The sequence below is a fragment of the Macrosteles quadrilineatus genome, unplaced genomic scaffold (assembly GCF_028750875.1).
Source record: "Macrosteles quadrilineatus isolate MER2022 unplaced genomic scaffold, UCM_ALF_1.0 Scaffold_9__3_contigs__length_116548681, whole genome shotgun sequence".
NCBI classification, from domain to species: domain Eukaryota; kingdom Metazoa; phylum Arthropoda; class Insecta; order Hemiptera; family Cicadellidae; genus Macrosteles; species Macrosteles quadrilineatus.
The window spans coordinates 63075108-63140404 of record NW_026542602.1 but is presented as its reverse complement, the minus strand read 5'-3'; the positions used below and the strand labels follow the sequence as shown (position 1 = coordinate 63140404).

The 65297-nt window shown below is 34.3% G+C and overlaps 1 protein-coding gene across 1 annotated transcript; it reads right to left on the bottom strand.

The window, feature by feature from the left end:
- Positions 1 to 25745: 25745 nt before the first annotated feature.
- On the bottom strand, positions 25746 to 39668 carry LOC129002062 (uncharacterized). Its single transcript, XM_054429572.1, has 9 exons — positions 39659 to 39668; positions 36022 to 36045; positions 34967 to 34996; positions 34031 to 34057; positions 31880 to 31972; positions 31310 to 31447; positions 27456 to 27572; positions 26728 to 26883; positions 25746 to 25845 (listed from the first exon to the last, which is right to left on the bottom strand). Exons 6-9 carry the CDS (start codon positions 31430 to 31432, stop codon positions 25783 to 25785), a joined length of 459 nt encoding a protein of 152 aa, XP_054285547.1. The 5' UTR covers positions 31433 to 31447; positions 31880 to 31972; positions 34031 to 34057; positions 34967 to 34996; positions 36022 to 36045; positions 39659 to 39668; the 3' UTR covers positions 25746 to 25782.
- Positions 39669 to 65297: the final 25629 nt, after the last annotated feature.

Here is a 65297-nt window from a genome sequence, read left to right as displayed (position 1 = left end):
TATTTATCAAGTTGAAGGAGAATCATAAAAGCTTTCTTATCCAATTCAGTATTAGTGTTTGTTTCAAATAGGCTGATAGAGTTGAAGAAATGCGCTGACTGTAGTGGTGAAGACCAACTCCAGCTCTGCTCATCATTGTTGAGTCTCATCAGCATACTCTATCCAGTTCAATCAGTCTCATCACCACTGAGCGACAGAGCGACCTCTGACACAAGCCTCTCTCATCTCTCCTTGTCAACATCAACCAGACTAGACGCAAACATCAACATCTAGGCTGGGTCATGGTGCAACCTTGGATCAACTTGATTGCCGGTCATGTTCATAGCTATGTTCCAAAGAACATAGCTCTCTTTGCACGGATCTTTGCGCGGAGAAAAATATTACTGCGAAATTCTATTTTGCTAGCTATCGAACAAAATGAGAATTCATGAATTATATTAATCCTGTTGTATTTAAAATGGTACAAGCACTAGCCGACCTTTAACATTTGGTTCAACGGCGCTTCGAACAGTAATTTTCATAGTACGAAGATTTAGAGATTCATTCATAAATTCCATTGCTAAACCGTGTCATAAGCAAGATGCTGATAGGGACATAGCTCAGGATTAAATAAGGACACACCTTAAACTGCTTCTTAAACTATAGGGCTATGTACAAAATAGCAAAACAAAAAGATATGACGACAAGCCTTCTGAAATGGCGACAAATGTATGTACTTAAAACTAAACTACGAAAAAGTTTACGATCGTTGACTTTCACACTTTTAACTTTCAGCGACAGAAAACGAGGTATAATTGTAAAGATTTTGTAAATCCTAAAGCTATGGTTCCACAGACTGCAGTCTGTGGAACCATAGCTTAATTGCATTTCCTGAACTCAACGGATAAAAAGATTGTCTCAGAACCAACGTCCCATCTGTCAAGTTGGACGAATTGGAATTTCCGTTCTGTTACATTTTCCCCACTAAGACCTGTTAAATTGATAAAAATACCAAAGTCACAGGTTGATATGATAAATTAACCTCGCCTGGTTCCAAATCGACCCAAACTTGTACCCGGTCCACCCTAAAAGACCATTCCTCACCGAAATTCCCAAATCGGCGACATTCGCGTCGGGGACAACATCGTTGCAGTTGATTCATCTTTAAAAAATTCAACGAGCCGGGCAGATGGGTGGGACCGAATAAAGATCCAGATTTATGCGTATATTGTAGATAAGTTGAAACAATTTAACCGCGCGGTGCTCTGGGCCAAGTCCGATTTACGGGTTTCCCATCCCTCCTCCTCACAAATTGATTTTGCCCAGTGACTTTAATGACAACTGCTCCTAATTTATCGGCCTGGTGCACCAGCGCTCTTATTAAGTTGTCGAATCGTTTCAACATCTTATTTCCTTAATTGATTAGTAATTAGTTTTTAGTTAAAGGTGTAATCACCGTGTTATTTATGCCGGGTTTCAGATTCAATTTTAGATGTCGATGCGGGGTTATCGGTGATCGCTCTCGGTAATTCAATCTATCAGATTCTGCACGCGCGTGACAGCGGGACCATGTGGTTTATCGCTGGGAATATTAATTCAGTTTCAAGGTGGAAAAGAGTTTAACAGTTTCCCATCACAAGCTGTACCAAGGAAGGCGTGTAGGCTGAAGAGGACATGGTCCTAGCAGCCTTAGTCCGGTGGAGTTCAGGCTCCCTGGACTGAAATATCACGAATCATCAAGAAGACACTTGTCGATCAGGAAGTTGTCCACACGTACTATTACAACTATCATATAAATATTGGTGATATTTGTGAAAGTTTTAATTTATTGTGCATATTATACTCCCGACACTTGATAGCCGGTTAAATTTATTCAATACAACAAAAACACATTTAAAATTTCTCAGGAATCGAAAGTAGCCTAGCCACTTGACACAAGTCGACCTGTGCAAGTACCGAGCAAATCCAGTATAATTTTCTCCATTCCGATACTTCCAACTGCACAGCAAAAAACCTAACTACATTCGATTAGCAATAAAAGCGAAGAAGCTACATTAGAAGTCAGTGCACGGGCCTGCTTCCGCATCGGACTTGAACTAAGAGACAGTCCCGTTCCCATAGTTTCCCCGAGTGCCTCTGATCTATAGAGGCATTGATCGTGTCCGAGTACCAGGGGGAATGTTGGGGGAATGCTGGGGGAATGCGGGGATCGCCGGAGGAGCCATTTCCCTCGGAATGTGCGCATCCCTTCTGCACGCTGCACGTTGCTCTTCATCCATCACAATGTAGAACTTCTTACATGATCTGGTTCATGGTCGGATCTCTTGGCATGTGAGAGTTGTTGGGAAACTGGTGCCGATGCTTCGTTTTCACGAAGAATGAGGGAAGTTATGTCGCAACAGCAGATTATAACTAGATTACGAGTTATGGCAACCTTTTAGTTGACTCGTAGACCTGTTTACTGTTGCAGGATAATCTGTGTTTACTGCAATGTAAAATGGGTAGTTAGAGTAACACGCTTTTTATGCTCGGCGAAGGTAAGTGTGCAATGTTGCTATGCAAGTCTCTGACAAAGTATGATGTGAGGAAAATCATGAAATCTTAAGTAAACTTAGTAATTCCTTGTGACGATAAACATTCTCTTAAATGACAAACCTTTCAGTGTTATCGAAGTGATAAAAGCTAAATGACAAATTAATTACATGTACAGTATGGACAAAAAAATATTCACAGGATTGGCATTGTAAATTTTCTTGATGAAAGCTTTTTTTCTGGCGTAATTATTTTTACATCGATAAATATGTATAAATGAAGAAACTATCAACGCTTTATAATAAAACTTTGCAAATCCAAACACTCACTTGGTTTTCCTGTTTTATCCATCAGTGATGTGAAAAGGTGCTTACGTGTTGTAGTTTTTATTTCAGTTTTATAAATATTAAGATTTTGAGAAGATTACGCCATAGTCTTACGCAACAAAACATGCAGACTCCAAACTATATTTTGACTAATATTTAATACTTATCACAATAAATTATGTGCATACTGATGGAGACTCTGTTCCATAAGACAGTTATCAAACTAAGATTTTTATTCTAAACGGTACTCCGCTAAGTAGCGTGGAATTGCATTAACTATATATCGAATGGCTTGGGCGACCTAAAGGCACTCGTTGGATGCTAATAGGTAAGCATTACTTGAGATATTATCCGTGATAAGGCGTGGGTGGAGGCGGCAACATGGGAGGACTCGGGGGATCTCCGGAACGTTCCCACGGTCCTGGACACAGGAGACGCAGGACATCAGGATACAGGACATCAGGAGACAGGGCATCAGGATACAGGACATCAGGATACAGGACATCAGTAGACAGGACATCAGGATATAGGACATCAGGAAACAGGGCATCAGGATACAGGACAGCATAGGATACAGATCATATAAGGACTCAGGACATAATGATAAAGAACATAAGGAGAGAGGACATCAGTATTAAGATCATTTGGACATTAGGATAAATATAATTTCGGAATGCAGCTCTTCAGGATACAAATAATATTAGGTAACAGGGCATCAGGATACAGGACATCAGCATCAGGACATCTTTTGATATACAGTAAATCAGGAGACAGGACAGCATAGGATGCAGATCATAGATACAGGATATAAGGATACAGGTCATAGGATTACAGAACATTAGAATCCAGTGTATCTGGAAACAGGACTTAAGAATACAGGACATCAGTATAGAATACATCGGTATACGGGACATCAGAAAACGGGATATTCGGATAAATTACATAAATGTACAGACAATATAAGGATACAGTACATCAAGTTACAGATCATATGTATCAAGAAACAGGGCATCAGGATACTTATCATATTAGGATCAGGGCATCAGTATAAATATCAGGATAATATTAATCAGGACAGCGTTAGTATACTAAACTCGATGTAAATCATCGCAAAAAGAGCATGACAATTTTTATAGTAAAAAAATAGACACAGCTCATGACTAAAGATCTACTAATAGTAGGACATATAATATTCCTATTCTTTTTAATATATATTATGTATTGTTTTGTCCGCCAGAGCTATAACTATTGTACGACTCTCAACATATTTTTTGTAGAGGTGAGAGCAACATAATTGTAGGGTGAGTAATTGTATTGAAATATTGGAAATTTATTTAGTTCGACGATTTGTAAAACGTTTTTTCTTAGGCTTGTAAAAATTTTTATCTGATGTAAGCCTAAATAGGAAATCTAACAATTGGTTTGTCGAAAAGTTTTTTACTCAATGGTTATGCAGTAAGTCAAATTAGTATTTGATTCCAAACAAGAATTTTACCCAACAAATCTCCAATACCATCAACCACTTTCTCTACCAATTCGAGTTTGCCTTTCAATGATTCAACCTTTAACGCCGTTAAACTTGTGAACAGCGGATATCCGAACATCGAAGTGAAAGGTATTGAGTTTCAGCCTCCCAAATCTGGTCGACTCTTGACTATTGGCAGTCAACAAGTCTGACTCCTGAAGTGTGGCTTGAGCCGATCCTTTCACCGAGATCGCATCTTCCGCGACAAAACCATTAACAGATTCCAGGACCGGAGATGTAGATAGCGCGCACGTGGTAGTCCTTCGCCGCTCACGTCCAGATGAAATCCTGCCTAAAATTGGGAGGCTTTGACTATGGCTATCGATGGGTTTAGGTTGAAAATGCCTAAATTGCTGAGTTTACAAGTTCTTGACTTTTCTGAATTGAGTCGTTTAGTAGGTTATGTTTTGATGAAATTTACAACTCGTCGGTGCTGCAAAATACGGAAGGTGTGAAGCAGCTAGGTTACACTTTTAGTAGTGGAGCGCGGGGCTTCGGTTTCCGAGGTTCTGGGTTCAAATCCTACCAATCACCAATGTATTTTATCCATGTGATATGCCTCAACCCTCTAGGCCTAGCCATAAATAATGTTTTAAACAGTTCCGGGCTAGAAACGTGCTAGAAACTAGCGTTCTAGGATGTGATGGTGAGACTAAATATTCTTTAACACACAAGTAAATGCGAGTATTATATTATTTGAGCTGATAACCAAGATCGGAAAAATAATATTTCAAAAAGTAAGTTATCAAATATTCGTGTTTACATGATGCAGTGATTTGACGATTGGAAAAAGCTAAGTATACTTCCTTCAATCATCAGATAAAAACTCGTTCAATTTCCAGTTTTTTTTTGTGTCAGTAAGATTTAAATACGTTTTTAAAATATTTAAAACAAATACTTTTTGTGACTAAATTTAACATAGAGTGGAAGTGGCAATTTTATTCCAAATGCTGTACATTTTAAATTTATTGTTCCGGTCTAAAAAATATTTTATTCATATAGTTCACTCAATTGAGTAAATTTGTATTTTTGTTGTAGAAAAAAAAAACAAAAATAGTCGTTTTTGGGTAAGACCTTATTTTTTATTTAATGTAAAGAATAAAAGGTTAATTTAAATTCAAATTAAAAACATGGAAATAACATCTAAATGTTTCACACACTTCTGGGAACAGTACGAATTTAAACAACATTCGTACATTTTTCAATTTTATAAACTAAATCGTGGATGAGTGGAGCAAATTTACCTAAACGCTGTTCACAATGTTTCATGCGTAGCAAATTCGAAGACAACCTTTATATTACTGTGAGGACGGGATCATCTGCATATTATACCATACAGTAGACCTGTAGTCCTTGACTTGGAAGTCGGAATTGTAAATTTTGAAACAGATTTATCCTATTGCAGAAATCGTTTAGTCACTTAGCTAGAACATAAAATATGTATAAATGTGCTACATAACGCAATAGATTTATGTTACTGTATCTATACATGACAAACCTAACGTTGAAGATGACACTCACTCTTAAACTGCTCACAAAAACTATTATGTATATTAGCAAAGACAAGTAGGCCTAAATAACTCTTTTGACTATGATATTGGGCATTGCTGAATGATAAGTCACACCAAGTTAAATTAATTAATCTCTTTTGCAAGTTTATATTTGGACATGTTAGTACAGGGGGTTTTATGCAAACCGATTTACAAGTACAATGAGCCACTTTTAACGACAAAACAAGCATAATATATTAGTATTTCTGTTTTCTTTACTTCTCAATCAGCTGATATGCATTGTTGCATATCTACGAAGGTTAGTGCTATTGGAAATTTGTTGTGAAAAAGACAATCCAAGATATCTTTACACGTACAATGAGTGTGTATTATATAATTGTCAAAAATGTAAGGAAACCATATCTGTAGAAAACATAGTTGACCTACAATACATATTATATTTGACCTTGAGAAAAAAATCATATTGAGCGCATGTCAACAATAGGAAAATGTATATCAGCTGATTTGCAACGAAGTAAAGAACAAACACACGAAGATGTTGAACAGTGTCTCACAGTACTTTTTTGTAAAAGAAACACTGTATATATTTGTGGTGTAAGATTATAGTACGAATTCCATGATTAACAAAATCTATTCGCTATTGTAAGAATATCTTGCGAAGAAAATAAAGATCCACAACAGATAGTCATTTGAAACGTCCAATATGCTACATTTTACATAACGTGTTGCCCAATGCTGACCGCCGGAACCGCTTACCAAAACTGGACAGATTTACTGACTTGCATGCGGAAAACAATTTTCGAAGAGAGACGACCCTTGAACCATCCTGTGCGACTTTGGGTCTGATATAGCCCATAAACCACTGGCACAGCGGGCCCCGGCGGAGCGGCCCAAATTTCCAAAACAGAACTGTCCCATCTTGTAATTTATCTAGTCCCCTCATCACTATCGCACCGAACCAGTTTTCTGCCCTTTCTCTGTCGGCGTCAAATAAGATCATCTCCATTCAAGAACAGTTATGGATATAGTTCCGAGTCAGACGGAAAGGTTACAGCTCTAGAAACGGCGTTTCTGCCTGATATGATTTTATGTTTCCGGAATTCGAAACAAGGTTGTATGCAAATGATCGTAAAAGTTTATGATTAATATGGTTGTGTTGGGCAATCGTAGAATATGGTTGGTGGAATTAACTGGATGCTTAACTAGAATCTGGAGGTTGTCAACGCGACCGTAAGATGATAAGAACGAAATTAAAACCGTACATTGAAATGGAATAGCATTGTTTTGTGAAAATTTTAACTTAACAACTCTATATGAGATCTAAATAATGCTAGTTTGAATTGGAGAGTAGCCCAGTTAGTTTGATCTTTGGTTATTAGGACAAACTTATAGATGCGAAGGTTCTCAACAACACCTAAAGGACACGAAAAATATTATGAATACTAATTCAACTTGTTTAAAAACATGAATTAAATTCGTACAATGATATATAACGTTTTCTCCCTCAATAGTATTCCACATTTATGTTTTTGTGACTTCTTGATAGAAGCAAAACAATTTGGTATGGGGCGAAAACCCTAAATAATACCCCCGCCACAGCAAACCTGCAGACTAAGCGAATTTCCATTTGCCTGATTGAATTTACACTTTAATATCTCTCACTGTATATGAATTTAAACTGATGGTGTTTTTGGCCTTTGGCGACCTCAAAACGAAAAAAGTAAATTGGTCCCGGGTCTATACCATGAGACCTACGGTAATAGCTTATTCCCTATTCCTTATATGGGAAATTCACTAAAAGTTAGAAAACAAACTAAGATAAAGTTTGTGCTCCTAAATTCCTGTAATAATTTGTTTCCTACTTGGTTTTTATATGGTTTACAATATGAATATTTAATTTTCGTGACGTAGCAATTTTTTAAAGTTTCTCTACAGATTCAATCCCATGTTTTGCCTAATTGAAGACATAACTTGTTCCACAATACGACTACCAACAGCGCGAATGTCGGTAACGACCGGAATGCCTTTATGTTTACAACTGTTAAACAGCAAGATGCCCAATTCGACCAGTGTTTTAGCACTTTCGTGTTTCCCCATGACTCGACCAATTCCACTTTACAGCAAATGTTCATGGTAATACCTTTTTGACATGCCTTTGTATTTATAGTATGAAGATGTTTACCGTTGGTTAGTTAACAATGATGTAAAGTGCCAATTTTAAATCCGTAAAACGTATAAACCTCTCAACTGAATTAGTAAAAGGTTGTTGGAAAGAGCATTTATGTTCAAATGCCAGTCAACCGATCTTCAATATCAAATTGCCTGAAGTTTAAATATCCCAGGCCATTTAGGGACTATGGACTATAAAATAGTCATATTTACACTAATCTCTGTTAAACCTGCTTGGTACACTAGTTCTAAAAAGGCACTTATTACCTACTTTTTTAACATCGACCAGGGGAGCGAGCTAGCCTAGTGGTAGAGCTTGGGACATAAGTCCTAGGTCCAAATCCTGACAATACACAATGAATTTTATCCATATGATAATCGCTACCCTTAGGTTTAACCTCAAACTATGCCGGGTTATAGCTTAACGTCCTAGAAATAAAAAAAAATACCATAAAAGTAAGAAAAGATTAAATTTACCAACGTTTGTTGGAGGTTCATTCCAACCATGTCCCTAAACAATGACTTTTCGTTTGACTATACTGTACTTAGCTTTTTAAAAAGCCTATTGAACTTTTTTTTTAAGGGAGAGGAGGGAAAATGCTTTTACGCACACAGGTAGCCAGCCTGTAGTGTGAGACTCCTGAATCTATCACAGACTACTCACCAAAAAACCCCCCCTACTCTGTTGGACACAGACCTGGAATTGTTTTTCACATTACTTCAAGTCAGGCCAACATGTGACCTATTGAACTTGTAGCGAATATAAATTAAACAACTATATAGATATTTAAAATAGGCAACTATATATTGTAATATCAACACCCTTGAGGTGTCTTCTATACGGATATGGTTCTAAACTACATGTTGTTATCTTATATTTTGTTAAATCAATAGGTTGTTGAAATTAGTAGGGATAGAAAACCAACTTGAACTTGGTTGTGTTGCTAGCCTAGTGGTTAGCGTCTCGGACTTCGGTGCGGAAGGGACGGGTTCAATCCCCGGCACATCCACAAAACATTAATTCTCTTGTGACTCTCTCGTGAAATGCCACTGGCATTGAAGAACACACACTAAATGAAATTGGATTAAATCAAATTAAGTTGGGTGGTATTTGTGGGAAAAAACCCAAAATAATTATGAAATATCTACGAAATTAAGTTTCAACTTCGGTTCAACTTATCAGGTATTGCAGATTTTTACTGCAAAATTCAACCGGTATCAACTCTTTGATCACCTATTTTGCTTCCCAGTCTGAATATAAAATTTCCCCGAGATTGCAAGCGCCATCGAGGACTGTACCGGATTGCGCGTGTCCGAGGTGTATTAGAAAGCACAGCGGGCCGCATCTTCTAACCTCTCACCCGCTGTTCATATTTATGTTATATCTGGCTATTATTTTATTCACCTTATGCACGGCACACTTTCAGTAATTATTATTTTGTTGCCCCTCGCAGCTAATTTATGCAAATTTGCCGGGAGAACGGTTCGATTCGGTTGTTGGCTCGCAGTTTGTTTTGAAACTTGAGCCTTGTAATTCGGTACGACTCGGTTGCGCTTTGGTTGAATTTTGGAACGCTGTAGTTTTGAGTGGATTTTTGGATTGTCTATCCTCTTGAGTGGTATTTTTGGTTTGTCTATCCTCTTGAGTGGATTTTTTGGTTTGTGTATCCTGTTGAGTGGTATTTTGGTTCGTCTATCTTCTTGAGTGGCATTTTTGGTTTGTCTATCTTCTTGAGTGGCATTTTTGGTTCGTCTATCTTCTTGAGTGGTATTTTTGGTTTGTCTATCCTGTTGAGTGATATTTTTGGTTTGTCTATCCTCTTGAGTGGTATTTTGGTTTGTGTATCCTGTTGAGTGGTACTTTTGGTTTGTGTATCCTGTTGAGTGGTACTTTTGGTTTGTGTATCCTGTTGAGTGGTACTTTTGGTTTGTGTATCCTGTTGAGTGGTACTTTTGGTTTGTCTATCCTGTTGAGTGGTATCTTTGGTTGTCTATCCTCTTGAGTGGTATTTTTGGTTTGTCTATCTTCTTGAGTGGCATTTTTGGTTCGTCTATCTTCTTGAGTGGTATTTTTGGTTTGTCTATCCTGTTGAGTGATATTTTTGGTTTGTCTATCCTCTTGAGTGGTATTTTGGTTTGTGTATCCTGTTGAGTGGTACTTTTGGTTTGTGTATCCTGTTGAGTGGTACTTTTGGTTTGTCTATCCTGTTGAGTGGTATCTTTGGTTGTCTATCCTCTTGAGTGGTATTTTTGGTTTGTATATTCTCTTGAGTGGATTTTTTTATTTGTGTATCCTCTTGAGTGGTATTTTTGTGGAAAGTGGGACATTTTGTTTGGTTTGACACATCATATAAGTATTGTGTAATTCTTTCTTGTGAAATATTCTGAGTGATAATGAGCGTAAATAATGTTCTATTTTATGTAAGCAGTTAAAATTTGGCTTATATAATTGTTATAATAATTATTTACATTATTTTTTATAATTTTATATTTAACTAAAACACTATTTAAGATCTCTTGATAAACTTAAAACTATTGTCAGTATCTATTGCCTACTTGCTGAAGAATATTGTATAATAAACAGTTTAAAGCTGTATAAACCCCAATAGCATTCATCTGCGTTCTTTCTATTAAGGCTAATCTTAATAAACTTGTGAATGTTCAGAATTAGTTGTCAAACGTATATAAAATCAGAAAGAATACATATAAACATTTCATATGACTTTATGAAGGGCTTGGGCCCTGATTTAGTTATAATCGGATACATATAATATATATTATATTTAAATATTGTTTTTTGTAATTTTTAACCTTTCATTCAAACAAAACACATACTTGTACAGTACTAAAGGTCATAGCTACTCATCCATCCAGAGACATAATACTAGAGTTTTATAAAAAAACCCACACCTGCAGGTGTTAGGTCCATTTGCACTCTGTCAAAATGCATTGTGGCATTAAATAGTGTCAAACCTAAAAAATAGATTTGAGGTGTATTCCATAAAAATTCATACTAGTTTTCAAAGAACATTTCTTAAAACTATTTCTAGATATTTAATTATTGACACCATTCTGAATTTATATATGTTATGAAGCATGGAAAAGGTATTTCCGATTCTGATTCTTATCCTGTTTTATTTATCATAAACCACAGTAATTGAGTTTTACCTCATATGACTCATATAAGGCAGCTGTAAATGTAAAATTCACCAGCTCCAGGAATCATTCGCATTATTGGTAATTCCGTCCAATCAATGTTACAAAAAGTAACTCACGATCAGCAGAAAACACGTACGGTGAAGGTTCCTTTTCTAGGAAACTGTCTTGTTGTGTAATGACCCCTGATGTTGAGCAGGTTGCCGATGTGTAATTAATAAACTAGGACAGAATACCAGAGATTACGTCAAAACATGGACACGACACACATCTGATGGTGGAGGGTACAACTATTACTTCATCTATGGTACAACTATTGTATAGGTTAAGTGGTAATATTGAAAGTCTAAATATAACTGGCTGGGGGTCGCATAACAATCAAAAGGGTCACCATTTAGATTTTGGGAAAATTTGGCACTTTTTGGACGGTTCGAAACTGGACCCAAGTGTACCTCATCATTGGGCTTTTAAAAAAATGGTCCTGGTTAATGAAACAGCTGATCTTAGTCAGTAACAAAGCTATACAGGATCTCCTCTACACTCATCCTTCACTCATATTTGGGTTAAAAGCACCTTAATGGCGTCGTCATCTCAGTTGATATCAATTTTAGAAAATAATATTTAATTGTTTTGGGTTTATTTTTGTTTATTGTATTCTTATTTCATTCATAGCGTTGAGCGTTGATAATCGTTAAGTCAGCTTGATATGTAAAAGTTTTACTAATTAATATTTATTTAATCGGTATTTATTTTTTGCATTGATACATTTTAACTTCTCCGTTTAATCATATATTTGAGATATGATTAGTGTGTTGAATTTTGTTGTAGGACACTTTTTTATGAGTTTGAAACCATAAAAAATACGTTTCATATGTCATTTGTTATAACCAATAATAAATAATCAATCCATCAAACACCATAAGACCACCATATCCAAAAATGGACTTAAAAAAAAAAATCAGTATGCCTATTCTAATATTTTGTTTAATGTGAGCTTTTAATATGACCTACATTAACAATGCCTGTGGAAATATGTAACGATGCCTGGAGTTTTAATAAGTAAAATAATCTTATTATGTACTTTATTGCCATCTTGGTTGGAGACATGTATGTTCCAAACATGACAATGGAAAAACATTCTCCAGTCACAAGAAAACATTCACACATTCTCTAACACATTCTAAAACATTCTCTACAATAACCATACAATTCGTGCTTTAGGGAAATTTACACCTTACTAAACTCAACCCGGCCTAACAATCACATAATTATACGTCTTGCGAATGAAAAATTGTAAGTAACAATTATGGAAACGGTCCATGAACAATTAATAGTCTGATCAGACTTGAGTGATAAGACAGTTCGTGATCAGATACGTCGGGACCTCCCTACCACATCCTCCTGTCAACATGGCAGTAAATATCTTATCAGATTCCACCTACGTAGTCTAGTCTACCACGGCGACCCTGAGCACTGAACGCTGATCATGGGGCCTGAGAACAGGATCAGGGATGTATCGGTTTCTAGCAGTACAATGTGATACAGTGGAACCTCGATAACAAGAAACTCGGTAAGAAGATCCTTAATAACAAGTATTCTTATCACTTTGTAAACTCTTTTGATGTTATATCAGGTTTATAAAAAGATCAGGGATGTATTGGGCTCTATAAGCAGATGAATTTAATGTGATGGAACCTCGATAACAAGGGCCTCGATAAGAAGATCCTTAAAAACAAGTATTCCTAACATTTTGCAAACCTTTTTGATATTATATCAGGTTTATAACAGGATCAGGGATGTATTGGTCTCTAGGAGTACAATGTAATACAGTGGAACCTCGATAACAAGAACCTTGATAACAAGTGGCCTTTAATAACAAAGTATGCCTATAATTTTTCAAACTCTCTTAATATTATGTCAGGTTTATAACAGGATCAGGGATGTATTGGTCTCTAGGAGTACAATGTAATACAGTGGAACCTCGATAACAAGAACCTCAATAAGAAGTGGCCTTCATTTTGCAACACTCTTGGTGGTATATCAGGTTTATAAAAAGATCAGGGATGTATTGGTCTCATCTATAAGCATAGAAATGTAGTACAATGGAACCTCGATAACAAGACCCTCGATAAGAAGTGGTCTTTAATGACAAGTATATCTATCATTTTGATGTTGCATTAGGTTTATAACAGGATCAGGGATGTGTTGGTCTCTAGGAGTACAATGTAATATAGTGGAACCTCGATAACAAGAACCTCGATAAGAAGATCATTATTAATAAGTATTCTTATCATTTTGTAAACTCTTTTGATGTTTTATCAGGTTTATAAAAAGATCAGGGATGTATTGGGCTCTATAAGCAGAGAAATGTAATATGGTGGAACCTCGATAACAAGAGCCTCGATAAAAAGATCCTTAATAACAAGTATTCCCATTATTTTGCTAACTCTTTTAATATTAGCCTACATCAGGTTTATAACAGGATCAGAGATGTATTGGTCTCTAGTAGTACAGTAATATAGTGGAACCTCGATAGCAAGACCCTCGAAAAGAAGTGGCCTTTAATAACAAAGTATGCCTATCATTTTTCAAACTCTCTCAATATAATGTCAGGTTTATAACAGGATCAGGGATGTTTTGGTCTCTAGGAGTACAATGTAATACAGTGGAACCTCGATAACAAGACCCTCGATAAGAAGTGGTCTTTAATGACAAGTATCTCTATTATTTTGCAAACTCTTTTGATGTTGCATCAGGTTTATAACAGCATCAGGGATGTTTTGGTCTCTAGTAGTACAGTAATACAGTGGAACCTCGATAACAAGAACCTCGGTAAGAAGAGACCCTTAACAATAAGTATGCCTATCATTTTGCAAACTCTTTTAATATTGTCAGGTTTATAACAGGATCAGGGATGTGTTGGTCTCTAGGAGTACAATGTAATACAGTGAAACCTCGATAACAAGACCCTCGATAAGAAGTGGTCTTTAATGACAAGTATGTCTATCATTTTGCAAACTCTTTTAATATTATATCAGGTTTACAACAGGATCAGGGATATGTTGGTTTCTAGGAGTACAATGTGATACAGTGGAACCTCGATAACAAGACCCTCGATAAGAAGTGGCCTTTAATAACAAGTATGCCTATCATTTTTCAAACTCTCTTAATATTATGTCAGGTTTATAACAGGATCAGGGATGTGTTGGTCTCTGGAGTACAATGTAATACAGTGGAACCTCGATAACAAAACCCTCGATAAGAAGTGGCCTTTAATAACAAGTATGCCTATCATTTTTCAAACTCTATTAATATTATTTCAGGTTTATAACAGGATCAGGGATGAGTTGGTCTCTAGGAGTACAGTAATACAGTGGAACCTCGATAACAAGAGCCCTCGATGAGAAGTGGCCCTTAATAACTGATAGGCCTATCATTTTGCAAACTCTTTTGATGTTATATCAGGTCAGAGACGTGTTGGCCTCTACGAGTACAATGTAATACAGTGGAACCTCGATAACAAGAACCTCGATAAGAAGATCCTTCATGATATTATATCAGGTTTATAACAGGATCAGGGATGTGTTGGTCTCTGGAGTACAATGTGATACAGTGGAACCTCGATAACAAGAACCTCGATAACAAGTGGCCTTAATAACAAGTATGTCTATCATTTTGCAACACTCTTGGTGGTATATCAGGTTTATAACAGGATCAGGGATGTGTTGGTCTCTAGGAGTACAATGTGATACAGTGGAACCTCGATAACAAGAACCTCGATAAGAAGATCCTTAATGATATTATATCAGGTTTATAACAGGATCAGGGATGTGTTGGTCTCTGGAGTACAATGTGATACAGTGGAACCTCGATAACAAGAACCTCGATAACAAGTGGCCTTAATAACAAGTATGTCTATCATTTTGCAACACTCTTGGTGGTATATCAGGTTTATAACAGGATCAGGGATGTATTGGTCTCTAGGAGTTCAATGAAATACAGTGGAACCTCGATAACAAGAACCTCAATAAGAAGTGGCCTTATTAACAAGTATGCCTATCATTTTGCAAACTCTTTTATTACTATATCCTGTTTATAACAAGATCAGGGATGTGCTTGTCTCTAGGAGTACAGTGTAATACAGTGGAACCTCGATAACAAGACCCTCGATAAGAAGTGACCCTTAACAACAAGTATGCCTATCATTTTGCAAACTCTTTTGATATTATTTCAGGTTTATAACATGATCAGGGATATATTGGTCTCTAGGAGTTCAATGAAATACAGTGGAACCTCGATAACAAGAACCTCGATAAGAAGCGACCCTTCCTAACAAGTATACCTATCATTTTCAAATCCCTGTTATATTAAATTACCCTTAATTATTTGCTGCAAACCTCGATAAGTCAACCTTGATATCAAGCCTTTTTTGACAATCCCTTTGAAAGACTTGTTATCGAGGCTCTACTGTGGATATAATATCATTCAATAAGTGATAGCTTATGTATATATAAAGGAAAAATAATTAAATGGTACTGAGGAAGATGTTGTAAACCTACCAGTTGTATAGTCTTACCCTTCATGGAGAGAACAACGGGTTCAATGAACACAAATTCTAAATAATTTAAAGGTTTCGGAATGGTTTAGATTAAAGAGTTTGATTGAACTCAATTGGAAACTACTGATCGTTAATATAAGATAGGGCAATTTCTTCAGTATTTAATAAGTCAAATTAATGCTTTATAATTATATTTATTCTATCAACAATTTTGAACGACATTTACCGTGTATATGAATAAATAAACGCATTGCTGGGTAAGTTTCTGGTTTTTACTTCGCATTGTTTTCAAGTACATTATTACCCTCTAAGATCGTAATTTGGTACAAACAAGATTCCAGGTACCTGTAATTCTGAATTTTACAACTCCAATAGTTAACTAAATGTAGGCTACACTTAAAGTATGACAATCGGTTTTGTAATTCGTTGAAACAACAGAGGTTGGAAAACGTAAAAAATAAAGTGAAATGTAATGCTGTTCACTGTATTTTCATCATGCAACATTTAAGCTCGATATTTACTGGAAGCTGTAACAACAAAGTTGAGAATGTCGGAGTCAGGCTTCAGAGGCTTACGTGCGTCACTTGTAATCCGGTAACTAACCTAGAAAATTATGTCGGGTGCAGTTCGGTAGCAGCCACTAGTTAGGATTAGAACCCGAGACCTCCGACACAATGGCTTACTTATCTCTGAGAAATATTTATTACGGTCAAAGCCACACAAGTAGCATCATCTATAATAATGTCTATTCTCATGACCCTTCTCATACAATGTTGGTGTGTGGCAACGTCGCACTGGCCGGCCTGTTGCTATGGTAACAGTAATAACAAGTGTGTTTAAACAATGCGGAGAAGATCCATTATGAAGTAGCTGTTTCGGTAGGACCCCCGATGCGGTGTTGCCACTTTTGTCTCCCCGCGGCCTTAGAGGAGTAAAATAACTTGTTTTGCACTGTTATATAGGGAAAATGTTCTTACGGAGCTTATGTTGTAATAAGTGTGTATGAATTGTATACAAATTATAGACCTAATCTTAAACCTCCTAATCTTAGTTCCAATCTTCAAACTTACAATTTAACCAACATTGAAGAACCATAGGATCAATGTTAGACTTAAAAGCTAAAGCAAAAACACAACAAGTTTTTCCAAACAGGATTATCTTTATAAACAAAAATAATATTGCTAACACCTTTTAATTCCGAAAATGTTTCGTAATAAAATACGGACCACACAATATTTAATCCAAATTTGACGTTGTATGAAGCATGTTAGAAAGTGGTTCAACAATGTCCAAGATACCATAGAACATTGTTTTGCCACATATATTTTGGTAGCTTAATAGTTATAAATTAAATTTTTTTAGTGATCAGCACAAAATTCTCTAGCTCAAATTCTATTGGAATAAAGAAAATTACGTGGTATGGCTATTGTTATTTTAATAAAATTTTCATCATTAATATTTTCTTTCCTTAAAAAAAAAAAAAAAAAAAAAAATGGAAGAAAACTCAAACCTTGAAGAAGAATCAATCACAATCTAAGTGTTCAAATAAATGTTGTTTAAACCAGCTAAGGTGAGTAAAACTGGCATTATAGTTTCACACATAGGAATATTTTGCATAATTTGAAGTTACCTTGCAAATCAAAATGACTAATATTATATTTGATATTTTACACGTTTTTGGAATTTATTATAAGTTATGAATTAATTTACATCAATCCAATCCTACAGAAATAAAACAAAGAAAATTCATAGCTTTCCTCAAGAAAATCAGTGGGAGATTTGGGCATACACCTTGAGGCTTAATCTAAGAAGATGATAAATACAAAAATCTTTATTTAAAATACACATATCTTTGATTATATACTTTTATCGATTCCCCAGCTAACTATTTATAACATTTCGTCAAATTTGTGAAATTACTTAACCAAATTGACAAGCAACAGCCATGTTTTGTTTTACCAAACTTTTAGGCTCATATCTAGCACATGATGGTTGTACACTATCCCTATACAATCTGTATACCTGTCTTGTAAGTTGAACACAGCCGTCTTTACCAGCACCGCCTAATCGTCCGTACTAATTAAAAACATTTCGTTCCAAGTTTTCCAGCAAATCTCCCTTACGCCTTACACAATGTACCAGTAAAGAACCCATCTCTATTGTACGCGCGAGTATATACCTCTAGAGACGTCGTAAAATGTTACTAACAATTAATTGTAGGTACGCAGCATTGAGACTATTGTTTTACGCATGGAGCATGCGCATGAGCATGAGCATGCTCGGTAGGTTCATTATAGCATAGCCGACATTCCGGAGGCTGTATCCATGCGATCCTCCAGCAACACCTCCCTGGATATCACGATCTCCTGCTTAATTAGATATAAACACGAGGGTGCTGAGTAATTAGATATATACAGGGTGCTGAGTAATTGTATAGGTGAAGAGTGATTAAGTTTATACTAAGTTTGTTTTTGGTAAGAGGAAATATACACGTTGGTTGGAGTAATGATTTCAAACATGTGTAAGCCTAGGGGCGGGTTGGGAGCTCGGTGTTCAACTTTAAAATTGATGTCAAAGAAAACTATAAGCCTAAGTTGGTGAACGTACGTAAGTGTACAGTGAATTTAATCTTATGTGTAGCGGAGATGCTAAGAACCTAATATCATAGGTGTTTTTATCCTCGGAATATAAATGTTTAATTCATGGGTATTTTCCTGATCTATTGTACCTGTGTACAAGAAAGGTGACATGTCTCAACCTCAGAATTATCGGCCAGTGTCCATTGTACCAATCATTTCTAAAGTCTTTGAATCTCTTATTCATTCTCAACTTGTCTTACATTTTGAATTAAATGGTCTTCTTAGTGATTACACAAACCACTAAAGGTCTTCTTAGTGATGGTGGACATGGTTTTAGGGCAAAAAATCTATAACGTCAGCTGTTTCAAGTCTGGTTAATGAAGTAGTGGTAGACCAGCTCGCTCTCAAGTCCCCAGTGTCCTCCTCCTCAGTGATTAAAGCATGTTCGGATGATGCTGTGTATTTAACATCAACGAGTGACTGGCGTTTAAATATATATATATATAAAGTAGGTTTGGGTTTATAATGTTTTAGAGTACTTAGTGATTGTAGAAATACAAGATGAGCCCAACTCTAAATATGATATAAGAGATTTTATTCATCCACTCGGTGCTGCACATTTAATGTGGACGTGTGCCCAATTTAATTAGTTTTTTTAATTATATTGTTAATTATAAATACGCTAGAGGTGCTGGGTTGGATATTTTAATAAGGTACACAACAACTACTATTGTAGGCTATCACTGTTATTCTTTAATTCACCATTCACACATAGTTGGATTAATTCTAACAGTACAAATAACTTATGTTTTATTTTGAATACTAAACCAAAATTAGCCAGTTTTACTGTAGTGACAGAAGCAATTCCCACACTTTAGTCTCGTTTGTACTGTGGTGTGCTGTAATCGACACGAACACGCATACACACACTCACACACACGCACATGCGCCGGCGAAACATGGGAAGGCATTAATTAGCCGGTCAAATTACTTAAAATAATACGGGTTGTCGGAAGAAATTGAATATTCCCAAATAACATGCATTAGCCTAAGTGGTCCAAGCCCCGGCATGCGTCTAGTATCCGTGTAATACGTGAAAGTCTACGTGGGGGATTTCGCATTAGCATTTTCCCTCTTGATTGAGATAAAATTAATAGTAGGTACGATTTATCATGTTACACCGGTGCGCGATAGACTTCGACGAGATCATGCTTTACCATAATTTATCTTTGATGTATATATTGGTGACGCTGAGAATGTATGATCGCAAGATTTGATTTTGACCCGAGAACCTGTGGTCAAAACTGCAGGCTATGGAATCTCAGGTATCGATGTAAACCCGACCTTTATTTCTGGTGAGGAATATAAATGGACGTAAAAATGAAAGCTCGAAAGATGGTATCACATTGCGGGAATTCAAGTGCAATTTAACACACATATTCTACACGTATGAGTGGAATAAACTAGAGTGCGTTGGAGGTATTTTCAAGGATTTATAGTGCTAGGAAGTATTTGAATAATAATAACTAGAGGTCCCGTGGTCGAAGACTAGACCAAAAATATGTCTTGTGCAAACTTCTCTATTCGCACCCTATTAAAAACATGTGATTGGAATTTCTTCCATTTGTTTTGATCTGTTTATATTTCGTTGTTATTTTGTCACCAGCATGGCAACCCATAAGGCCTATGATATTGTTTTATTATTTTATATTCATTTGTTGTGTTTGTTTTGAGCATATTGCCTATTTTAATTTATAAAGGAATTCTGCACATCTACATGCAAATATCTTTCTTACAATATATGTAGATATTTTCCTACGATGCACACGTGCTGAGAAAGAAAAGGTTTTCATGAAACATGCTTGCCTATATAGGATATAAAAATAAATAATGTTCAATAATCGAATCTGATCAATGAAAACAAGTTCAACTTTAGCTGTGAAGACTATGCGGTGCAATACGCACCATAAAAGTTCAATATCCAAATTTAATCACTTCCTAATGAGATTTTCTCGTAATGCAAATCGTAAATTTAGGTAGAACTCAATTTCACAAGCTGTGGAAAATATATGACTACTAATGATTCTAATGATTTTTTTGTACACTTCGCTTTCATAGGTAACAATGAACGTTTACTAAATGATTTACATAAGAATGTTTACTATTCTTAACACCAGTGATCGTGAGATCTATGCTAAATAATGAATAAATACTGAACAACATTGAATGTTTGCCATATTTCATCACCTATTGCAGCTAAACGATACAATCGTGGAGCCAAAAAGAAATCGGTCACACCCGGGAATGCAGACGTCATAACATAAAAATATACCTTTCCCAACAATGTTGCGAGATTCGATGCTATCAAGAATACCTACGGAATACTACGGTACATTTGGCTTATCAGATACAAGGGAGATGCAGTAAAAGCGACGATCTGGTGACCTTATGGGAATGGAAACTTCAAAGGAACTCCGCCATGTTAGGCATATGTTATTTACGTAGGTAAAATATACATAGACCTATTATGCACAGGGCTTGTAGAATATTTAATGGTGTGTAACCATTGATTAATATGAAATATGTTTTAAACTCCTGATTCGACGTACCACAGATGATTGTAAAGATATTTAGACAATGTAAAAGGAGTATTAGCATTGTTTAAATGGAGAAAAGTGGTCATACATTACGAAAATAACAGATTTCTCTGTTATTGTTAATCCATTCTTAACAAATAAGATATCATTGAAAACTAAATAAAATTTACTAGCTTTTTTGTCTCATGCAAATCTTTTTGTAAAGTTGGTATTAGTGAAATTTGGCATCAAATATTTTAAATGACCCATTTTGAAACGTTTGGTAATTTTTTAGTATAATTTTAAACAAAAATAGGTCTTAATAAGATAAACAATTTTGCAAAATCTCAACGGTGTATCTCAAACCGTTTAGGAGTCATTAATTTCTTTGTAAAGCACACATAAATACAGACACAGCAAACTGGGCACCAGTAGACCCATGTTTCTATGGTGAAACGTGTTTGTAACCTAAGCAATAACGCTATAAACATGTGTACGGAATTACGGGACACCCTGTACTCTACAGGTGATTATAAGGATAACAACATTAAACCGGTAGCCAAGACAGACAAGAATCACTCCTGTATAAACCACTATTATATTTAGGATTGTTCGTGTCTTTTCCTCAATCTCATTTCTCACAATTGTCACGAGAGTTGACATTGAACCTTAGGAAGCACGATCCACGATGGAGAAAAATACAAATTCGTTTAAAGTAGTTAATAGAAATCGTGCAACGGCGGCACTGTCGGGCGTTCTCACGGGGCGCGCTGGTGTCAAAAAGTAGATTTTCGGAAGTGCCAGTAATTGGGAGGGTAGGTTTGAATTTCACTCGGGGAAATCGGATAATTAGAGTTGCGGAAGTGTGTAAACGTAACCTGCTAAAGCGCTGGGCCGTGGGATCTGCACGAAATTACAGGGCGGACCGGTTGACGTCACGAATCGACACATCGAACGAGAATCGATTAGATAACCGAATAGAGCTCAGCGAGTATACCAACGGAGCATATATTTCCCTGATCAGGGATTTTTTACCTACATATCCTAACATAATTACTTCTATGTATTAAAAATACCCCCGCCGCAGGAAACCTGCAGATTAAGAGAATTTCTATTTGCCTAATTGGATTTACACTAAAATGTCTCCCTAAAATTTCGCAGGGTCACTAGTTCAAATCTCGGAATTTTCAAATGTAAACATGTATCATGTCATACATCGTTTTAAAGGTATTTAGTAGACAAACATTTTGGCGAAAACAGAAATCAGTTATCTTTTTCCGTTTAAAAAGTCGGCAATTTTTTTGCGAAGCTAATTTCATAACAAGTAAGAAAGTTTAACCGGAGAAGGGCTAAGTGCATTGGTATAGGAAGCACATAGTATTAAAAAAATATTGATAACAAAAACTGCCGCTATTTTTAAACAGAAAAAGATAATTAATTTCTATTTCCACCAAAATGTTTGTCTATTAAATACCTTTAAAATTATGTATAACATGACATATGTTTAAATTTGAAAATTCCGAGATTCGAACTAGTGTCCCTCAGTTTTTGGCACACCCTGTATCGTAAAAATATGTTTACGTTATTCCTTGGGGTAAATTAAGTGGAAAGTTATTTTATTTCATGCTTGCAGCTTGCACGTTATGCCGTTTTCCGTAATAAATTTGAGACGCCTTTCGTGGGACACCCTGTACGCACAAATTATTAACTACACGCTTCAATATAGCAGGACACCATTGACCATCAACTTATAGTAAACGATTCTCTTCAAAACAAACTCAATTATTCCATGACATTTGTCGAATAAATCATCCGCGGTTCAATTCGAAAGAGAAATCGTCCTTTCCTAATATTTTGCACGCCATTTTTCACCGCAGCCGTTTGTGTGCAAATTCAGTCGGAGTCGTTTGATGATCCGTTTAATCGTATCTTTATGATAAACGCGCGCAAATATCGTCCGACTCTTCTCCGTTCTTTAATTTAGGTTACCGAATTGATTAACATTTAAAACCCATCTGCAACATTGGCTTGCCGATCCCTTTAATGGCAAAACGATTACAGAGGTTTCCCACGAAAATTCTCATTCATGTTTATAGGCTTGAAATATTTGTAATATGTGTTTGTTAGATTATGACCAACTTGAATGTTTCCCGAAAACACAAATTAACCATTTAGTTTTGAAGTAGGCGATTTTGAAATTTAGTTACGATACATTGTAATACATGAAATGTTATTGGTTTATAACATGTTAAATTCCATTGTTACTAAAAATCGCGTAAGGTAACATTCATAGTTTACTAAGCTCTTTTTTAAAAATGTTAAAATTATTTTTAACACATTATGATGTCAATATTACATTGTGAGAGCAAGAATAACTCAATTTGAGGAGAAATGTTGTGAAATGTTACTGTTTGCGCAATGGAAGACAGCAATATCACAAAAGTAGGCTGTACAGTTTCTTTTTTACAAGGGTACATAGTCATAAATTTTGGGTGTTAATATCCTCAAACGAAAAGAAAAAAAGAAATAAAAGAGGGTGTTTCAAAAGAAAAGTATGGAATAAACAAGTTTTTGATCATCCAGAACGTTTGAATGTTTGTAAATACCTACGTCAATTTTATCGAGAAATGTTTCTTTCTAGCGTTAAAATTGAACAATCTAACTTTACAATACTGTGACTCCAATATACATATAGAATCCAATTTTCGTTATTTAAAAATAGGATACAAAGTTATTATGTTTTATACACTGTTCACAACACCGAATTCTGAACATAAAAAATGCAACACGGATATTATAAAAGAAACGGCATGGATAATAAACATAAACACATTACGCCATTGGCTTGAATGTAACCATATTTCATATTATTACTTAAATTGATTTTGGAAAAAATCAAATGTTGAAGTCTAAAAAGATTAATCTAAGACAAGGGACAATTACGTAATTTGTTTGTTTATGATCCATACAGTTTGTATATCTCCATGAAATACAAAACAATTTTATATATTTGAATACAAGAATGAGAAAAGTTATAAATAAAGAACAGAGAGAGGAGAATGAGAACAAGTGCGACGGGGACGCGACCTAGCGGGCGGCGAAGAACAGACACAGACAGGGACGATTGTTGTTAAATCAGCTGATTGCAGAATAGCAATCAATCACGCGGTGAAACTCATCGCATCAGCTGATCGCTTCGATCACCTGTCCATTGTCAACCAGGGTTGTGTTGTTGCCCCGACTCTCACACGCACACTGACAAGCATTGATTAGACACACAGCCACCTGTTGTCCAACGTGTTATTAGACTAGGGATGCAGATCTACGTGTGGTATGTTTGTAAGACCAGGGGCTTCCATGGAATAGACATACCTCTCGAATGTAATTTATGTTCTCAAGAAAAGAGAAATCAGACTTTTAGCCAAGGTCTGGTATATAAAGTCTTGTAAAGATATTTTTGTTGGATTGAATATCCTTTTTTTATGGACTATAACTATACATTTACCAACTTATTATGATGTAAAGCACGCGAGTAAAAACAGTCAAATCCACTAGTACAACACGAAACGCAAGGATCACTTTAACCTAGTGAGGGAAATTGAAAAAGGCATTGTTGACAAAGTCAATTAATTTCAACAACAACAAAATTAAGGATTTTAAGGGCACGAAATTCTAAATTGCTTTGAAGGATTGGCTGGTTAAAAACTACCTTATTTATCAAAAGAGATTTGGCTTGTTAAATTTGAAAGAAGACATTTTGGGAGGGAACAAAGTTGATCGCAGGTATGAACACCAAGAGATAATTATTGTTGTTTAAAGTTACCATATTGTCTATTCTGGGGTTAGCTTTCTATGTTTTACCTCTTCTAAGTCTCTAGATTGCACTCTTGGTTTTATTTTAATTTGAATTCTCTATACATTATATATATGTTTTGTGGATAATAAATTATTTTGTTTTATTTACATTTACTCTAAGTCAGGCCAAGTAAGTCCCAAAAACGTTTTACATTTGTTGGGATAAACATTTTTAATCGTTTGCCCGCAAAAACACACTCTGTTGATTTAAAGATATATCTAAAAGAACAATTTTGCTGGTCATTAATCACTATTTTTATTGGTTAGTGAATTTTTAATTTCTGACCTTGATATTTGTTTTTAGTGTTCTGACTGGATTTTCTCCCTGTTTTAATTATATCTCGTAGGTCCTGGTAGCTTTTTATGGTTAGAAACTGGACCCAGGTGATCCTGATCATTGAATTTTTATGACCCTGACTAATGAATTAGCTGCTATTAGTAATTATAGCTACACAGATCAACTCATACATTTATTTGGGTCAAAATTCGCACGTATGTTGCGTTCCCACATCAATAATTGATTGATAATATGATATGCACTGGACATTTCATTGCTGTGGATCAATGAAACTCTTAATCCTATCCATGTGTTGATGACCACTATACAAAATGTACATTTTGTAATTATTTGCAATACATTTTCATTTTCATTTTGTATTTTTCATTTTTTATTTTCTACGGCAATGCCATTTGCAAAATACAATCAGATAAGATCATAATAAGATTCTTGACTAACTATAAAAAGACGAACCATACGGTTATAGCAAAGAATACAGTGTGATTGCTTCGAATGGATTTTCTAGGTAAAAGCATAAATAGAGGTTTAATGTATTATAAACCATTATTCATGAGTACATCTAGGTTTGTTCAATCCAATTCGCTTTATTGCGAAACTTTTAGGTCTTTTGGAACTGTAAAAAAGAGAAATGTAAAATATACGAATGTGTGTTTTTATTTAGATGCTTGTACGGTTCAGACAGGTCTTCTTGCTATGCCAACTTCCTAGGCAATTTTGTTTATTTTTTTTCACACGGCCAAAAGTCGACAAAGGACTGATACCCACCCATAACTCCCGTCACCTGAAAATTAATGGACGAATTTGTTAATGTCAAACCACTAACTTGGTAATACGTGCTATTTTCTATAGTACTCAAATGCACCTATTACTTAAGTACAAAAAAGTCCATGGATATGCAGGAAAAATAAAACCTGTTTTATCGTGGCAATCATGAATTACGGACACTAGGAAGATTGACGAGTCTTAACAGGTCTACAAATATTTGAACATTGTGTACTTTGTATCTAGGGGCGCTTGGGAGAAGAGGAAATCCGAGTAGTAGTTGTGAGTGTTTATAAAGGTAAATGTTCCATCATATCCCACTCAACGGAATTATTTCCTGGATAATCAAATTCTACGGTAAAACATTTATAATAATCGACCGGGTTATGGGTTATTTCTGTTGAAGAGGTTAGGGGGTTTTCAATTCGGTCACAAACCAGAGGCTATGGAAAACTCCCCAAATGAGAAAAACGTGATACTGTATTTTAGAACAAATATCCTAGAACTTGACATTTCAGCGTTTATATATTATTTTAATTTTGGTGTTTTCGTGTTCGGAGGCCATTTTTAAGATTATTCTTCCATGTTGAAACTGAATTGATCATTTCTTTTCTAATATTGCTGAAGATTAAAAATCTTTCGCTACTATATCCGATCAACAAAGAAAATATTCATGGAGGTAGTTAAAGGTAATATTTGACAAAATATGGCTAAATGATAACATTGGTAGTAATAAAACCAACTGAATGAATCGAATCAATGAATTTTAGACACATATTTGGAATGCTCGCCTAAAGTTGTATGGAGGTTAGAACAAAATTAGTTCAATTTTTTAATAGAAAAAACAAAACCGATTTGACAGTTCCATAATTGATGATCCAGTAGATATTTTCACACCCACCTTTCCAGATACTTCCTGGTACATCATAGGGTAGCAATATGGAGTTTTTCTGTTCGGACAGAGACCTGCTACATAGTCCTCACCTAAGAGATCCACATCTACATCGAGCCAGACGACCTTAGTGTATTGGTCCGTATACCAGGAGCGCACCAAATCCTATAAAATAATATACATTATAAATACTATAGTAAATTCGAGTTTGGAGTTTTGTAGAAAAATGTGACCATGGAAAAAAAATTTGATGTAAGTATGAGAGTGACTGATATTAACAACTTTTCATCAGCTTGTTCCAATATTTTATGGGCAATTTGGTCATACAGAATAATTTTAAACATTCAAAATAAAATGAATAGAATGTCGCATAATCATAAGAATGTGAAACTGTATACTATACACTAGAAAATTCAAATTACTACCCAAAGCTTAGGTATACACATTTGGAAATGTGCGTATGGAATTTTTTAATGAATTCCATTATTTTTAACTAAAGAAATAAACTTCCAGATAAGTATTTTCTATTAAAAAAGATATGAGTTTACAATTATTATTAAATGACCACAAATCATATAAATAACATCTAATATAAAGTGATCATAACAATTTAATTTTAATATTACTGGGTTCCTAATCAATGTAGGTTAATCATCAATACAGCTTGCAACAAACAGGAGTCCAACATTATGGTACAGTCTTCTGAAAATTTTAAGTATTTATGAATTGTAACTTACAACATCTTTTTTCATTCGATTTTTCACACAGGTCTTTTCAGTTTTTATCGTGGGACTATCGAAAATGATATAAATTTCCTTGCCTTTGTAGGTGTCATGTCTTTTATCATATTCCTCCTAGAAATCCCAAATAACAGTTTAGTATTACACTCTATTCAACGTGTGTGAAGTTGGTAATTGTGTACATTTAGTTACGGAAAGTAAATAAAAGAAACGTCTTATAACACTTAAAATATATATTTATGCTTATAATGTTACTCACAGGACGGTAAATAAATATACATAAAAGATGAGTGGTGATCGATTTCGATTGGACACTCCAATCATCATCGGACGCAATAGGCGAATGACACGAATATTGAATGGCCTCCATACTTATTTCATATTGGCTACAGGAAGCATCGGCCAATACATTTTTATAAGTACTGTACAACTGGAGTCAAAATGTATTTGCTCATTTATCAGTTTATTTATATTTTTTATTTTTTACTTATAAACTAAAATTCTTCCCAAGTATTCATTATATGCCCTTTCTTACAATTAATTCTTTTAAATACATAGGCTATCCTCCATTTTTGTCGAACAACACCTGTTACAAAATGGCAACTCAATAGGAAAACATGTGTGAACAAAATTTAAACAAGCAGAACTGTCAAATGAATTACATTTCACAATTATATGCAGCTGATTCAAACTTATCCTCATTTATATACTGTAAAACAATTTAATGGGGAATAGTTCATATAACAGAAAATATTCATTGAAATAGGAAGTAACCGTTCTATAACCGTTCCTCTTATTTTAAATTTTGAACTTAAGCTTATGCAAATTTTATTGAAATAAATTTTTGTGGAAACAGTAGTAAAATTACAATATACTCAGGATTGGAACTATTGTGATAGCTTATTTATTTTTAAATTCAAATTAAAATTGTTTATTTATTTGTTTATTGTTTATTTATTTGTTTATTGTTATTTATTTATTTATCATACGGTAAACACCATTTATTAAATTGTTCAAAAGTGAAAAAAATGGAGTTGTCCGTTGAAATGTAAAATAAAATAAAATAAATAAACTGTACAAATTTATTCACCATGTGGTTCGATTAGACCTAAATCTATCATTGATTTTGGACTGAAACAAGCAGAAGTCTACATTTTGCAACATATTACAACTAAAGCCTTTAATAACCTGTGATTTAAACGAGAACGTTTCTTCAATCTTTGGTTTCCTTGCATGCTTTCATGTTGGAAAACTATTTACTATTTACTCTTATTTTAACCTCACTGGGGCATGATATAATTTTTTATACGTTGGGATTAAGTGGTTGTGTTTCGCTATCTCGTTATTAAAATTTAACGAAAAGTAATATTTTTGAAATAGGCGTTTGCAGGTAACTCTTTTTTCCATACCATTGGTAAGAGGGTTGATGTTTTTTGTATAATCAGCGGTAAGAGTGTATAAGAGTTACAGAATTAAACCAACTGTTTGTATGTGATTTGTCAATAAAATATTTAATTCATGATTATGGCTATGTGTATCATAAACTAAAGATAGGAATTAAACATTCTTAAGAGTATTCTGTTCTTTAGGCTCATTGTAGAATAGGTAAAGAGGCCTTACTAAAATCGTACTAATTAGGCTATGTGTATCTCTTTTAGGCGCAATTAAAAATGTTTCTTTTATACACTACAGTACACTTAACTGTAAGATGAAATTGACTTAGAATACTGATACAAAAATACGCACTAATAACTAAGAGCACGTTTAAAACAAAAAATATATATTGGTCTACATACAATATTTTCATTGGTGCATAAACAACAATTTTACCTAATCCCAGATAGCCTAAATAATTGTTCAGGACCTGAGTTAACCTAAAAAGACTTTTGTCGATATAGGTGGTAAAGTTGCATTCTGTTTCTGAATTAAATCCTAGATGTAAAACCCATTTTACGGAATTTGTCAGCCGCATTTTGACCCCGTAGCAAAGCACGTAATATTATTGGCAGCTAATTAACAAGAAATATTCAGATTGGCAAGAAATACACTTGGCCTAGTTAATATCAATCATTTCATAGTTAAGGGAGCCATTAGATAAGTAAAATCAATAATAGTAAGTATCTACTTACTTTGCTTGTAATGGTGATACGCTGGAACTGTAAAATAAGTTTCAATTATTATTAGAGGTAAGTACGTTAAACATACAGTTTAGTGATCAACTGAAAAATATCAGTTGTTCCCAAAGGTAAGTCTCAATCGTAAATAATCCAGATCTAACATTTTATTTGTGGTTTAAATTGAGTCCGAGGCTGGAACGCGCCAGAATTTGGGGTTTAAATTGATTCCAAGACCGGAACACGCCCAGTATTTGTGGTTTAAATTGATTCCGAGACTAGCAATTGATCAGTATTTGGGGTTAAAATTGATTCCAAGACTGGGACACGCCAAATATTTGCGGTTTAAATTGATTCCGAGACAAGCAATTGATCAGTATTTGGGTTTAAATTGATTCCGAGACTAGTACTTAATCAGTTTTTGAGGTTTAAATTGATTCCAAGACTAGCAATCGATCAGTATTTGTGGTTTGAATTGATTCTGAGACTAGTACATGATCAGTATTTGTGGTTTAAATTGATTCCGAGACTATCAATTGATCAGTATTTGGGGTTGAAATTGATTCCAAGACCGGAACACGCCAAGTATTTGTGGTTTAAATTGATTCCGAGACTATTACTTGATCAGTATTTGGGGTGTAAATTGATTCTGAGACTAGTACACGCCCAGTATTTGTGGTTTAAATTTATTCTTAGACTAGTACTTGATCAGTATTTGGGATTGAAATTGATCCCAAGACTGGAACACGCCTATTATGTGTGGTTTAAATTGATTCTGAGACTAGTACTTGATCAGTATTTGTGGTTTAAATTGATTCCGAGACTAGTACACGCTCAGTATTTGTGGTTTAAATTGATTCCGAGACTAGTACACGCTCAGTATTTGGGGTTTAAATTGATTCTGAGACTAGTACATGATCAGTATTTGTGGTTGAAATTGATTCCAAGACCGGAAAACGCCAATTATTTGTGGTTTAAATTGATTTCGAGACTATTACTTGATCAGTATTTGGGGTGTAAATTGATTCTGAGACTAGTACACGCCCAGTATTTGTGGTTTAAATTTATTCTTAGACTAGTACTTGATCAGTATTTGGGATTGAAATTGATCCCAAGACTGGAACACGCCTATTATGTGTGGTTTAAATTGATTCTGAGACTAGTACTTGATCAGTATTTGTGGTTTAAATTGATTCCGAGACTAGTACACGCTCAGTATTTGTGGTTTAAATTGATTCCGAGACTAGTACACGCTCAGTATTTGGGGTTTAAATTGATTCTGAGACTAGTACATGATCAGTATTTGTGGTTGAAATTGATTCCAAGACCGGAAAACGCCAATTATTTGTGGTTTAAATTGATTTCGAGACTATTACTTGATCAGTATTTGGGGTGTAAATTGATTCTGAGACTAGTACACGCCCAGTATTTGTGGTTTAAAATTTATTCTTAGACTAGTAATTGATCAGTATTTGGGGTTGAAATTGATCCCAAGACTGGAACAAGCCTATTATGTGTGGTTTAAATTGATTCTGAGACTAGTACACGCTCAGTATTTGTGGTTTTAATTGATTCTGAGACTAGTACATGATCAGTATTTGTGGTTTAAATTGATTCCAAGACTGGAATCACTCACTATACGCATAACATAAAACTCAATTCATTAAATTTTATAGCAGTTCTAATTTTGTTATTAAAACAGACAAGTTACTACAATAGACCATAAACTAAGCTCACCTTATCCTCAAAATCAAACGAAAGTGTACCTCGATGTTTATTTTTAATTTTATATCCTTCACTGAGTGTTTCCCCGTCGACATATAAGAAAATGCCATTTCGAATGTTGTGTTTTGCAAACATTCTCGCAGCTTTTACCTGAAAATGTATTATGTGTTTTTATTTAGTTTTAGATAATGGGAAGAAGTGATACATTTGCTACTTACAAATATAGATTTGTCAACATTTAAATCAGACAATAGTTGCGTTATCACATCCATGAAGCCGTGCTTTAGAAGCTCCTAGTTCATTATTCAAGTAAGTTGGTACTCGATCTAAATTGTTAATAGTTTATTGTATACAATCGTGATTGGTCGATTATGTTAAACATGTGATAAAATTCAACAATAACTCTTTAACTTATTTTATCTTATTTGTGATTATTAAATTATACGTGAATAACTTGGTAATAAATTATTAGCTGGAAGATTTAAACATCTATTTTAAGCCCCAAAGTATATAGAGAGAATTGTAAAATTCAATATAGTTCTAAATAAATTTTTATAAATTTCAAAAAAGCATGTTACTTACAATATTTTGTCGGTCCTCTTTCAACGTACCTCCCCCAAAGTAAACTGCAATGGTTTTGTCCTTATGTCTTTTAAACCTTTTGTCGAAATCCGACTGAAACATAGTTTTGAAATTATTTAAATATTGCAGCTTAAACTGGATCATGGTCACCTATATAGTTTGTCAGTTGTATGTAATATATTTGGAAAACAGTGCCTATTCTTTACTCAACTAACTGGCTTGACCAACCATGCCGTAGTTTTAATGGTTTTTCTAACGTTAATTATTGATAAACATACATACACATACTGTATACATCAAATATCTAAGTTGTCACGATTTTGTTTTTTATTACGAAAACTAAAAAACGTGTATCAATTGACACACTTACTTTACTTCATACTTCTTCCCTTCATCTTTGACCAGTGACACTGGATAATTGGAGTCAGTAATGCTTTAAAAACTAATATTTAGGACTGTACAACAAATATAAATTATTTAAAAACTGTACACTATTTACATATTTTGGGTTGTGTGTTTGGCGGCAGGTCTTTACCAAGTTAGGCCTTAAATATTTTGGGTATCTGCTTTATAATATTCCTCAATGGAGTAGAAAGGATTTTTCCTCAACTCCTTTCTGTTTACCATAGTTTATTTCATACTTACTTATTATAAGGAAATATTCTCTGGGGAAATATGTGTGGGGCCAGCAGAGTGTTTACTTGGCAAAAAAGCCCTGCGGATCATGTTTGATATACCAAATAAAGTTAACTGCAAACCTTTCTTTATAAATAATAATATAATAACACTTTTAAGTATGTATATTTTTAATAATTTAGTCTTTGTAAAACAAAACATTACAAATTTTACTAAATGTCACTCGATACATAACCACTAAACTAGACAGTCAAACAACCTCCACATCTCACCAGTTAGACTTTCAAAATTTACAAAAAGCCATAAATATTTACAATTACAACTTTTCAATAAACTTCCCATTCAATTTAGAGAAATTGATAACATAAACCTTTTCAAATCAACATTATCAAGATGGCTAATTAACGAAGCATTTTTTTCTGTGGACGATTTTTTAAACACAAATAATTACTTTGAACTCTTAATACTATTCGCCACTAGGAGGCAGCCTGCATGACCAAAAATCTTTTTAAACATTTCCTGAATATTTACAAATTGTTTGGTTTTGAAGTATTATTTACTTAAGTTTTTTATAAACTTGTGTAAGAGCATTCAATCTTAGAATTTTAAATTTAAAACTTAGGCCTGTATGTACAGTTTATGCAACAAAATGTTCAATGCTTCATAAGATGATATTTAGATTTGAGCATGATGTCATATTTGTGTCCTGACTTCTGACGTAGTCTATTGCAATTTTATGTTGCTGAATGACAATAAAGATTATTATTATTACTATACCAACTTGAATTTTTAACAATCATGTCCTTACATACAATACAAGAAGTAATTATCAGATAAACAGAACATTTAATAGGCTGAGTAAAACATTGAAAAATCATGTTGTTATGTCCGATAAGGTATTGAATAAATTGAGTAAGACTGTTCAATTTTATCTAGGTAGACAATCTGTATTCTTAAGTTAATTTATGACTGGCTCTTAAGAAACCCTTTTTTCGATTGACGATTTCATGGCCGTAAAGGAAGTTCAGTTTTAGACTCATTATTAGTGCCTAGTTTGTGTTGTTGTTAATCTTTTAATTGTTTATCAACGTTTGCTATAACTGTTTCTATCACTTGTTAGCAGGGCCTTGTCTACTGTTGTTTATATTTTAATTGTCCATCAACATTCGTTGCAATTTTTAATTTTTATAGATTTTTATCTTAATTTCTGTTATCAGTATATTGTTGTTGGTTCATATAATTTATTCTTTGTTACATTATCATATTCATTTATAAAATGTATTTATTGTTAAATCTCATTCCATATTGTTGGTAATCCACAGATCTGACACCTAAAAACATAACATATTAGACATGTTATTCGTAATGTTCAGCCTGACTGTAGCCATGCTTTATACATGACAATTGTCAATGCATTTTTTTGTAATGTCCAATGACAAATAAATAATTCTTATTCTGATTCTATTACAAACTGTCCCCAAAGTTTTAGTAACCAAAGAGTTAACCAGTACTCACTTCTGACGCCACATTTTCCGTTTGAATCTGAAAATAAACATTGCAACATAAATAAAGAAAAAAAAAAACAAATAGTTCCATTAACTTATCAGGTCCATCACTATGTTCTGAGGTTACGCAATATTTACAGTTATTGAGAACTGCACACCTTTTCGCCAAAACATTATAAATTATGTTAATCAATATTTATTAAAAAGGAAGTTTTTATGTTTGAACGTTATGATCTCGGACACCGTTGGACCAATTGCCACGAAACTTGGTACGTACGTGTAGAATTTCATGGAATAGGTTTATACACCATCAATTTCGTTATCCGTCCAATCGGCTCTGCCCCAGTGGCTCTGGGGTTTCCTCATGTTAACCTTATGAGTACTTATATTTTAATGGAATTAAAGAATCTTAACAGCTGTTTCAACTAAAGAATTTCATTCTGTGATGTTCAATAGCATTAAGAAGTTAATAGGTTTACCAAAAAGGTGCTGCACTATTATTTTTTAAATTTATGGCAACAGCTAATTTGTATTTAACAGAAACAAAAAGCTCTGCTACATGCAATGGATGCATTTTTTACAGTTATGTTTGTGTAGCCAGTTAATTCTAATAGTAAATTAATATAAGTCTATCTACATAAAGCAGGTCTAGGGTACATAAGAACTGTTCTATTTAGCGTTCTCAAGCTGCTTGCCATTATTTTCAAGGAACCAAAAATTTTGTCTCTTCCGCATCTTGACCCCGTTGCAAGGAACGGGTATAGCGGCTAGTAGTACATAAAAAAGCAGTCACATTCAAATTTTGCGTGGTGATAAAGACCACAATGGTGAGAGGTTACATCCATATAACTATCGAATAAAGTTAATTATTAGAAATTGGTTGGGTGAGGTTAATGTTTGAATAGAAAGATGTAAGTAATGTATAAAAAATTAATATTTAACTCACTTTCCAATATCTATTGCCTCCGAGATCTTTCTGAAAAAAGATGTTTACATAATTATGCTCATTTCATTAAATCTTTACAAAACAAAATTGTAACCAGTATTATAACTCACTATATCTCTTTACATATTTAAATTAAATAAAGGTTGTAAGGAGTCCATGTTTATGAAAAGGTGTGTAGACTTAAGACTAAAGGATGTAAGGAGTCCATGTTTATGAAGAGGTGTGTAGACTTAAGACTAAAAGATGTAAGGAGTCCATGTTTACGAAGAGGTGTGTAGACTTAAGACTAAAAGGTGTAAGGAGTCCATGTTTACGAAGAAATGTGTAGACTTAAGACTAAAGGATGTAAGGAGTCCATGTTTACGAAGAGGAGTGTAGACTTAAGACTAAAGGATGTAAGGAGTCCATGTTTATGAAGAGGTGTGTAGACGTAAGACTAAAGGATGTAAGGAGTCAATGTTTACGAAGAGGTGTGTAGACTTAAGACTAAAGGATGTAAGGAGTCCATGTTTACGAAGAGGTGTGTAGACTTAAGACTAAAGGATGTAAGGAGTCCATGTTTACGAAGAGGAGTGTAGACTTAAGACTAAAGGATGTAAGGAGTCCATGTTTATGAAGAGGTGTGTAGACGTAAGACTAAAGGATGTAAGGAGTCAATGTTTACGAAGAGGTGTGTAGACTTAAGACTAAAAGGTGTAAGGAGTCCATGTTTACGAAGAAATGTGTAGACTTAAGACTAAAGGATGTAAGGAGTCCATGTTTACGAAGAGGAGTGTAGACTTAAGACTAAAGGATGTAAGGAGTCCATGTTTATGAAGAGGTGTGTAGACGTAAGACTAAAGGATGTAAGGAGTCAATGTTTACGAAGAGGTGTGTAGACTTAAGACTAAAGGATGTAAGGAGTCCATGTTTACGAAGAAATGTGTAGACCTAAGGATGTAAGGAGTTCCTGTTTATGAAGAAATGTGTAGAATTAAGACTTAAGCTTGTAAAGAGCCCATGTTTATGAAGAAATGTGTAAACTTAAGACTAAATGATGCAATGATTAGACTCACCAACAATTGCTCTTTGTCCTTTTCCTGAAAAAGATTTTTTAACATACAGTATTTTTGAATTTTTGAATTTCACGTAACTTTTTTGATCAAATCAAAACAGAATATGTATGAATTGTTACTTAAATATACTTTTATATTCCTAGAAGCTTCAACTTTGTCTTTGCAAAACTAACTATTGTATTATTATATAGGCCTACTACCATATTACTCCTTTTTACTGTTGTGATTAGCTCTCTGATTGGCTCATGATGTGTTTTTGATCCGCCGGTACAAAGTCATAATTTTTACCTTTAGATGAATAGAAGATATTATAGATATAATAAGAAAATTATTAATGACAACTTGATGCAATAAGATAAAAAATCCCCAAACCCTAGTTATAAGTTCAGTAACTAAATCCTTTACAGTAAGCTAGATATTTCAATATAGCACAGGTTTAAATATACTTTGACTACTTCAAACGTGCCCTTAATTTGTGAGGTTAGATAGCAGTGTCCTCGTTCAGACGGGAAACGGACAGAAGAGTGCACGGGTCGGACCGAGGAGCGTCTGGTTTTGGACGCGACTCGGTCCTACCCCAACGAAACTGATTTATGACCTATCTTTATAGCAGGTACGAGACGATTGATTCTTGGTCCGCGAATCAGCCAAGACAGTGTTACAAACAGCTACCCACGAGTTCAGCTAAAGCCATAATTTTGGTTTAAGATGTACAATTTACCTTGGAAAAGTATTGGATTAATATGCTAGCTCCGCTCAATACTGCATTGTCCTGAGCCGTGACTAATTTCCACCGGCGAATGTCATGACTCATAATCAACGGTCGAACTTGTTTTTTGTATAGTAGGCAAAAATGCTAGCATGTGTTTCTTTTTGTTACTTGTGTGACTGTTAAATAAAAGAATAGTTTTCTTGTACTTGTCTTTTATTCACAGTTAGAATTAACACAGAGACACATGACTTTAAAGAAAGGTATATAGAAATCCTAGATTACTGTTACAATGACCCTCAGTGAAGTTATCTGTGCGTCAACTTCTTCTTACCCCCACCGCCAAGTGAGTAAGTGGGTCTGACTTAGGGGAGGTACGATTGAGGCATTAGTTCAAAATTCCTCCGTGAACAGCGCTGTAGTAGAGAGCATTTTTGCAATGAAGGTTTACTGATCGCAAAAATAGTTCTATTCATAAAATAATAATTTTTTATTATAAAATTACTATCATAACCTAACCAAACTAACTAAACTTGATGATAATGAAATAATATAAAAAAGTGTATTATTAAAGTGTATTATCAAAGTGTATTAAACACGAATTCTGTTTATAGAAATTGCTCAATTAAAATGTTATAATGACTTAATAATAAAATTAAACTGTAATAACCGAAACAAACCAACCAAACTTGCTGATAATGAAAAAATCTTAGTCAAAAAGTTAATGCCACTAGCGGGATTCGAACCCGGGGATTTGGTTCGGGATTTGTTCCTACGACGCAATGGACTAAACTAGGTTTCCGCTGGCACCTTGATGGGGCCCGTGAGGAGTGTTGTGGACTGACACTTCATACTTGACGGAGAGGGTTTTCCATCTTGGCTTACCATAGACTATGGCCACCTCTCGGTCCTGCTTCGTCCCCCCTCCGGTGCTGTCCGCCCAGAATTGAACGTTACCGACGTACCGCAAGTTACCAGATATTTGTTACCTGTTATATTTTTATAGATTTATTTATTTTACCTACAAAGAAAAAAAAATAGAGACTATTTAAAGTTACTGTTGTTATAGGCCTAAGTTTTATTAATTGTTATTTTTTTAATTCTATCTTAAATTACTTAGCCTATTTTATCAGTCTTTTCTACAGTTATTATTATTGGAGCCCCTAAAAGTTTATTTAATAGTTACCAAGTTCGAAATACTTTATTAAAAGAATTTATAGTTATTGTTACTTTTTGTTAGTATTTAAACTTTCGCTGAAGGTAAATTTTAGTTCAATGCTCTCTAGACGTCAGCCTATTTGAATGGTTAAAGAAATAATTGTAAGTTAGTTGGCTAGATTGGTGAATAATAGAATGAATAGATAGTTTTTAGTTGTTCATGTATTGTTGTTAATGTTGTTTTATTGTTGTTTCTTGATATTTGATTATTACAGCTCGTTTCTCTCAAATAGTGCGTTGTTCTTGAACCTCCATTCGGAGCTCGCCCTTTATAGACGAATAAATATCATTTCATTTCATTTCATTTGGCCGAGGCACCGGGTGGAATCTGTGGTAATGACTTGCATCCATCGGGAGCAAGAGTGTCGAAAGCATGGTCATCTCTCAAAAAAAGTTTGCATGTACATCCCATCACACAAGTGTTACGTGTTGTCTAGTGTATGTACCTGTGTATGTATGTGTGTGTGTATGGTCGTGGGTCATTTGTTGTTTTTCTTGCGGTATATGCGGTATGAATGGGCAGGTTTTTCTTTGTGGTCCCATCAGGTGCGTAGGCATTAACGTCCAGAAGCCTTAGGAATTAAATTTCTGTGTTTTGTTTTTGTAAAAAAATTGTTGTTCTTTGTCTTGAGTCAAGTACTGGTTGAGACTCGGTATGGCGTCCATAGTGCCAGAATATTTAAGGAAGCCGGAGCTGGTGTACGAGGTGCGATCCCGTGGGAGACTCCTGGAACTGATTTACGCACTTTGCGTGCACAGTTCAGACAAATTGCAAGCATGCCCTAAGCTTGGGCTGAGTCTCTCAGTTTGAATGAGGAACTGGAGGCATGTAAAGAGAGGATGGAAGAGCTAAGTGGGGAAATTAATACTTGGAGCAGTTTGCGTACAGGCTCAGCCAAGGGTTCGGCCATCACCCAACACAATACAACACGCATTGGCGGAAGCGTCTAGTCTAGTGGTTTTAGGGAACCTGAAATCCAGGACGAAGACAAGAGTTGGGTGGAGGCCAGAATCCTTGAGCTAGAAGGGATTTTGGAGAGTATTCGGGCAGGAAAGTCTGTCAAAGAGAAAGTTGAAATTTTTTAAGACACCCGTTCTTCGGAAATTTCTAATGAAGTTCAGGCAAAGTCTGTTGATGAGGTTGTGGCTCAAGTGGGTGTTCCCCGGCTCCGGCTCCACCGAGTACACTGATCCAGTTGCCTGCAAGTGTCATACCATCCTCCTCTCACACGTCCACCTTGGCTGCGGCCCCGCTGAATGTCCAGTCCCCATCTCCATTTCCTTCTCAAGTCCATAGTTCCCATTCCATCTCAAACTCCTTCGCCAAACTTCCCCATCCCCTTGCCTCCGTCCTGAGTGGTTTCCAGGCGGTGGACGGATTGTATGTGAATGGTCTCTGTTTTTTTTTTTTCTCTGGAGAGTGTGTTGCGCTTGCGTGAATACCCTTGCATGTCAGACGCAACTTTGATGGATGATACATACTTAATATCGCTTCGCATATTAAGTATGTATATTATAAATTACTAATTTGTAGTTACATATTATTTTATACAGTTTGTGATCATCCCAGGGCATCAAAAGTTGGCCGCCAACGGCACCAAATCCCCTTGATAAGTGCATGATAGCTTAGTGACCTGAACTTAATAAAATAATTGCACATAAATATAATAAACGCATTTTATCAAGTTTTTTTTAGTTTTAACAACTTACCTCTGTATTGTGTAATAAATCAACACAAAGCCTCTGTAAGAAAGAAAAACAATATTAATTAGATAATTATTTCCTTTTATATAGTATATTAGTCTAAAAATTAATTAAGCTGGTAAAAGACTTTTGTAAATTCTGACTTGTAAATAGATAATCGTAGATCTCTAAATATAAGTACAATCTTAAAAATTTCATAGGGAATTGATCAAAATCTTTTAAATTGTCATATCATAATAATTTCTTATCACTTAGTCGTATAATAAATATTATTTGTATTATAGTATCTCACATTTTCCAAAATTGCAAATTACAAAAAAATCTTGTACAAGTGACTCTGTTACATACTCAATATCTTATAATTTAATTATTGACATGAACGTTTTACGTTTTCTTATTTAAAATCCCATAAAAAAATACAAGTCTATCGAATTCTACTAACATCCGATACTCCACACATCAATTTGAAAGGCTAGATAGGTACAAACTAGCACCAGAGACTGCGCAGACGTGTTGAAAAGGGCCTTCACAGGAGCTGATCAAAATTCAGTTAGATTCAAATTTCCAATATGTACACTATTGAGTAATCAGCAGACATCTAACCGGTGAATTTCACCTACGCAGTGCAATATGAATCTTGTTACCGATGATACTGTTTTATAAATCTTTTCCTTCAATTGAAAAATATCTTTAAGAGTGAATGGTTTTTATGACGCTTCTCCTTAGGAAAAATCATATTGAGTTAAATCTGGACTTAAGGCCAGACTATGTTACGTTTTCACTTGTTACCCAAGCATACAGGTTTGCTCACTGAAGGTTTCCGTTTTCTACCGATCCCGTTCCTACGGTTACTCCAACGTCTGGCATTGTTATTGTGTGGAGCAGCTTTGTTAAATCTTAATAACAGTCCTTTTCACTTACACAGCTGACTATAATTCACATAGAGATGCCACACACTTTGTTTTATTGATCAGGAAACTTGGTTTAGTTGGTTTATTTACAGAATTCAATATTTTGAATAACCACTAATGTCAACGGCAACAATGAAACATCAGTTTTTCAAGACAATTTAACAAAGTTATTTAAGGAATTAATTCAGTGATAACATCCTCATTTTCTACCTCTCCTGGCCGGAGTTATATAAGCATTCCAAACTGCACCCTCAATTAAGAAAAACCAGGCAGCTATAGTGGCTGGTTTCATATATAATTAAATAATAAAAATATATACATTGTACAATAAATGGAGCTTCTCCAAAGTTTTAGTTGCAAAAATTTTGTTTAATACTCACTTTACGATCCATAAGATGATAAATGGATTCCTAAAAATAAACATTATACATAAATGAAACAAAAGAAACAGAAGAAAATAGAAACAAAAGAATACGCCTTACAACCTACCCAGTGCTTCACCACAAGTTCCAACGCATTGTTAACAGTTGATGTAGACTTGCACGCCTTTTTCCCAAACCCCCAGAAATTATACTATTTTAAACCCAGACTAATCAAATGAAAGACTGATGAGATATAAAAAACACTTGGTCCGGACACTGAGAAAAGTAGATAACGAACGTTTGATATCACAGTTTTAGTTGTACATTTTTCACATTCATTTAAGTTAATCAATCCAATAAAAAACCTGACGTTGTATTACTAATACTTAATTGGTTTAATATACATCAAGTTGGTTAATTAGTAGTTTTTTTGGATCTGCGTGTGTCAGAAATAATGGAATGCAATATATTTCGCAACATATGCATTAAACTTCAATTTATAAATAAACCATTGCAAAGTTTTATTCAGTTATCAGTAACTGAAATGGTAGAAGCCGAAACTGTTTTGGTTAAATACTATGATATAATTAGTAAGTTACTGTGTTGTATTAATAGTCAAAGGTACGTAAATAATGAAGTTAATATCACAAGTGTGATCAATATTAAGATGGGACAGGTACAATTGAACGAAATGAAATGAATTGGTTTACTAAATTAAATTGGAGTTACCTGTAAAGAAAATAAAATGGATTCCGTATACAGTTTGTACAATATGATACATTTCACAAAAATTAACGTAAATACAGGTTTAGAGTCGAATCAGTTTTATATCATTTAAAAGTTAAAAACGACTGTTTGGGATTGCATGAATATTATATCGTATTTTCGCATGGTTATATTTTTAAAGGTGTTTTTATGTACTAATAAATACTTAACCATGAGGAAGTGATTGGGTGAGATTTAATTATGAACAGAATGAGGTAAATATACAGAATATAAATATTTAACTTACTTCCCAATCCTTTTTGCACCGTTCAATCCACTGAAATAGAGAATAACATAATTAATCATGCTCATTTCATTAAATGTAATTACAAAAATACTTGCAAATTTGATGGAGTAATTCTAAATGTAATGATAATGGCTTAAAAAAATTACTATGGGAGACTATGAAACTAGCGCAGCTTACTAGCCACTACAAGACACAACATTGCTAGAAACCTAGTTCTTGAAGTTGGCCAACTTAAGAAATATTTTTAGAGTATAGCTCAGACCTAGGACGACACTTACCTTTACTGAGTCTCTGTATAAAGGTGGCATTGAGACTAGAGTTCTTAAATTCAACATTTAAATAAAAATACATCTTTTAATATTGAACAAAAAGCAGGTTACTGACCTTTTTATTTGGCTCCAATTCCGTTGGCTGCCCAAAGTTTAGGCCGAAATCAAACTGAAACATAATTATTGTGAAAGCATTTAATTATTAAAATTTAAGTTGAAAAATTGAATGCCACTGCCACATTTATAGGTTGTCAGACTTACCCAAGGCGTAGATTAAACATACCCCTCTTATAGCTATCTAACAGGATTGGTCATCTTCAAACATTGTATCTTCAAGATGCTAGAAAAGAAAATGTAAGACACCAGATTTTTAAGTAGCTTTTACCCGATTATACTGTTTATGTAAATCAAATGGTGTTTATATGGACAACGACAGTACAATCACGCAATTGACGATTACATTTTTTTGCTGAGGGTCAGGCTTACAAGTTACCATGGGATTGCATTGCAGCTGAAACAGCTTATTGTACAACCTTACCTACAATAAGCTTATCTTACCATGCTAACAATGCTTAATAACCTTACCTACCTTGTACAACCTTTTCTAGGTTAAAGCTTATACCCTTGATATGAGATTCATTTTTGGTTCCTATTGTAAATTAAAGACATGTATGCGCTCCATTTTAGGCGATGTTTTTCGGATGCTAAGCTGACTCAATGTTTTGCCACAGATTATACATCTATGGCTGTACATGTGATAGAGACCATTCTTCAAGCAGTGGACGGAATTGGTCGTGGCGTCTCCCGAGCGCCAAGTCTCCCGAACGCCTAGTCTCCCGAACGCCTAGTCTCCCGAGTGCCGAGTCTCCCGAACGCCTAGTCTCCCGAACGCCTAGTCTCCCGAGTGCCGAGTCTCCCGAACGCCTAGTCTCCCGAGTGCCGAGTCTCCCGAACGCCTAGTCTCCCGAGTGCCGAGTCTCCCGAACGCCTAGTCTCCCGAGTGCCGAGTCTCCCGAACGCCTAGTCTCCCGAGTGCCGAGTCTCCCGAACGCCTAGTCTCCCGAGTGCCGAGTCTCCCGAACGCCTAGTCTCCCGAGTGCCGAGTCTCCCGAACACCTAGTCTCCCGAGTGCCGAGTCTCCCGAACGCCTAGTCTCCCGAACGCCTAGTCTCCCGAGTGCCGAGTCTCCCGAACGCCTAGTCTCCCGAGTGCCGAGTCTCCCGAACGCCTAGTCTCCCGAGTGCCGAGTCTCCCGAACGCCTAGTCTCCCGAGTGCCGAGTCTCCCGAACGCCTAGTCTCCCGAGTGCCGAGTCTCCCGAGCGCCAAGTCTCCCGAACGCCTAGTCTCCCGAACGCCTAGTCTCCCGAGTGCCGAGTCTCCCGAACGCCTAGTCTCCCGAGTGCCGAGTCTCCCGAACGCCTAGTCTCCCGAGTGCCGAGTCTCCCGAACGCCTAGTCTCCCGAGTGCCGAGTCTCCCGAGCGCCAAGTCTCCCGAACGCCGAGTCTCCCGAACGCCTAGTCTCCCGAGTGCCGAGTCTCCCGAGCGCCAAGTCTCCCGAACGCCTAGTCTCCCGAGTGCCGAGTCTCCCGAACGCCTAGTCTCCCGAGTGCCGAGTCTCCCGAACGCCTAGTCTCCCGAGTGCCGAGTCTCCCGAGCGCCAAGTCTCCCGAACGCCTAGTCTCCCGAGCGCCAAGTCTCCCGAACGCCTAGTCTCCCGAGTGCCGAGTCTCCCGAACGCCTAGTCTCCCGAGTGCCGAGTCTCCCGAACGCCGAGTCTCCCGAGCGCCGAGGGCAAATGAGTATCCCCAGCACCGAGGCCATAAATTACCAAAGGGTCTGCTCAGTAATGCAGCAGTGACGAGGGTCAATACCTTCTATTTTAAAATGGCATCAATGAGTTTAATCTGTGAAGCAGCAAAGGCTAGGCTAAGGTTAATCATTCAAGATAAGTACGAGCATCTCAAAGTACGAAATTCGGTAAGCTGAATTACAAAATATTCATTTGAATGTTAATTTAAAATTTGAAACGTATCATGTCTTCAATGAGATGTATGTATGTAAAATTAACGCCATTCCAGTGCTGATTGTCAAAAATGCTCAATTGGGCACACCCATTTACCGCAGTTTGTTGCTTTTGTGAATTCCAATTCGGCTGTCAAAACTGTCAAATTATGCCAGATAGCCCGCTCGGCGCTGGAGAGACGCGGTGCTCGGGAGACTCGGCGCTCAGGAGACTCGGCGCTCGGGAGACGGAATCGGAATTGATGTCAAAGGGAGGACAATATTCAGGTAAGCCATACTATGTAACTACGTCAGCCATAGTTTGTAAACGCCAAAGTTAAAATTGAAACCATGAATACAATAGTGCTTTTAACATACACCCTAAATGGATGACAAAGAAAACTGAATTTTACTACTGAACTTTAAAATATGGAATAAAAAGACGTTCCTACAACCACAGATAAAGAGGTTTTCTTTAGGAAACGCTTAATAAAAATATAAAAACACCCTTCCATTTACCACCACACAAGCTGCTATTCATGTTTTTATTACAAATTAGTTAACACACAAATATTGTTAAACAAAAAGTTTGGATCGCCAACCTTCCAACCAAATACCTTCCTTGCACCTGTCTCCCAAACCAGGCAGGCCTGAAAAAAATTGGGTTTATAAGTAAAGTTTACTTGTCCAAAAACTAAAAATGTTTTTAAAATTTTTATGAATCTGTAGGCCTATGTATGTTACATTTGTGATGAATTTAAACAATGCATTGTATTTTTCGCATTTTTAGATTTTAGTCTCATAACACAACACCTAACCTCGACCTCTTTTATATAGAATAATTAGATTAAAGCCCCCAAGCCAAACGGTTTCATAAAAGACACAATACTTACAAAAGACTAAGCTACTTACGTAATCCCCCACAAAACAACAGGTACAACACAATTACAGGATTACAGGTAAAACAATTTCAATTTAGTAAAAATTTTAATGTTAAAACTGTATCGCCAGTTTCAGGAACTTGTAGAGTTGATTAGTTGTAGACATCGTCAAAGAGTAAAACACAGTACACGAAATAAATTACGATAAAGTAAAGAAGAAAAACTAAATTCAAAGTAGAATGATCAAGACCCTCTTTGTCAGGAATATAATAATCACCTTACTATGCATTTAAATTTTGATAAGTTACAGTAGTTGCATACCAATACAAACAAATAACCTGCACCTTGTAGTTGATGACAAAATTAGCATTTAATTTACTGTGCAAAGTAAAAAAAAAACACACACGCATTTATAGGATATGACAAGTCTTTTAAATTTCTCAGCTCTATATACTGTACTGGATTAGCAGATTACATAGCAGTAGTTGCGAGTAACATGAATGCTTTGAAGGAAATGGTTTTGATCTGGAAAAGTAATGTAAGAAAATTTGGTTTACTGAACATGTGAGGAAGACAGTTTATTTGAAATTTTGCAGAAATACAACCTGCTGGCGGAATAAAGATAGGATAACACAACCATCTTGGGGCTTTTCTCAACTCAAGAAACCTGATTTAAAATTAAATACAGAACAGGATAATGGCTGGTATCAGAGTTTTTTTTTATATAAATAGCCATGTAATGAAATCAAAGTTAATATCCATAACAACAAACATAAGATTTTATGTTAAATTTATAAGGCTAGTTGTGACATATTCTTTAGAGCTGTGGATGTTTGACTTCAGAAGATATAAAAGCTCTTAACATTTTTGAAGGAAAAATATAATATAGATGGATATGCGGCCTAGTGAAATATGGAGACGAGTTGAGGGTTAGGCATAGTCATGAAATAATTAAAATAATTGGAAGAAAAGATATTTTTAGGTTCCTAAAAGCCTCAAGATTAAGATGGACCGACCACGTAGAAAGGATGAAAGAAGATAGGCTCCAAAGGAGAGAGTTATATAGACATATAATCGGAGTAAGAAAGAGAGGAAGGCCTGGAAAAAGATTGCAGGATGACTTTAGAAAATTGAGTGTAAGGAAATTGAAGGAAAAAGCAAAAGAGATAAATTGGAGGCACATTGCGAATGAGGCCAAGGTACACTTCATTCTGTAGTGCCATGGGGTAAGGTAAAGTATTTTCTGAATTAATAGGTCGGGGAGGATTAAAGTTTACTCTTGTCCCAACACTTTACAAACAACCTCATATTGCTTCCACTTTTAATTCTAAGCTGCAATCTTGGTGTTTAAATAAACTTTTTTCTAAAATATACAAAGTATACAAATAACTGCTGGCTCCCTAATTAATAGTTTAGCCTTGATAAAAGAAGACCTGGTAAAATTATTGTATTTAACATGAAAAACAATCATCAATTATGTTTAAGTAAAATTAGATTCATTGTCTTTAAGATGCATTTTATGTTTTTATTAAATAATTCTCGGTGATACAAATATTTGACGAACGATTACATAAATTAAGCAACGCTTGAGAATGGCCAAACTTACCAGCACGGTCGTCACAAGAATATGAGGGAAGGGCCCCATGATGGAGTCGGTGGAACTGGACTGAACTGCAAGTGGTTTTATACCTGGCTTAGTTGACAGCATTCGATTTGTCAAGTCTTAAATATATAATTGACCAATTATTCAGTAAGTTATGATGGTTCGATTACTTTAATTGCGAACAGCAGGTTAACAATTTGCCACGTGTGCTCGCAAAAACATATGGTATTGGCACAAACGAACCAAGGATAAAACAAAAAATTTATGAATAAAAAAACTTTTTTAAAACAAAACGTTTTTAAACGCACTAAAAAGTAGAAAATAGTTAATAAATATGTGGAGAGTATAAATACTTGTAAGATTTAAAACGAGAAACGTGGGGTGCATGCAATAGATATTTACAATTACCTTCACCTATTGAACTAATGTATTTTTTATCAATATCATGCACCCAACGTTTTCGTTTTAAATCTTACAAGTATTCTTACTCTCCACATATTTATTAATTATTTTCTACTATTTAGTGCGTTTACAAACGTTTTGTTTTAAAAAGGTTTTTTATTTATAAATTATTTTCTACTTTTTAGTTTTGAATGTGTGTGGATGTTAAATCTATTTCAAGCATCTATATCAGATTAAGACAGAGGCATGTGGGAAATCTAAGGTTTATTTGAGTTTCTTTTCATATAATTATGTATTAGATTGAATGTATAGCCTACCTAATGCCTACTAACTAACTATAAATATATCAATCTTTTCAATTTATTGTTTATAATAGTTATAATAGTTTTGGTGTTATTGTTTATAATACCAAATATATAACGATTGACATTATTAACAAACACCTTTGTATCTACAATTAGATTGTTTGTCTTTTTTAAAATGTTTATTTGTAAAAAGAATCTCTTGGGAGCATAACCTGTACTTCTTATCGAACCTCTGCTCTTCGAACTGTCAAATTTAAGCATTTACAGCTGACTTAAATTAATTGATATATTTCAATTCTTTCAAAATGTAAACATGGGAAATTTGGAAGCCCATGGGGCGTAGCCCAAGGGAAATATGAAAATTAAATGATATAATATTGCATTGTCAGCCATTTGTGAGCTATGTTTCAAGTTTCAAGTCTCTAGCTCATCGGGAAGTATCAAAATTTGCAAGAAAGCGAGTTAATAAAAAATAGCCCATGGGGCGTAGCCCAAGGGAAATATGAAAATTAAATTATATAATATTGCATTGTCATCCATTTGTGAACTGTTTCAAATTTTAAGTTTCTCGCTTATCGGGAACTTAGTATAAAATTGATTGCAAAATTTGTACCGTACAAGAAAGCGAGATAATAAAAACGTTTAAAAAAATGTATCTTGAGCTACTAAATCACTAAGAATCTAAATGCACGTTGACGTAAAATATATACCAGTTGGATTAAACAAATATCCTCCCTAACAATTGTAAATGAAATACATTTGGTCTTTAAGACAAGGGGAAAAATATAATTTCCCTAGAAAATTATCTAAGCTCTCAAGACACACAAATACCTTGAGACATTATGAAATATTCGAATCTATGTAAATAAACATGTTTAACATCAATATAAAGATACTCTTTTCTAATCATCTTTCTTGGACACTTTTGGTCATAAAGTAATAGTATAAGATCAATGTTAAATCATTTTTGTTTAAATATTCAGTTAGAAATGCTTCACCTTTTAAAGATTATTATCAATCAAATTATTTTTTCCCTACAGTAAATCTTAGTAATATACTTTAAGCACTTTGTATGTAGTTATACGGATTTATAGCCTATTTTACTCAATTTAATACATGTTATTTTATGTATAGTGAATAAAGAATGATTTGATTTAAAAAGTGGAACCTCCGGTTTAAGTTTTTGCGGCATTTTAGCGAATTTCCCATATAGGGAATAAGCTATTACCGTAGTACTCATGATAAGACCTGGACCCGAGACCGATTTAATTTTTCATTTTGAGGTCCCTAGAGGCCAAAAACACCATCCGTTCAAATTCATATATATATATATATATATATATATATATATATATATATATATATATATATATGTGTGTGTCCGTTAGCGCGATAACTCGAGCAAAAATGATCCGATTTTGATGAAATTTGGTACAAACGTGTAAACCTACGTTTATTCGAACGAGTTCGCGATCCAGCATAATCGGACCATGGGAACGGGGGTTTATGGGGGGTTTTATGGGGTAAAAATGGGTTTTTCCCATTTTTGAACCTAAAAACAAAAAATGTTGCGATTTCTTTCTAAACCGTTTTGTAGAGCTTAAAAAAAGAAATAATTTAGTATATTGAAGCGCTGTTGTATGCCTAACGGTCACGGAGAAAATTCAAAAATAGTGTAATTAAAAATTCCCATGTTATTCTTATGGAGAAAATGAAAATTGTTGTAGTTTACTTGTTTATGGGTATATATTGATAAAATTTGGCAAATTTATTTATTTCATCCTATACTATTGACGTATGGTCAAAAAACACTTTTTACCTTCCCCGTAGCAGCAAACCTAAGCACTCGTTAAATCTAATGTTATTTAAATAGGGAATAATATGTCTTATTTATGGAAATATTTTAGTAAAAATGTAATCAGACGAGTTGAAATTCGCTTAGTCTGCAGGTTTGCTGCGGCGGGGTATTTTTTAGATAAAGTGATCAATGAGTTTGGGAAAAATATTTGACGTCCAAAGTAATCTCTAGTAAACCCACAAAACTGGTTTACGATTGTAAAAATCTAATGAGACACATTGGAAATCTTGGATAGGAAGCAATGTCAAACAACAAATATCTTCAACAAAGTTTATTTATTACTTAAGTGACTATAAACCACATAATCTGACAAGAAAACTTGTTTAACTTCAATATGAATTCATCACATATTTTTACAGGATTTTAAACTGTATAACAGATTAAAAAGACAAAGTTGGCCACTTTACAGAATCATTTATTGCGATTTTTACTTTGACGTTTCATTTTGTCCACATTAAATAGTACTTAATTTAATACTAAAAGATACTTAATAAACTTAAGTTTAACACCTACCATGCCGAAGATTCCTAAAGGAAATAGTTTAAATGGTTATTTCCCATATTTATGATTTTGAGTGGTTTATTTAAGGGACTAATAAACGATTTCAATAGTAAACAGAATTAACAAACAAATTTGCCTGTTAAAATATTCCAGTTTGTTTTACATAACGGATATTATTTTATTTAAGCTAAAAAATACCTTCAATGCCCATATTTGATGAAAAAATCAGAAAAATGTAAACCATGTTCAGAAATATGTTTTTTTTTCTCTTTTTGAGACCACAAAATGATCTAAGTATTATTTTAGCTACACTTTCTATGGGTAGTTAAAATGTTTTGAAAATATTGTTTATTGTAAGTGATTGTGGAAATTGGTTTATCTACAAAATGAATTTGGCTCTCCGTCACTTAGCCAACACAAAATCAACATGACAACAGCTGTAACCTTGGCACTGATATGTACACGTGTGATACATATTAATCTTCATGTTTTACTGTGGCAGATATAGTTGAGGCATAATTTTTAGCACTGTACTGTGCAATGTAGCAACGTTGTCAGATACAGCTACAGATGCTATTTTACATTACATTTCATGTATATAATTCATATTTCACGTGTTCTTGTAGTCCAACACCTTTGGCAGGGAATATTCCAAATAAAAATGCATATAATATTCGGAATCTATCACACAAACATTTTCCAAATCTCATGGCACAAATTTTGTCAAATGAACTGGAGGTACTTTGGCACTATACCAACCACACCAATAAATCGTCTTCCAAATAAGATTTGATTTAGTTTAAATAATAACAAAATATTCCTAACCTAACCTAACCACCCTTAGGTTAGGTTAGGTTATATGTTGGTGGGGTCATTAGGTATGGTCGGTAATACCAAAGTACTGAACTGGGATATTGAAGGATGTTTTATTGAAAAATTATCGACGTCCATCCAGAAGAAACAAAAAACAAAGTAAAAACAACAAAGGTTTTATTCATATACCATACTTTTTACGCTCTGCAATCAATAAATTAAATACGAATAAATTTAAATTTAATATTTTGTGAATCAAATTGGTTTGTTCCTAAATTTAAATGATAACATTTTAAAAGTTATTTTGAACTATTCTTTATTTGCTTTAATAACTAATATGAAACTTTTTGGTGTTTAACATTGACAATGTCAAGGCTACGATTTAAAGTACTCGATTACAGTAATTAATTAAGAATAGAGCAATTGTTATTGAAGGTAAAGAGTATGTAACAAACAACAATTTAAGCATAAAATAAGATTTTGAATTAAATTTTGAAATAAGGCTTGACCCAGCTTAAAATTATGATTAGGGTAGCTATAATAATTGACATCGCTAAATCTATACATTACATACTTACTAACAAAGTAGGAGTTTTCCATAAAACACCATTAAATAACGAACAAAATACGATTTTCTAAAACGTGGCTAAAACTACAACATTTTTATTAAAACTGAGTATGTTATCGCCCTTTTTTAATAAAACTGTATAACCCCCATTGCTGTAAAACTTGCTGTTATAATATTGCAACTTTTGTGATTACCCCATAAAATATCATAGTTACTCTCACCAGCCATGAAAATACTTGTCAAATTAATAGGAGAAAGTATGTGTCAATTGCTGCTACCAATTTCCAAATATTTGGCCATAGTGTTTGAAAGAAAACTACATTGAAATCATCAAACAACATTATTCAATTTCAAAATTTATAAATTTACATCATGGTTGCGCAATTTCTACACGTCGAGTTTCTAGTAATGTTCCCCAACGCAAATGTTTCACAGGTTAGCGGAATACATTCTCCTTACACGGCAATCAAAATTCGATTTGCCAGAATCCATATGTAAATGCGGAATTCACGCAGTAATAACTAAAATTCTACCGATTAGTTTATAAATATTTTCCCATTTACACTACCGCGTACTCCACATAATATATAATTTGTATGCGGCAAATTCATCAGCGGATGTGTAATTTATTCGACGGTCGTCTGGACGGACTCCAGCGTGGACTGGTGACGCACTGAATTTAGGTAGACGGTATAACACTGAATGAACTCTCAGACTCATTATTACGACAGTTTCTCTCAGAACTAATATTACAAAGAAAACACCGCTCTGGCGCAGTACAGTTCTGATTTTAGGGGGTAGATTTAAGTGCTGGCGCAGTGAGGGCCTTCTACCTAGACCCTCTGGCGCAGTAAGGGCGCCCCGAGGTTACACCTGTTGTCATGTTGATTATATGTTGGCTAAGTGACGGAGAGCCAAATTCATTTGGTAGATACACAAATTTCCACAATCACTGGCATTTAAGGTATTTTTTAGCTTAAATAAAACAATATCCGTTATGTAAAACAAACTGGAATATTTTTAACAGGCAAATCTTTTTTTATTCTGTTTACTATTGAAATCGTTTATTAGTCCCTTAAATAAATTACGCAAAATCATAAATATGGAAAATAACCATTTAAACTATTTCCTTTTTCCTTTAGGAATCTTCGGCATGATATGTGTTAAACCTTAGTCTATTAGGTATCTTTTAGTGTTAAATTAAGTACTATTTAATGTGAACAAAATAAAACGTCAAAGTAAAAATCGCAATAAATGATTCTGTAAAGTGGCCTACTTTGTCTTTTTAATCTGTCTTTTAATCTTTTTAATACAGTTTATAATCCTGTAAAAATATGTGATAAATTCGTATTGAAGTTAACCAAGTTTTCTTGTCATTCAATGTGGTTTTTAGTCGCTTAAGTAATCAATAAACTGTGTTAAAGATTTGTTGTTTGACATTACTTCCTATCCAAGAATTCCAATGTGTCCCATTAGGATTTTACAATCGTAAACCAGTTTTGTGGGTTTACTAGAGATTACTTTGGACGTCAAATATTTTTTCCCAAACTCATTGATCACTTTATCTAAAAAAATGCAAACCGCAAAAACTTAAACCGGAGGTTCCACTTAAGCTTAAAAATGTTAAGCTTAATTTAATAAGCTTTTGTTTTAATTTCCTATGTTTTTTTTTATGGAGAAAGGATTTGTTTTCATTTAGATGGTTGAATAATTTTAAAATTACACAATTTGAGGGATGTTGAAATTGTAATTTTTGGAAAAATGCGCTATAAAGGTTGAATCAACTATCCGAAATATAAATAAATAAACTGTTTTTGAGGTTCAAAATTATATGCTTTACTGCATGACACTTTTTGTAGTCATCAAACGAATTTAAATATCTGAAGGCTAAAGGCAGGACTATTTTAAACTATTTGTTGTGTTTTTATCTGTGTATAACTACCACTACATAACAATTTTATTTATTAGGTTGATGGTATTAGTGTTAAAGAAGCAATTGCTTTGTTTGGTTACTGTTCCCATTTTAAGGGATGGTACCTTCAAATCAAATCAAATCATTCTTTATTCACTATACATAAAATAACATGTATTGAATAGAGTCAAATAGGCTATAAATACGTATAACTACATACAAAGTGCTTAAAGTATATTACTAAGATTTAGTGTAGGGAAAAAATAATTTGATTGAAAATAATCTTTAAAAGGTGAAGCATTTCTAACTGAATATTTAAACAAAATATGAGTTAACATTGACCTTCTCCTAATGTATTACTTTATGACCAAAAGTGTCCAAGAAAGATGATTTTAACAGAATTTCTTTATATTAATGTAAAACATGTTTATTCACATAGATACAAATATTTTAATATTGTCTCAAGGTATTTGTGGGTCTAGAGAGATTAGATGATTTTCAATTTTCACCTTGTCTTAAAGACCAAATGCATTTCATTTAGAATCGTTAGGGAGGATATTTGTTTAATCCAACTGGTAGATATTTTGCGTCGACGTGCATTTAGATTCTTAGTGATTTAACAGCTCAAGATACATTTTTTAAAACGTTTTTATTAGCTCGCTTTCTTGCAAATTTTGATACTTCCCGATGAGCTAGAGACTTGAATTTTGAAACATAATTCTTAAATGAATGACAATGCAATATTATATCATTTAATTTTTATATTTCCCTTGGGCTACGCCCCATGGGCTTCCAAATTTTCCATGTTTACATGTTGAAAGAATGTAAATACCGGTATATCAATTTATTTAAGTCCCCTGTAAATGCTTAAATTTGACAGTTGGAAGAGCAGAGGTTAAGAGGGACAGGTTATGCCCCCAAGAGATTCTTTTTACAAATAAACATTAAAAAAAAAGACAATCTGATTGCAGATATAAAGGCGTTTGTTAATAATGTCAATTGTTATATATTTGGTATTCTATAAAGTAAACAATAAGTTAAATATATTAATATATGTATAGTTAGTAGGCATAAGTAGGCTATACATTCAATCTAATACATGATTATATGAAAAGAAACTCAAATAAACCTTAGATTTCCCACATGCCTCTGTCTTCATCTGATATAGATGCTTGAAATAGATTTAACATCCACACACATTCAAAACTAAAAAAGTAGAAAATAATTTATAAATAAAAAACCTTTTTAAAACAAAACGTTTGTAAACGCACTAAAAAGTAGAAAATAATTAATAAATGTGTGGAGAGTATAAATACTTGTAAGATTTAAAACGAAAACGTTGGGTGCATGATATTTATAAAAAATACATTAGTTCAATAGGTGAAGGTAATTGTAAATATCTATTGCATGCACCCCACGTTTTTCGTTTTAAATCTTACAAGTATTTATACTCTCCACATATTTATTAATTATTTTCTACTTTTTAATGCGTTTAAAAACGTTTCGTCTTAAACAAGTTTTTGTATTTATAAATTTTGTTTTATCCTTGGTTCGTTTGTGCCAATACCATATGTTTTTGCGAGCACACGCGGCGGCTTGTAACCTGCTGTTCGCAATTAAAGTAATCGAACCATCATAACTTACTGAATAATTGGGCAATTATATATTTAAAACTTGACAAATCGAATGCTGTCAACTAAGCCAGGTATAAAACCACTTGCAGTTCAGTCCAGTTCCACCGACTCCATCATGGGGCCCTTCCCTCATATTCTTGTGACGACCGTGCTGGTAAGTTTGGCCATTCTCAAGCGTTGCTTAATTTATGTAATCGTTCGTCAAATATTTGTATCACCGAGAATTATTTAATAAAAACATAAAATGCATCTTAAAGACAATGAATCTAATTTTACTTAAACATAATTGATGATTGTTTTCCATGTTAAATACAATAATTTTACCAGGTCTTCTTTTATCAAGGCTAAACTATTAATTAGGGAGCCAGCAGTTATTTTGTATACTTTGTATATTTTAGAAAAAAGTTTATTTAAACACCAAGATTGCAGCTTAGAATTAAAAGTGGAAGCAATATGAGGTTATTTGTAAAGTGTTGGGACAAGAGTAAACTTTAATCCTCCCTAAATATTAATTCAGAAAATACTTTACCTTACCCCATGGCATTACAGAACAAAGTGTACTTTGGCCTCATTCGCAATGTGCCACCAATTTATCTCTTTTGCTTTTTCCTTCCATTTCCTTACACTCGATTTTCTAAAATCATCCTGCAATCTTTTTCTAGGCCTTCCTCTCTTTCTTACTCCGATTATATGTCTATATAACTCTCTCCTTTGGAGCCTATCTTCTTTCATCCTCTCTACGTGGTCAGTCCATCTTAATCTTGAGGCTTTTAGGAACCTAAAAATATCTTTTCTCCCAATTATTTTAATTATTTCATGACTATGCCTAACCCTCAACTCGTCTCAATATTTCACTAGGCCGCATATCCATCTATATTATATTTTTCCTTCAAAAATTTTAAGAGCTTTTATATCTTCTGAAGTCAAACATCCTCAGCTCTAAAGAATATGTCACAATTAGCCTTATAAATTTAACATAAAATCTTATGTTTGTTGTTATGGATATTAACTTTGATTTCTTTAGATGATAAAAAAAACTCTGATACCAGCCATTATCCTGTTCTGTATTTAATTTTAAATCAGGTTTCTTGAGTTGAGAAAAGCCCCAAGATGGTTGTGTTATCCTATCTTTTTTTCCGCCAGCAGGTTGTATTTCTGCAAAATTTCAAATAAACTGTCTCCCTCACATGTTCAGTAAACCAAATTTTCTTACATTACTTTTCCAGATCAAAACCATTTCCTTCAAAGCATTCATGTTACTCGCAACTACTGCTATGTAATCTGCTAATCCAGTACAGTATATAGAGCTGAGAAATTTAAATACTTGTCATATCCTATAAATGCGTGTGTGTTTTTTTTACTTTGCACAGTAAATTAAATGCTGATTTTGTCATCAACTTCAAGGTGCGGGTTATTTGTTTGTATTGGTATGCAACTACTGTAACTTATCAAAATTTAAATGCATAGTAAGGTGATTATTATATTCCTGACAAAGAGGGTCTTGATCATTCTACTTTGAATTTAGTTTTTCTTCTTTACTTTATCGTAATTTATTTCGTGCTGTACTGTGTTTTACTCTTTGACGATGTCTACAACTAATCAACTCTACAAGTTCCTGAAACTGGCGATACAGTTTTAACATTAAAATTTTTACTAAATTGAAATTGTTTTACCTGTAATCCTGTAATTGTGTTGTACCTGTTGTTTTGTGGGGGATTACGTAAGTAACTTAGTCTTTTGTAAGTATTGTGTCTTTTATGAGCCCGTTTGGCTTGGGGGCTTTAATCTAATTATTCTATTTAAAAGAGGTCGAGGTTAGGTGTTGTGTTATGAGACTAAAATCTAAAAATGCGAAAAATACAATGCATTGTTTAAATTCATCACAAATGTAACATACATAGGCCTACAGATTCATACAAATTTTAAAAATATTTTTAGTTTTTGGACAAGTAAATTTTACTTATAAACCCAATTTTTTTCAGGCCTGCCTGGTTTGCGAGACAGGTGCACGGAAGTTATTTGGTTGGAAGGTTGGCGATCCAAACTTTTTGTTTATTAATATTTGTGTGTTAACTAATTTGTAATAAAAACATGAATAGCAGCTTGGGTGGTGGTAAATGGAAGGGTGTTTTTATATTTTCATTAAGCGTTTCATAAAGAAAACCTCTTTATCCGTGGTTGTAAGGAACGCCTTTTTATTCCATATTTTAAAGTTCAGTTGTAAAATTCAGTTTTCTTTGTCATCCATTTAGGGTGTATGTTAAAAGCAATATTGTATTCATGGTTTCAAATTTAACTTAGGCGTTTAAAAACTATGGCTGACGTAGGTTGAAAAGGTTGTACAAGGTAGGTAAGGTTATTAAGCATTGTAAGCATGGTAAGATAAGCTTATTGTAGGTAAGGTTGTACAATAAGCTGTTTCATCTGCGATGCAATCCCATGGTCACTTGTAAGCCTGACCCTCAGCAAAAAAATGTAATCGTCAATTGCGTGATTGTACTGTCGTTGTCCATATAAACACCATTTAATTTACATAAACAGTATAATCGGGTAAAAGCTACTTAAAAATCTGGTGTCTTACATTTTCTTTTCTAGCATCTTGAAGATGAAGATGACCAATCCTGTTAGATAGCTATAAGAGGGGTATGTTTAATCTACGCCTTGGGTAAGTCTGACAACCTATAAATGTGGCAGTGGCATTCAATTTTTCAACTTAAATTTTAATAATTAAATGCTTTCACAATAATTATGTTTCAGTTTGATTTCGGCCTAAACTTTGGGCAGCCAACGGAATTGGAGCTACATAAAAAGGTCAGTAACCTGCTTTTTGTTCGATATTAAAAGATGTATTTTTATTTAAATGTTGAATTTAAGAATTCTAGTTTCAATGCCACCTTCATACAGAGACTCAGTAAAGACAAGTGTCGTCCTAGGTCTGAGCTATACTCTAAAAATATTTCTTAAGTTGGTCAACTTCAAGAACTAGGTTTCTAGCAATGTTGTGTCTTGTAGTGGCTAGTAAGCTGCGCTAGTTTCATAGTCTCCCATAGTAATTTTTTAAGCCATTATCATTACATTTTGAATTACTCCATCGAATTTGCAAGTATTTTTGTAATTACATTTAATGAAATGAGCATGATTAATTATGTTATTCTCTATTTCAGTGGATTGAACGGTGCAAAAAGGATTGGGAAGTAAGTTAAATATTTATATTCTGTATATTTACCTCATTCTGTTCATACTTAAATCTCACCCAATCACTTCCTCATGGTTAAGTATTTATTAGTACATAAAAAACACCTTTAAAAATATAACCATGCGAAAATACGATATAATATTCATGCAATCCCAAACAGTCGTTTTTAACTTTTAAATGATATAAAACTGATTCGACTCTAAACCTTTATTTACGTTAATTTCTGTGAAATGTATCATATTGTACAAACTGTATACGGAATCCATTTTATTTTCTTTACAGGTAATTCCAATTTAATTAAGTAAACCAATTCATTTCTATTCGTTCAATTGTTGTCTGTCCCGTCTTAATATTGATCACACTTGTGATATTAACTTCATTATTTACGTACCTTTGACTATTAATACAACACAGTAACTTACTAATTATATCATAGTATTGAACCAAAACAGTTTCGGCTTCTACCATTTCAGTTACTGATAACTGAATAAAACTTTGCAATGGTTTATTTATAAATTGAAATTTAATGCATATGTTGCGAAATATATTGCATTCCATTATTTCTGACACACGCAGATCCAAAAAAAACTACTAATTAACCAACTTGATGAATATTAAACCAATTAAGTATTAGTAATACAACGTCAGGTTTTTTATTCGATTGATTAACTTAAATGAATGTGAAAAATTACAACTAAAACTGTGATATCAAACGTTCGTTATCTACTTTTCTCAGTGTCCGGACCAAGTGTTTTTTATATCTCATCAGTCTTTCCTTTGATAAGCCTGGGTTTAAAATAGTATAATTTCTAGGGGTTTGGGAAAAAGGCGTGCAAGTCTACATCAACTGTTAACAATGCCTTGGCACTTGTGGTGAAGGACTGGATAGGTTGTAAGGCGTATTCTTTTGTTTCTATGTTTATGTATAATGTTTATTTTCAGGAATCCCGTTTACATCTTATGAATCGTAAAGTGAGTATTAAACAAAATTTTTGCAACTAAAACTTTGGAGAAGCTCCATTTATTGTACAATGTATATATTTTTATTATTTAATTATATAGGAAACCAGCCACTATAGCTGCCTGGTTTTTCTTAATTGAGGGTGCAGTTTGGAATGCTTATATAACTACGGCCAGGAGAGGTAGAAAATGAGGATGTTATCACTGAATTAATTCCTTAAATAACTTTGTTAAATTGTCTTGAAAAACTGATGTTTCATTGTTGCCGTTGACATTAGTGGTTATTCAAAATATTTAATTCTGTAAATAAACCAACTAAACCAAGTCTCCTGATCAATAAAACAAAGTGTGTGGCATCTCTATGTGAATTAAAGTCAGCTGTGTAAATGAAAAGGACTGTTATTAAGATTTAACAAAGCTGCTCCACACAATAACAATGCCAGACGTTGGAGTAACCGTAGGAACGGGATCGGTAGAAAACGGAAACATTCAGTGAGCAAACCTGTATGCTTGGGTAACAAGTGAAAACGTAACATAGTCTGGCCTTAAAAGTCCAGATTTAACTCAATATGATTTTTCCTAAGGGGAAGCGTCATAAACATCGTGCACTCTTAAAGATTCGTGATATTTTTCAATTGAAGGAAAAGATTTATAAAACAGTATCATCGGTAACAAGATTCATATTGCACTGCGTAGGTGAAATTTACCGGTTAGATGTCTGCTGATTACTCAATAGTGTACATATTGGAAATTTGATTTATCCAGAAAATTAATTTGTTGTCCAGACCCCTTGAATCTAACTGAATTTTGATCAGCTCCTGTGAAGGCCCTTTTCAACACGTCTGCGCAGTCTCTGGTGCTAGTTTGTACCTATCTAGCCCTTCAAATTGATGTGTGGAGTATCGGATGTTAGTAGAATTCGATAGACTTGTAATTTTTTACGGGATTTTAAATAAGAAAACGTATAACGTTCATGTCAATAATTAAATTATAAGATATTGAGTATGTAACAGAGTCACTTGTACAAGATTTTTTTGTAATTTGCAATTTTGGAAAATGTGAGAGACTTTAATACAAATAATATTTATTATACGACTAAGTGATAAGAAATTATTATGATATGACAATTTAAAAGATTTTGATCAATTCCCTATGAAATTTTTAAGATTGTACTTATATTTAGAGATCTACGATTATCTATTTACAAGTCAGAATTTACAAAAGTCTTTTACCAGCTTAATTAATTGTTAGACTAATATACGATATAAAAGGAAATAATTATCTAATTAATATTGTTTTTCTTTCTTACAGAGGCTTTGTGTTGATTTATTAGAATATACAGAGGTAAGTTGTTAAAACTAAAAAAACTTGATAAAATGCTTTTATTATATTTATGTGCAATTATTTTATTAAGTTAATTTTAAAAGGGGCACAAACAAAATTAAACTGTTCTTAGGTCACTGAGCTATCATGCACTTATCAAGGGGATTTGGTGCCGTTGGCGGCCAACTTTTGATGCCCTGGGATGATCACAAACTGTATAAAATAATATGTAATTACAAATTAGTAATTTATAATATACATACTTAATATGCGAAGTGATATTAAGTATGTATCATCCATCAAAGTCGCGTCTGACATGCAAGGGTATTCACGCAAGCCTAACGCACACTCCAGAGAAAAAAAAGAGACCATTCACATACAACCCGTCCACCGGCCGGAAACCACTCAGGACGGAGGCAAGGGGATGGGGAAGTTTGGCGAAGGAGTTTGAGATGGAATGGGAACTATGGACTTGAGAAGGAAATGGAAATGGGGACAGGACATTCAGCGGGGCCGCAGCCAAGGTGGACGTGTGAGAGGAGGATGGTATGACACTTGCAGGCAACTGGATCAGTGTACTCGGTGGAGCCGAAGCCGGGGAACACCCACTTGAGCCACAACCTCATCAACAGACTTTGCCTGAACTTCATTAGAAATTTCCGAAGAACGGGTGTCTTCAAAAATTTCAACTTTCTCTTTGACAGACCTTCCTGCCCGAATACTCTCCAAAATCCCTTCTAGCTCAAGGATTCTGGCCTCCACCCAACTCTTGTCTTCGTCCTGGATTTCAGGTTCCCTAAAACCACTAGACTAGACGCTTCCGCCAATGCATCAGTTGGGTGATGGCCGAACCCTTGGCTGAGCCTGTACGCAAACTGCTCCAAGTATTAATTTCCCCACTTAGCTCTTCCATCCTCTCTTTACATGCCTCCAGTTCCTCAATCAAACTGAGAGACTCAGCCCAAGCTTAGGGCATGCTTGCAATTTGTCTGAACTGTGTACGCAAAGTGCGTACATCAGTTCCAGGAGTCTCCCCCCGGGACCGCACCTCGTACACCAGCTCCGGCTTCCTCAAATATTCTGGCACAATTGACGCCATACCGAGTCTCAACCAGTACTTGACTCAAGACAAAGAACAACGATTTTTTTTACAAAACCAAAACACAGAAATTTAATTCCTAAGGCTTCTGGACGTTGATGCCTACGCACCTGATGGGGCCCAAAAGAAGAACCTGCCCATTCATACCGCAAGTACCGCAAGAAAAACAACAAATGACCCACGACCGTACACACACACATACATACACAGGTACATACACTAGACAACACCTAACACTTGTGTGATGGGATGTACATGCAAACTTTTTTTTGAGTGATGACCATGTTTTAGACACTCTTGCTCTCGAAGGATGCAAGTCATTACCACAGATTCCACCCGGTGCCTCGGCCAAAGGGCGATCTCCGAATGGAGGTTCAAGAACAACGCACTATTTGAGAGAAACGAGCTGTAATAATCAAATATCAAGAAACAACAATAAAACAACATTAACAACAATACATGAACAACTAAAAAATTTAAAAGATTTAGTCACCAATCTAGCCAACTAACTTACAATTATTTCTTTAACTATTCAAATAGGTTGACTTCTAGAGAGCATTGAACTAAAATTTACCTTCAGCGAAAGTTTAAATACTAACAAAAAGTAACAATAACTATAACTTCTTTAATAAAGTATTTCGAACTTGGTAACTATTAAATAAACTTTTAGGGGCTCCAATAATAATAACTGTAGAAAAGATTGATAAAATAGGCTAAGTAATTTAAGATAGAATTAAAAAAATAACAATTAATAAAACTTAGGCCTATAACAACAGTAACTTTAAATAGTCTCTATTTTTTTTTCTTTGTAGGTAAAATAAATAAATCTATAAAAATATAACAGGTAACAAATATCTGGTAACTTGCGGTACGTCGGTAACGTTCAATTCTGGGCGGACAGCACCGGAGGGGGACGAAGCAGGACCGAGAGGTGGCCATAGTCCATGGTTAGCCAAGATGGAAAACCCTCTCCGTCAAGGATGAAGTGTCAGTCCACAACACTCCTCACGGGCCCCATCAAGGTGCCAGCGGAAACCTAGTTTAGTCCATTGCGTCGTAGGAACAAATCCCGAACCAAATCCCCGGGTTCGAATCCCGCTAGTGGCATTTAATTTTTGACTAATATTTTTTTATTATCAGCAAGTTTGGTTGGTTTGTTTCGGTTATGACAGTTTAATTTTATTATTAAGTCATTATAACATTTTAATTGAGAAATTTCTAGTTTTATTTAATAAACAGAATTCTTTTTAGCGAATTTCCCATATAGGGAATAAGCTATTACCGTAGTACTCATGGTAAGACCTGGACCCGGGACCGATTTTTTTTTCGTCCCTAGAGACCAAAAACACCATCCGTTCAAATTCATATATATATATACATTCATATACATATATATATATATATATTAAATATTTAAGTAAATAAGTACAACTGAGCACCCTGAATATTATATTTTATAAAAAGAAGTGACATGTTTCGGACATTAGTCCATTTTCAAACTTCAAAATACATTAAACACTTAACCGTTGTTTATATAGTTTGTTTGTAAATAAATATGATTTATATATACAGATGTTTATAGAACTAGACAGGATTTGGAAAAACTTTTTTGTTACTGATTATTTAATTTTAAAATTTGGTCAAAGATTGGGTTTCTTGAAGGAATTTGGCTATTTAAAATATGATTTGGATTTTTTAGATTTTCTTCGTATATGAAATATTCTTCAGTTGAATCCATTCGATTTCCTTTGTTTAAAACTTTTAGAATTTTCATGTTGTTTTTTAAATTTGTGTAATTGTGGTTGGTCGATAAAAGGTGTTCAGCAAAGTTTGATTTCATGGATGTTCTGTTGTTACTCTTAAGAGCTTGAATGTGCTCTTTGAATCTAGATTTAAAAGAGCGTCCTGTCTGACCAATGTAGAAGTGTTCACATGATGCCTTCAATATGATAGCAAATAACATTAATACAAATAAAGAACATCAAGACATCTATGACAAATCTGGCATTTACAAAATTGACTGCACTGATTGTGAACACTTCTACATTGGTCAGACAGGACGCTCTTTTAAATCTAGATTCAAAGAGCACATTCAAGCTCTTAAGAGTAACAACAGAACATCCATGAAATCAAACTTTGCTGAACACCTTTTATCGACCAACCACAATTACACAAATTTAAAAAACAACATGAAAATTCTAAAAGTTTTAAACAAAGGAAATCGAATGGATTCAACTGAAGAATATTTCATATACGAAGAAAATCTAAAAAATCCAAATCATATTTTAAATAGCCAAATTCCTTCAAGAAACCCAATCTTTGACCAAATTTTAAAATTAAATAATCAGTAACAAAAAAGTTTTTCCAAATCCTGTCTAGTTCTATAAACCATCTGTATATATAAATCATATTTATTTACAAACAAACTATATAAACAACGGTTAAGTGTTTAATGTATTTTGAAGTTTGAAAATGGACTAATGTCCGAAACATGTCACTTCTATTTATAAAATATAATATTCAGGGTGCTCAGTTGTACTTATTTACTTAAATATTTAATATATCAGCAGCCCTATTAAGTGAACACCTAAATTAATATATATATATATTTTTATATATATGTGTCAGTTAGCGCGATAACTCGAGCAAAAATGATCCGATTTTGATGAAATTTGGTACAAACGTGTAAACCTACGTTTATTCAAACGAGGTCGCGAACCAGCATGATCGGACCATGGGAACGGGGGTTTATGGGGGCTTTTATGGGGTAAAAATGGGTTTTTCCAATTTTTGACCCAAAAAACATAACATTTTGTAATTTATTTCCAAACTATTTTGTAGAGCACTTAAACAAATAATTTAGTATATTGAAGCGTTATAATGCGCCTAATGGTTACGGAGAAATTGTTAATTTAAAATTCCCATGCTATTCTTATGGCGAATAAGTAAACTGTTGTAGTTTGCTTGTTTATTAACATATTTTGCCCAAATTTGGAAAATGTTTTAATTTCTTACTTACTATTAACATTTTACATTAAAAAACACTTTTACCGTCCCTGTTGCAGCAAACCAAAGTATGTGTTAAACTGATTCTATTTAAATAGGGAATAAATGTGATATTTTTAATGAGACATTTTAGTGTAAATCCAATCAGGCAAATGGAAATTCGCTTAGTCTGCAGGTTTGCTGCGGCGGGGGTATTTATATTAATACACTTAGTAACAAAATGAAACACATGCTAGCCTACTATACAAAAAACAAGTTCGACCGTTGATTATGAGTCATGACATTTGCCGGTGGAAATTAGTCACGGCTCAGTACAATGCAGTATTGAGCGGAGTTAGCATATTAATCCAATACTTTTCCAAAGTAAATTGTACATCTTAAACCAAAATTATGGCTTTAGCTGAACTCATGGGTAGCTGTTTGTAACACTGTCTGGGCTGATTCGCGGACCAAGAATCAATCGTCTCGTACCTGCTATAAAGATAGGTCATAAATCAATTTCGTTGGGGTAGGACCGAGTCGCGTCCAAAACCAGACGCTCCTCGGTCCGACCCGTGCACTCTTCTGTCCGTTTCCCGTCTGAACGAGGACACTGCTATCTAACCTCACAAATTAAGGGCACGTTTGAAGTAGTCAAAGTATATTTAAACCTGTGCTATATTGAAATATCTAGCTTACTGTAAAGGATTTAGTAACTGAACTTATAACTAGGGTTTGGGAATACATTTTATCTTATTGCATCAAGTTGTCATTATTAATTTTCTCATTATATCTATGTTATCTTCTATTCATCTAAAGGTTAAATTATGACTTTGTACCGGTGGATCAAAAACACATAATGAGCCAATCAGACAGCTAATCACAACAGTAAAAAGGAGTAATATGGTAGTAGGCCTATATAATAATATAATAGTTAGTTTTGCAAAGACAAAGTTGAAGCTTCTAGGAATATAAAAGTATATTTAAGTAACAATTCATACATATTCTGTTTTGATTTGATCAAAAAAGTTACGTGAAATTCAAAAAT

Excerpts from the sequence above, each read along its gene's own strand:
- LOC129002062 (XM_054429572.1), bottom strand. The coding sequence starts at position 31,432 with ATGTTTGCAAAACACAACATTCGAAATGGCATTTTCTTATATGTCGAC. Across the intron at positions 27,573-31,309 it reads CGTTTGATTTTGAGGATAAG|GAGGAATATGATAAAAGACA; the intron begins GTGAGCTTAGTT and ends TGGGATTTCTAG. Across the intron at positions 26,884-27,455 it reads ATCGAATGAAAAAAGATGTT|GATTTGGTGCGCTCCTGGTA; the intron begins GTAAGTTACAAT and ends ATTATTTTATAG.